Source organism: Triticum dicoccoides, chromosome 1B, assembly GCF_002162155.2.
Source record: "Triticum dicoccoides isolate Atlit2015 ecotype Zavitan chromosome 1B, WEW_v2.0, whole genome shotgun sequence".
NCBI classification, from domain to species: Eukaryota; Viridiplantae; Streptophyta; class Magnoliopsida; order Poales; family Poaceae; genus Triticum; species Triticum dicoccoides.
Genome location: NC_041381.1, coordinates 601,098,096 through 601,170,184, shown reverse-complemented (window position 1 = coordinate 601,170,184; position 72,089 = coordinate 601,098,096).

The window sequence follows — 72,089 nt, the reverse complement described above, 5'->3', positions numbered from 1 at the left end:
CTTCACTTTCATATACTAGTGGGAATTTTTCATTATAGAACTTGGCTTGTATATTCCGATGATGGGCTTTCTCAAATGCTCGAGGTCTTCATGAGCAAGCAAGTTGGATGCACACCCACTTAGTTTTCAGTTTGAGCTTTCATACACTTATAGCTCGAGTGCATGCGTTGCATGGCAATCCCTACTCCTCGCATTGACATCAATTGATGGGCATCTCCATAGCCCGTTGATTAGCCGCATCGATGTGATACTTTCTCCCTTTTTGTCTTCTCCACACAACCGATCCACCATCATACTCTATTCCACATGTAGTGATATATCCATGGCTTGCGCTCATGTATTGGGTGAGGGTTGAAAAAGCTGAAGCGCGTTAAAAAGTATGAACCAATTTCTTGGTTGACACCGGGATGGGCATGATGGGTACCTTGTGTTAAGAAAAGGGAGCATAAAAGACTATATGATTTTGTAGGGATAATGTTCTGTAGCATAGATATTTTGAAAGACATGATTGTTTGTTGGGATGCCCGAGTATTAAATTCTTTTATGTCAAATGATAGACTATTGCTTTGAATCACCCGTGTCTTAATATTCATGCCATGATTAGATTACATGATCAAGATTATGCTAGGTAGCGTTCCACATCAAAAATTATCTTTTTTATCATTTACCTACTCGAGGACGAGCAGGAATTAAGCTTGAGGATGCTGATACGTCACCATCGTATATATAATCTTTTATTGTTTCATGCCAATATTCTACAACTTTTACATACTTTTGGCAACTTTTTATACTATTTTTGGGACTAACATATTGATCCAGTGCCCAGTGCCAGTTCCTGTTTGTTGCATGTTTTTTGTTTCACAGAAAACCCATATCAAACGGAGTCCAAACGGGATAAAAACGGATGGAGAATATTTCAGAATATTTATGATTTTTGGGAAGAAGAATCAACGCGAGAGGATGCTCGAGGGGCCCATGAGGCAGGGGGCACGCCCCTGACCCTCGTGGACTCCCCTTAAGGCGGTTGATGCCCTTCTTTCGCCGCAAGAAAGCTAATATCCGGAAACAAATCGTGTTCAAAGTTTCAATCCAATCGGAGTTACAGATCTCCGGGAATATAAGAAACGGTGAAACGGCAGAATCTGCGAGCGTGGAAACAGAGAGAGACAGAGAGACAGATCCAATCTCCAAGGGGCTCTCGCCCCTCTGTGGCACCCCGGCTTAGACAAAACCGAAACGCCCCGTATTCCAGCCTAGAGATCGAGGAGAAGTCTTCTGGAATACGGCACTGCTTAGCATAGAACAAGCCAGCTTTCTATTATTATTACACGAATATGAATACAAGGTCTCCGATATTACAATGAATAACATCGCTACGGTGACACTACGCCATCCTCAGTTGCTCTATGCAAGCAGGAGAAACAACTCGAAGCAGCGGATTAACTCTAGCAGCGGAACAACGGCGATGGTGGTGAACTCCACTCCGCAGGGACCCTGGCTGGAACGCTTATCCTAGCTCACACGAACGGAAGCCACGACAAGCAAGCAATCAAATCCGGCATGACCTGCAAGCTGGCATGACACACCAGGTCAGTACATTGAATGTACTTGCAAGCTCACAAAAACCATAAGCATTCAAGATAGACAACATCATGGCAATTACAGGTTAAACAGGAATTATCATGTATCATCAGAACAATATAGCATGAACAAGATGAACATGATACAGCTAATACAACATGAACATATTAATCCGACAATACTAGCATGCAATATGATGACACTATCATGCACCTCGTAACCATCACATGCATCACTTACCAACCTCGGACATCACACGATCATCTCAGGATCAAATCAAGCTTGGTATAAACAATACCATAGCAATCAGTAAATGACCACAAGGAGCTTGATCTTTACCCACGACTCTCGCACAACATCACGAACATCCAACAACTCACTATCCTCGATACCATCATGATCCTTACGACGATCACCACCCGACCAACACTTGGCCCCAAACCATGATCCTTACGGCGATCACCACCCGACCAACAGTTGGCCCGTGATCCTTACAACCCACTTATCTCATTGTTATTAAGCACATTATTCTTATTACTGTTGACTCATGGTGTGACCTACTTTCGACCTGGGCCCTTATCCGCAGGCGCGGCTATCGATAGATTAATATACACTCTATAGAGGTTAGTACACTGTACCCACACTACGGAACCCATGGCCTCGCACTCCCATTCGGGTGGACCAACGGCATTCCGACAAAACCGTCCTACTACCATGACACTCTCCCGGCCACTCCGACTCACTCCCCACTGGGCTAAGTCATGGGTGGCCCCGTGTCTACCTCCAGACACAATGGCCACCGTCGTGGCCCGTCCCACTCTGGGACATGGATCCAAAAACTAACTCAACAACGGGCACACAAGGTTATGCCTGCTTACCGGGCTGGGGTACAGCACGCCCATAACCATCCCTTGTGGGAGGCACCGGCGAGAGGCACGACAATATACCCAGTTAGGACCGTCCCATACCGGTAAGCGTGGTTGCACTGGTCAGCATCGATTTAGCGGCACCATGACTCAGCCAACAGTTGTTCAAGTTCAATTTAATCCGGTTAAACTTGAATGCAAAGATGTTGAGCCATGATAAAATGCATGAACATGATATCAACATAATCATGAGGGCATCACATAACTATCCACGATATCAACAATAACTCATATCCACTGAACATGGCATACTGACTAGCATAACCATCACCAACATCAACATGTATCACTAGCAATCATAAACATATGAAAGGTAATACTAGCAGGTACAACATGATAACAGAGTACAAGACAACATAGCACAAAAGTGAACATGCAAATCTGAACATCACCGGAACAACGACAACCATCTTTTCAACAAGCAAACATTTAATAAAGATTCAAGTTGAAAACCATGTCTACTGCATGACTATCATGCAAGTGGGTATTGTAGCTTGCCTGGGGATGAAGAAGGCACTGGGGAGAAGTGCGGTGAAGCCGCGGAAAGATTTGCCGGAAACAGTTCTCTCTCGGAGGGGCTGTTTACGCACAAGGGCAAAAAGGTCATTTTCATAGTGTCAAACCATAATGAAAGTGATACCAACGGAAAGGGCTCGACGAAACAAAGAAGTGAGCGTTGGTTTCACCTTATTTGGAGTTACAGATAAAAAGTTATGGACGTTTTTCTGCCAGGGACCCATCTGTAATGAAAATCTTTTCAACGAGGGGCCTGAACAGAAAAAGTGAAAGCGTAATCGGGGAAATACGTTTTCACCTTATCCATATGAACAGTGGCGGGGCTGACGCATGTGGGTCCCACGGGTGGGGGCCGTCACTTATCCACGTGGGCTGGGCTGGGTCAACGCCCACCCGCTGACAGGTGGGGCCGAGAGGGGAGGCGGTACCCGCCTGGCCAGCTGGCTGGGCGCACGGGGCGCTCGCCCCCTTCCTCGCGCTCGCCTCTGTTTCTCCCGTGAAGCAGACATGGAGCAGGAAGGGAGATGGCGAGGGGGCCAGCCGGTCCAGGCCAGCTCCGGCCGTGATGGTGGCACCTGCGGGCGCGCGAGGACACGCAACACCCGTTCAGGCGAAGAGCGGCCACCGGGGAGGCTTGGAATAGAGGGGAGGGGCGGCGCCATGGGAAGGCAGAGGCGGCACGGGCGGACGTGGAGCTCGGCGATGAGGGCAACTCCGGCGAGGCTGAGGGATGGAGAAGGACCAATGGGGCGTGGGCAAGCTGCTGGTGAGGTCAGGGAGGCGCGAGGAGCTCCAGATGGCCGAGATGGAGAGGCGGCCGAGACACAATGGTGGCGGCCAAACGCAGAGGTCGCGGCAATGGTGCACTCCGGCGAGGGGAAAGGGGTTGGGGCGGCTCGCGAAGATGTGCGGAACCTCGTGGACAACTTGAGAGGAGGAGAGGAGGCTCGTGCTCGCCGGAACCAAGGAGGAACCGCGGCGGCCGAGGCGAACTCCGACGCAAGGAGGAGGGGGCCGAGGGCTCTGGTGGACTAGGAGGGACGAGGAGGTGCTTGGGAGCTGCGGAGGAGTTCGGGGGTCCTTATATAGGCGCGGAGGAGGGCTCTAGAGCTCACGGACGAGCTCCCGACCAAGATTTAATGGCGGGCAGAGACTGGACGTGGCACGGGCATGGACCTAGCGATGCATTAATGGCGAACCACGACGAGCCATTGACGCAGGGCGATGCAGGGCATCACGGGGGAGCTACTAGACAGGGATGGAGGTCGAGACGACGAGGGAGACAACGGGCACTGGGCCAGGAAGAAGCCAGAGCACGAAATTTGCCTCAGCCTGATCACCACCGGCACTGGATCAAATGGCTAGTTTTGGCGTGGCCGACCATGTCTAGTGGAATGACCGTAGTGACCTAAGTATAAATGAGGAAATAAATCATTCCAGGGGCAAAGAAGAGAATGGCACTTAGCTCCAAAGTGAACCAACAGCCAAGTGTTTGTGTTGTGCAGTGGCGACACCAACTGGGTAACTCAGTAAATAACTTTTCTGGGAGGTTTATCTATCGAAGGACTTTCATCCAGGAGGTTTTGAAGGTAAAAGGATCAAGATTTACTGCAATTGCTTCACAACTGCATATTTGGTCCAGAAATGAAGATCATGATGGTGCACTCACATGGAGTGTTCACTTGAGCTCAAATTGGGCAACGCTTAGTCATTTGGTCATTTGATGATGCTGTAGAAAGCTCACGCCAAATGGACAAGCCAAAATGGCACTTGCTTCACAAACATCATTTTTGTCCAGAAACTTGGAATAATTATGGTGATCAAATGGCTCATTGAAATGATGCCAAAATGTGTGGAGATGTTTTATGGGTATAAGAATGATCTGGTAATTTATCAGGATTTTTGAAGCAATATAAAATATACTTGCTTCACAACCTGAAAATATTGCCAGAAACAAAGATTTGCTCCCATGCTCACATAGATAATTGGATGGGGCTGAAAATGGGTTGAGGGGGTTAATATGAGCACATTAAAGAGTTTGCAAAAGTTCAACTCATTTGGGTACTCCTAGCTAGTACTTCCTTCACAAAGCTTCACAACCTAGGGCAATTGGAGTTATTCCTTTAATAGAAAAGGAATATTCCCAATAAGAGGAATATTGGGATTTGGGCTAGGATGGAAATGACAGGGTCTAGGGAAAGATTTGGGAATGAAAAGCCACTCTAGAAACAAAGAAGAGGGCATCTTCTTCAGTTTCCAGAACACAAAGCCACGGAAAAAGAAAACTCAGGCAAAAACCTCGAAAAACAAAAGAAAAAGAGAGGGCCAAAAATCAGGCTGTCACACCCTCCCACGCCATGAAGACCATGGACCAGAGGGGAGACCCTTCTCCCATCTAGGGAGAAGGTCAAGTAAGAAGAAGAAGAAGAAGAAGAAGAAGAAGAAGAAGAAGAAGAAGAAGGGGGGCTCTCTCCCCCTCTCTCCCGGTGGCGCTGGAACGCTGCCGGTGCCATCATCATCACCACGATCTACACCAACACCTCTGTCATCTTCCCCAACATCGTCATCACCTTCCCCCATCTATATTCAGTGGTCCACTCTCCCGCAACCCGTTGTACCCTCTACTTGAACATGGTGCTTTATGCTTCATATTATTATCCAATGATGTGTTGCCATCCTATGATGTCTGAGTAGATTTTCGTTGTCCTTTTGGTAATTGGTGAATTGCTATAATTGGTTTAATTTGCTTGTGGTTATGTTGCCGTCCTTGGGTTCCCATCATATGAGCGCACGCGTGGATCACATGATAGGGTTAGTTGTATGTTGATAGTACTATGTATTGGAGGGCAAGAGTGACAGAAGCTTCAACCTAGCATAGAAATTGGTGCATACGGGATTGAAGGGGGACCAATATATCTTAATGCTATTGTTGGGTTTTACCTTAATGAACGTTAGTAGTTGCGGATGCTTGCTAATAGTTCCAATCATAAGTGCATAGAATTCCAAGTCAGGGATGACATGCTAGTAGTGGCCTCTCCCACATAAAACTTGCTATTAGTCTAGTAAAGTAGTCAATTGCTTAGGAAAAATTTCACAACTCCTACCACCTCTTTTCCACACTCGCTATATTTACTTTATTACTTCTTTATATAAACAGCCCCTAGTTTATATTTACGTGCTCTTTATTATCTTGCAAACCTATCCAACAACACCTACAAAGTACTTCTAGTTTCATACTTGTCTTAGGTAAAGCGAACACTAAGCGTGTGTAGAGTTGTATCGGTGGTCGATAGAACTTGAGGGAATATTTGTTCTACCTTTAGCTCCTCGTTGGGTTCGACAATCTTACTTATCGAAAGAGGCTACAATTGATCCCCTACACTTGTGGGTTATCAGGCGCACTGGTCAGTGAGGAGTTTGATACATCTCCAACGTATCTATAATTTTTTACTATTCCATGCTATTATATTATCTGTTTTGGATGTTTTATTTGTATTAATATACTATTTTATATCAATTTTTGGAACTAACCTATTAACCTAGTGCCTGATACGTCTCGAACGTATCTATAATTTTTGATTGTGCCATGCTATTATATTACCCGTTTTGGATGTTTATGGGCTTTATTTTACACATTTATATCATTTTTGGGACTAACCTACTAACTGGAGGCCCAGCCCGTATTTTTTTTTGCCTATTTTATTATTTCGAAGAAAAGGAATTTCAAACTGAGTCCAAACGGAATGAAACCTTTAGGAGCGTGATTTTTGGAACAAACGTCATATACAGGACTTGGACTAGAAGACAAGAAGCAGCCGATGCGGCCACGAGGGTGGAGGGCGCGCCCACCCCTACAGGGAGCGCCCCTATCTCGTGGGCCCCTCGGGCGGCCACCGACCTACTTCTTCCTCCTATATATACCCACGTACCCTGAAAACATCCAGGAGCCAACGAGAAACAATTTCCACCGCCGTGACCTTTTGTATCCGCGAGATCCCATCTTGGACCCTTCGCCGGCGCTCCGCCAGAGGGGGAATCGACCATGGAGGGCTTCTACATCAACACCATAGCCCGTCCGATGAGTTGTGAATAGTTTACCACAGACCTTCGGGTCCATAGTTATTAGCTAGATGGATTCTTATCTCTTTTTGGATCTCAATACCATGTTCTCCCCCTCTCTTGTGGAGATCTATTCGATGTAACTCTTTTTGCGGTGTGTTTGTCGAGATCTGATGAATTGTGGGTTTATGATCAAGTTTATCTATGAGAAATATTTGAATCTCCTCTGAAGTCTTTTATGTATGATTAAGTTATCTTTGCAAGTCTCTTCGAATTATTAGTTTGGTTTGGCCTACTAGATTGATCTTTCTTGCAATGGGAGAAGTGTTTAGCTTTGGGTTCAATCTTGTGGTGTCCTTACCCAGTGACAATAGGAGTTGCAAGGCACGTCTTGTATTGTTTCCATCGAGGATAAAAAGGTGGGGTTTATATCATTTTGCATGAGTTTATCCCCCTACATCATGTCATCTTTCTTAATGCGTTACTCTGATCTTATGAACTTAATACTCTAGATGCATGCTGGACAGCGGTTGATGTCTGGAGTAATAGTAGTAGATGCAGGCAGGAGTTGGTCTACTTGTCACGGACGTGATGCCTATATACATGATCATGCCTAGATAATCTCATAATTATTCGCTTTTCTATCAATTGCTCGACAGTAATTTGTTCACCCACCGTAATACTTATGCTATCTTGAGAGAAGCCACTAGTGAAACCTACGGCCACCGGGTCTATCTTTTATCATATTAGTTTTTATATACTTTTATTTGCATCTTTACTTTTCCTATCTATATTATAAAATACCAAAAATATATTTATCTTATCATACTATCTCTATCAGATCTCACTTTCACAAGTGGCCGTGAAGGGATTGACAACCCCTTTATTGCGTTGGTTGCGAGTTCTTTGTTTGTTTGTGTAGGTGCGTGGGACTTTTGAGGAGCCTCCTACTGGATTGATACCTTGGTTCTCAAAAACTGAGGGAAATACTTACGCTACTATTGCTGCATCACCCTTTCCTCTTCAAGGAAAACCAACGCAAGCTCAAGACGTAGCAAGAAGGATTTCTGGTACCGTTGTCGGGGAGGTCTTCGCTCAAGTCAAGACATACCAAGTACCCATCACAAACTCATCTCCTTCGCATTTACATTATTTTCCGTTTGCCTCTCGTTTTCCTCTCCCCCACTTCACCCTTGCCGTTTTATTTGCCCTCTCTTTCCCAACCTCTCTCTCCTTCGCTTGCCTTTTTTCTGTTTGCTTGTGTGTTGGATTACTTGTCGCCATGTCGTGGGAACGAACACCTATGGGGCAGGGCCCCTTTTCGGTCCGGCAGGGAGCGGGGATCGCACGAAGAGCGGATCGAGGCGAGGCACGCGAGCAATTTTACCCAGCTTCGGAGCTCTCCGGAGAGATAAAACTCCTACTGCTGCTTTGTGGTTTGTGTTATGTTCTTGCTCGAGAGCGTGGGAGTTTTCTAGTTTCGAATGAGTCGAACCCCTTCTACGTTGCACATGGGCCTCCTTTTATAGTCTAAAGGGGTCACCGACAGGTGGCAACGCATGCAGGGGTAAAAGTGTAAAAGGAGTGGTTGGTACAACTGCTTCTACAGTGGATCCTACCTAACTCTGACGGCAGGGGACAAAAGCATTAAATGCCCATCCGCGTCGCGCAAACAGTGCAGAAAAGCAACCGTTAGGGGCGCCACCGTTCGCCATGATGGCCATCTCGTCATCTCCACTCGCCACCTCGCACCGCTTGGCTGCACAGCTTCTCGCCACGTGCGCCTGGAACGGTCCTGTGGCGACACGTCGTCGGATGCGCTGGAGCATGGGCACAGAGTGGTGTCTTCGCCGCGGCAAGTGCCTTGCCGCGGTCGCTGTCTTGTCGCGCCCGGAAGCTTGTCGCTCGCCGGGTCTTGCTGGGACGCGCGGCGCGTCGCGGCAAGTTCCTTAAAATGCCTTGGTTGGCCTTCCCGGCAAGCTCCTCTTGCCGGGGCCTTGTCCTTCCCGGCAAGTTCCTCTTGCCGGGGCCTTGTCTTCTCAGTTAGAACACTTTGTTCTTGAATGGCTCCAAAAGGAACCACGGAGGACCTTGGCGGGCACCCGGCAAGCCTTGCCGCGGGACGCTGCGACTGCCCGTGCACAAGTTCGGGATACTAAGGTACCCTTACTTTAGTACACCGACAGGAGCCCCCGGGCCTGGGCCACACCCGGTGCCGAGCGCTCTTGGGCCAGGCCCAAAAGAGGGCACGGGCACGCGCGGCCTGGGTCCACACCGTATCTGACTCCGTATCCACCGCGCCCTCCCGTAACGGCACACGTCGAATGCAGCGTCGTGGGAGAGATCGTGGGTGATTCTTTATTCAGAAAAAGCGTAACGTTCGCCTCCTCCTCTTTATAAGCAGGGGAAACAGAGGCAGTTCCCCACCTTCGCCACTTGCGGTTCCAATCTCAGATATCTCCGCCGCTCCCCTCCGCCTCCAAGGGCGAAAGAGAACAGCGCTCCGCCCCGCATCGCCGCCGTCGCCGCCAATGCCCTCGATCTCTCCCACCGCCTCCGCCATGGCTCCGAAGACCGGGAAGGGTGCGAAGTCGGCCGAGGCGCTGCGGCTCGAGGCGCTGCGAAAGGAGCGGGCAACTTTCCCCCCTAAGCTCTCCGCGGAGGAGCTGAGGGAATGGTTCTATCTCTTCTGGTCGACGGAGACGCGAGCGCATCTGTGCACCAAGGTACTCTCCGCCGCCGCTTCTGCTTCGAAACGGGCTCCAAAGGGATACCCCTTCTTCGCGTTGTTCTTCTACTGCGGGCTCTACCCACCCTTCTCTGATTTCTTTTGTGACATCATGAACACCTACGGGTTCCATCTCCTTGACTTCACCCCCAATATTGTCCTGACCATGGCGGTTTTCGCACATCTCTGCGAGAACTTTGTCGGAATCCATCCAAACGTAGCCCTCTTCCGCCACTACTTCATGCCCCGGGTCGATAAAGGAGAGCCCTTAGCTAGCGGGATCGCCTGGATCTCGAGAACCGGCAAGAAGGAGACGTATCTGAAAGGGGAGCTCCGCAGCAAATGGGATGAGTGGAGAGCGGAATGGTGCTGGATGGTTGAGGAGAACCCGCAGCCATTCACAGCCCTGCACCAAACCCTAGCAGTGCGCGGCAACGATTGGAGCGCCCTGGCGGCGGACGATGCTAGGCTGAAGATTGCCACCACCCGGATCTTGCGGCTCATGCTTTCCGGGCTTACTTTAGGCGCTGTTGGCGCGGACTTCCTTCGCCGCCGCATCGCCCCTCTGCAGGACAAGGGGCGGCCCACCTGGCTGTTCGGGGGTCTGGCGGACATCATGAGGTTGCGTCCGGGCCTCAACTTCAATTTCACTGTCTTGGAGTTGGATGCGATGCTCAAGGAGCTGTTCAAGCACGACCCCAATAATCCCGAGTGGTTCAGGCTGCCGCAGGGTGTCGTCCTGTTGTGCAATAATTCTTCGCTTGATCGCATCCTCGCAATGATGCCGGAGTGCGACTCGCATGGAATTATTCCAACTTGGCAGGAGCCCGCCGACGAGGTCGTACAGCAGTTCTTCGATAGCTTGGTGGAGGTAGCGGTCCGCGCCGACGAGCAGAGGAGCCTCACCCATGACACCACCGAAGACGAGATGCGGCGCATCGCCACCAGGGCAGAAGAGGCAGCGGCGGCTGCCGCCGCAGGCGAGTTTGGGTTTACTGTGGAGGAGGCAGAGGCAGCCGCAGCGGCAAGCCTTGCCGATCGAGACGAGCTTGTCGGGGAAATCGTCGGCGAGGGAGGATCCGAAGCCGAATCGAGCGAGCCCGCCGAGCGCGCAAGCGGCCAGCCGTCTTCAAGCAACTTGCCGCAAGCGGAACTCCTAGTGCAGCCCCCAGATCCTACAAGAAGGTGCTTCCGCAGGACCGGAGACGTAGCAGGGCGGCAGACGGGTCAACAGGCGCCGCGCCGCGGGACACGCTCCACCGCGGCAAGCAGCGTTGCCGCGGGAGCATCTCACACCGCGCCGGCAACTGGAGCGGGGTCCTCTCGGGCCGCCGCTTCTAATCCTGCCGCAGCTTCTGCCAAGCGGCCAAGGGAGCCTACTCCTCCGCCTCGTCGTGCTGAAAGAGTACCAGACTTCGACCTCTCCGCGCTCAGCTCCGACGAGGAGGAAGAAGAGGAGTAAGTTTCTCTGTTGTGTTTGTATTGCTTCAATTCTTGCAGTTTCTTGTCTTGTATCTGATCTGCTTTCTTCTGAACCTTGTTCCTTTTCAGAACTCTGGCCCAGAGAGCGGCGAAGAGAGCCAAGGTCCCCGTGGTTGTCGTCGAGGACGATCCCGTCGTGACGACAGAGGGCAAGTCCGAGACCACCTTGTCGGACCCGGCAATCACTCCTCGAAGCAGCCCGCAGCGCAACCCCCAGCGTAAGTACATAGTCTTACTTCCCGCTGTTGGGTGCGCATAGGTGTTCTTTCTTTGCTGATATCTTGTCTGTTGGTTTGCTTGTGTAGGAGCAGAACAAGCTCACCAGGAGCAACCGGAAGCCGCTCCTGAGGTGCTATCTGTTTCAACTACGCCGCCAAGGGAGGATTCCCCGGCAAGGGAGCGCTCTCCGGCTGGGGAGAGGTCCCCGGCAAGGGGTAGTTCTCCAGCAAGGGACGGGACCAGCGATCCCCCGGTGGTGGAGCCCATGACCACAGAGCCCAGCACAGGTAATACTTCTTGTCGGAAAACTTCCCTTGGGTTCTTCTTCTTCTGATCTTCTTTCTGGATATTTGCTTGACTTTTTCTCCCTCTTCCTGTCTTCAGATCCTCCTTCTACGGAGCCGATGGAGACCGAGGCCATCGGTGAGGAGGACATGCCCGGCAACACTGATGACGCCGCCGCCACCGAGGAAGAGGCCGGCACTGATGATCCTGCCGGCGAAGAGGCCGCCAAGGCTGCTGGCGCAGGAGCTGGCGAGGGATCCGGCGATCATACTGACGACCCAGGGGCCGCAGGAGCGCAAGGCGCTACGCCGACCGCCGATCCCTTTGCTGCTGACGCAGCGCCAGGCTATGAAGAGCCCCAGCCCGGCGCCTACTTGAAGGCCGGCGACAGTATCTTCATCAAGCTCCCCTGGGCATCGAGCTCCAGGGTGCCGGTCGAAGGAGAAGTCTTTGATGGAGAAGTGCTTGCCTCCGCTGGGTTGACAATGGTCGACGCGCCAAGCAGCAGCAGCGGCGAGCCAGAGGAGAAACAGCTGCTGCGGAGGGTGCTATCACTCTACCGCGCCCGACAAGCCAAACTGGAGTCCCGGGAAGTGCTTGTCGCGCAGGCGGGAGTGGAAATTGAGAAGCATGCGGAGGAGCTCCAGAGTCGCAACCAAGAGGCCCTCCGGTCCATTGCAGAGGAGAGGGCACAGCTTGCCGAGGCGCGGAAGGCCTTCCTCCTCGAGAAAGCAGAAGCCGAAGAGCAACAACGGCTTGCCGCCGAGGAGCTATCCGTGCGGGAAGGCGAGTTGACGCAGCGGAAGGTCAACCTGGATAGCTATGAGGAGGAGCTTGCCGCGCGTGAGTATACACTTGGCAGGGCCCTCAAGGAAGCGAAGGAAGCTGCTGTAGCTGCCGAGGCCGCCAAGAAGGAGCTGGAGGTGAAGGTGACGCAACTAGAGGCCGATCTCAAGACGAAGAATGAAGAGCTTGCCGCGCTCCAGCGCGAGCGCGAGAAGGACGCCCTCGCCCACGGCAAGCTGCAGGGCCGTCTCCTCGAGAGGGGCAAAGAGCTGAGCGCCGCCAAGGACTCCAATGCCGATCTCGAGCTGAAGCTGGCTACGCTGACTAAGACGCTGGACGGCGCCAAGAAGCGGGAGGAGGACTTGAAGGAGGAGATCAAAGCCAACGAGGTGCTGCTAACGAGGGCCGCCGAAACCCAGAACACCTTCAAGGATACTGTGGAGCTCTGGACGGAGGGCCTCATGAACATTGCCGCGGTCATTGATGAGGAGCTGGCGCAACTGGAAATGGAGGGCTTCGGGTACTCCTCCGACGAGAACCTCCAGCCCAGCACCAAGCTCACTCTGTTCTTCAAGGGCGTGGCGACGGCCCTCCAGCAACTCCGGGAAAGGATCCCAAAGCAGCTGGCCGACGAGTCGCGCACGATCTGCGCCAGAGTCCTGGAGAAGGTGTTGGTGAAGGTGGCCTTCCGCAACCCAGGCCTCAACCTCACCAACGTCCTCAAGAAGCTGCCGGCGGGTGCTGATCTTGAAGAGCTCAGGGCCCTTGTCGCACCCATTGTGGACAAGGTGAATGAAGTCAGGAGGGTCGATGGCGATCGCGTAGACTAGGCCGCCTTTTTCTTCCTTTCCTTGCCGCTGCTAGACATGTTATGGGAACAATCTATTAGAATGCAGCAAGTTATCTTTGTAATATAACTTTATCTTGGGAAGTATTTGCTATGTTATTTCCTTTACTTGATTCCTTCCTTTGTATGTTTTTACCCTACGCTTTTAGGGAACTTGCCGGCGCGGGCACCCTTGCCGCGAGCGCTGAGTGCGGAACATCAGCAGCTTGCTGGCGGTGCTACCTCCGGCGAGAAACCTTGTCGCAGCTAGTCGCAGCACACTTAAGTTGTTGAGCGGACTCGAAACAAAGTAAGGGCGCAACTAGATACAAGTTGGTTCCTCCGCGCACAGCTTTTCCATACAAAGCACGGTCGTTCAAGGAAGATAACTTTAAAAAATTTAAAATTGATTGTGCTCAAACTTTGGCAACTTAGCTTTTCTGTCGTTTGCGTCCCGGCAAGGCGATGCTTTCTTGAACGACGCCTTGTCCACACCATTATCTTCTCCTTCCCCCCGGTGAACTTGTGGGCAAAGGAACCTTCCTTTTTCTTGAGAAAAAGAAAGAAGAGAAAATAAAGATATGGAGCCTTAAGGCTCGTTATTGCTTACCGGGGGCGAGTGCTGCATGAAGTGTCAGATAATACATGCAAGAAATGAAAAAGCATGAAATTTGACAAGATGTGCGGAGCATATGATCTTTATTTATGCACGGGATCTGCGCTCGGCTTTGTACAAAGGGTTACATGCAACAGCGGCAAGGCTTGTACAAAAGGTGGTTGCCGGAACAGGTTCCGGCAACCGCGCCTTATGGGTAAAACTTACGAAGATGCTCAATGTTCCAGGAGTTGCTCACCGGAGAGCCATCTTCAGTCTCAAGGCGGACAGCGCCAGGCCTAGTGACTCGCTTCACCCGATAAGGGCCTTCCCACTTTGGCGTCAACTTGTTGGAATTCTTGGCGGACTGAACACGCCGAAGAACAAGGTCGCCTTCCTCGAGACTTCTGGCATTAACTTTGCGGCTATGGTAGTGGCGCAAAGCTTGCTGGTAGCGAGCAGCTCGTACAGCAGCCTGAAGATGATCTTCCTCAAGGAGCAGCGCGTCATCTTGTCGCAACTGCTCTTGCTCAAGCTCATCATAAGCGAGCACTCGAGGCGATCCGTATACGAGTTCCGTGGGGAGAATTGCCTCTGCTCCATAGACTAGAGCGAAAGGTGTCTGGCCAGTGGCTCGATTTGGCGTCGTTCTGATCGACCAAAGAACCACCGGCAGCTCCTCAATCCAATTCTTTCCGCACTTGTGCAGCCTGTCGAAAGTCCTGGTCTTGGGCCCGCGCAGCACTTCAGCATTTGCCCTCTCCGCTTGACCGTTGCTTCTCGGGTGAGCAACAGAAGCGAAGCAGACCTTGGCGCCAAGATCTTGGACATACTGCATGAAGGTGCGGCTCGTGAATTGCGTGTCGTTGTCGGTGATGATCTTGTTAGGGACTCCGAAACGGCAAACAATCGACCTGAAGAACTTGACTGCTGACTGTGCCGTCACCTTCCTCACTGCTTCCACTTCCGGCCACTTTGTGAACTTGTCGATTGCAATGTACAAGTACTCAAAGCCCCCGACAGCTCGGGGAAAGGGGCCGAGGATGTCGAGCCCCCAGACCGAAAATGGCCAGGATAAAGGGATCGTCTGGAGAGCTTGAGCTGGCTGGTGTATCTGCTTGGAATGGAACTGGCACGCTTCACATTTGGTTACTTGTGCAGTTGCATCCTGGAGGGCTGTTGGCCAAAAGAAACCTTGCCGAAATGCTTTGCCGGCAAGTGCTCTTGCGCCAATGTGGTGACCACATATGCCTCCATGTATCTCCGCCAACAGTTTTTGTCCATCTTCCCGGGGAATGCACTTCAATTTCACTCCGTTGAATCTTCTTCTGTACAGTATATCGTCGACAAACTGGTACATACTTGATTGCCGGGCTACTCTCTCCGCTTCTTCTTGCTCTTCGGGAAGTTCTCCTGTCTGAAGGAAATGAACAATTTGCTGTGCCCATGCTGGAGCTTGCGGCTCGACAACAAGGACTAAAGGAACATATGCTGCTGCGGGAACATCCGTTTCCACGGCAAGAATCTGCGGCTCAGCCGGAGCTTGATGTTCCCCGGCAAGCTTGCCGGAGCAAAACTCGTCGGGAGCTTCTGCTTCAACGGAACAAAACCTAGGGCTTGTCGGAGAAGACTGCTCCTCAGCACTCTTGGTGTTGATCTTGGGGACCTTCTTGGCGGCGGCTTCGGGGAGCTCTGCCGGAAAGTAGTCGCCGGAAATCAACTTCCTCTTCTTGCTCTGTCCAGTTGATGGTGTTATAGATGGTTGAGTCAGCTTGAGCACAAAGATCCCTGGTTCCACAGGTAACTTTAATGCAGCGCATTTTGACAGGCCATCGGCAACGTCGTTCTGGGCTCTCGGAACATGCTCCATCTGCAGGCCGTGAAAATGCTCTTCCAACTTTCTCACTTAATCAATGTAAGCTTCCATCAACGGACTCTGATAATCTTTGTTTACTTGGCGGACGACAAGTTGCGAGTCACCCCTAACAATAAGCTTTTTGATCCCCAGGTCTGCCACGATCTTGAGTCCGGCAAGCAAACCTTCATACTCTGCAGTATTGTTTGTCGCTTGCTCCTTGGGAAATTGCATCTGGATCACGTACTTGAGGTGCTCTCCGGTGGGTGCGACAAGTAACACGCCCGCACCGGCGCCTTGTAGCGAGAAGGCACCGTCAAAGTACATGATCCATTCTTTGCTTGCTTCCTTGACGGGGATGCTCATTTCCGGAATTTCTTCATCAGGTGTTGGCGTCCATTCTGCTATGAATTCTGCCAATGCTCGGCTCTGGATAGTTGAAGTGCTCTCAAACTTGAGGCCAAAGCTTGACAGTTCCAGTGCCCACTCGACAATCCTGCCTGTTGCTTCTGGATTCTGCAATATCCTCTTCAACGGAAAGCGAGTGACAACTGTGATTTCATGTGCTTGAAAGTAATGGCGCAGCTTCCTCGAGGCCATGAGAAGGCCGAAAAGCAATTTCTGCACACAAGAGTACCTTGACCTAGCCCCCTGCAGGAGGGAACTGACAAAGTAAACTGGGCGCTGCACCATCTTCTTCTGCTTCTCTTCTTGTGGCTGCACAGATCCATCCTTGTCGGGACCAGAGCTTGTCGAGGAAGCCCCCTGCTTGTCGCTGGATGCGCTTGCCGTGGTCGATGGCTCATCATCCACCTCCCTTTCCGCTACTAACGTAGCACTAACCACTTGATTGGTTGCCGCTAGATATAGCAGCAACTTCTCTTGTGGCTTAGGTGCGACAAGTATTGGAGTGGAGGACAGGTATCTCTTCGAGTCTTGCAGCGCAGCCTCCGCTTCCGGAGTCCATTTCATTGGACCCGCCTTTTTCAATATTTTGAAAAATGGCAGGGCACGCTCAGCAGACTTAGAGATAAACCTGTTGAGAGCAGCCACGCAGCCGGCAAGCCTTCGTACATCCTTGATGCGCTTCGGTGCTTCGATCTGCTCAATGGCCTTGATCTTGTCGGGATTGGCCTCAATCCCCCGCTGAGATCCGAAGAACCTGAGAAGCTTGTCGGAAGGGACTCCAAACACACACTTCTCGAGGTTGAGCTTGAGGTTGATCTTGCGCAGATTTGCAAAGGTCTCGTCTAAATCTTGGATCAGAGTTGCTCTGTCTTTGCTCTTGACCACTATGTCATCCATGTAAGCTTCTACATTTTTGTGCAACTATGGCTCAAAAGCTTCGTGAACTACCCTTGCAAATGTTGAACCAGCATTCTTTAGTCCGAAAGGCATCCGTACAAAATAGTATGTGCCACATGGAGTGATGAATGCGGTTTTCTCCTCATCCTCTTCTGCCATGAAGATCTGATGATATCCTGAATATGCATCAAGAAATGAAAGCAAATCACATCCTGCCGTGGAGTCGACAATCTGGTCAATGCGCGGCAAGGGAAATGGATCTTTGGGACAAGATTTATTAACATCAGTGAAGTCAATACAAAGCCTCCATTTTCCGTTCGCCTTGCGCACGACTACAGGATTGGCCAGCCACGTAGGATGGAGCACTCCTCTGACAAGGCCTGCCGCTTCGAACTTCTTGATCTCTTCTGCGATGAACTCTTGGCGCTCCACTGCTTGCTTTCTGACTTTCTGCTTGACGGGCCGCGCGTGAGGACAGACGGCAAGGTGGTGCTCAATTACTTTCCTGGGAACGTCGGGGATGTCAGATGGTTGCCATGCAAACACATCGACATTCGCCCGCAGGAAAGCAACGAGCGCGCTTTCCTATTTAGGATCAAGCGTGGCACTGATGGTAAAGGTACCACCAATGCCGTCCTCCTTGGCGGACACCTTCTTGGTTTCTGGCGGAGCTGCCTTTGCCTTCTTACACTTGCCGGTGGAGCTCGATGGTGCGTCCTCGACGGTAGCGCAGCACTCCGAAGAGGTGCGCTTGCCGGAGTGGGCATCAGAGCTCTTGCCGGACATGGTTTTCTTCTTCCCCCTGGGAGCTTCAGCGGCAAGTGTCTTGTGATCTGCTGCGGCTGCTGCTTCCTGGTAGATCTTGTCGGTGCAGATAAGGGCATCTTTCTTGTCACCAGGGACAGAGATGACACTTATCGGACCTGGCATTTTGAGCACGTTGCAGGCATAGCGAGAGGTTGCCATGAACTTGGCGAGCGCTGGACGGCCGAGTATCCCATCGTAGGGCAATGGGAAATCAGCAACGTCAAAAGTGACTTTCTCTGTTCTGAAGTTCAGCTCGCTGCCAAATGTCACTGGCAACGTGATCTTCCACTTCGGCCTGCTCCTTCCCGGATTGATTCCTTGGAATGTGCCGGTCTCTTCGAGCTCGCTGTCGGGGATCTGGAGCTTCTTGAGTACCGCGGAGGAGGTCAGATTCAAGCCGGCCCCACCGTCAACCAGCATCTTTGTGACCTTGAGGTTGCGGATAGTTGGTGAAACCAACATCGGCAAGCACCCGACCGCAGTTATGCGATCAGGGTGGTCCTCAATGTCAAAGATGATAGGCGTGCTGGACCACTTCAGAGGCTTGCTTGACTCAACTGGTGGTTCTGCTGCATTAACTTCCCGCACCCACTGTTTGAGCTGGCGGTGCGAAGTATGCAGAGAAGCACCGCCGTCAACGCACAGAACCTCTGTTTCTTTCTAAAACTCCTGCTCGTCGGCTTCGTCATCATCCATATCCTCATCTTCGTCTTCATCCTCATCCTTGTCGCGGCCGCGGGGAGGCCTGTCTCCTTGCCGCTGCTTGGCCTTGCCGCGGCGTCCTCCCCTACCGGGACGCTTCTTGCCGGACCCGCCAGAACCTTCCTGAGCCTTCTCCTTGTCGCGTCGCTCGTACTCAGCTTTCTGCTTCTCGACAAGCTGCTCAACTTTCTCGCAACTTTGGAGATCATGGCCCTTGGCACGGTGGATCTTGCAGTATTGCTTGTCGGAGCCGCCCTGCTTGTCGGCGGCCACCACAGGTTCTGCTTCCCTGGCGCCACCTCCGTTGCCGGACTGCTCGACAGCTACCACATCTTTGCCTTTCCTTCTTCTGTTGTTCCGCCTCCGGATTTTCCTTCCCGGGGCGGCCTCCTCACTGTCAGACCCTCCTGCTGTTGCATTCTCTCCGGGGAGTTTCCTTCCTTCTTCAACACGTGCACACTTGTCGGCCAGGGCGTATAGCTCACTGACGTCTCTGATCTTGCCCATCGCCATCTCCTCCCTCATCCTGCGGTTTCGCACGTTCTGATGGAACGCGCTGATAACCGCGGCAGGGTGGACATCTGGGATGTTTCGCTGCACTTGGCAGAATCTCTGAATGTATTTTCGCAGGGGCTCTCCTTCCTTCTGGGCGAACAGATGAAGATCGCTCTCCTGGCCATGGGGCTTGTGGCCGCCTGTAAAGGCGCCGACAAACTGATGGCACAGATCTGCCCAGGAAGATATGGAGTTGTCCGGCAAGTGCATGAGCCAGGATCTGACATGGGGCTTGAGCACCAGTGGGAAATAGTTGGCAAGGATCTTCTCATCGCGCCCCCCGGCAGCTTGCACCGCGATGGTGTAGATGCTGAGGAACTCCGACGGATGCAACCTGCCATCATACTTCTCTGGTACATATGGCTTGAAGTTCTTGGTACTGGGCCACTGGACTTGCCGCAGCTCACGGGTGAACGCAGGGCAACCTACCGTGTACAGCAAGTCTCATGGTTCCCCTGGCGCATGCATGTCAACGGCGGGCCCAGCGCGCTGGTCTGATTGACGCCGCGCTTCTCTTCGATGCTCGATGCAGGTACGAGCATCTTCTTGTTGTCGTTCTTGGAGAACTTGGCGCTGATCGCGACGAACTCATGGATCCGATGACGCGGTGGAGTCGGTGTCGAGGTCAACCCGGCGAGTCGGTGATCTTGGCCTTTGAGGTGGAGAGTGCACGGTGGTGGCACCCCCACCAGTCTTGTCGCCATCGGCTCGCGCCCGGCAATCTTGCCGCGGCTGCGATGTAGCTGGCTGCGTGGAGTGTCGCTGTTGGCGAAGCCGATGAGGCTCTGAATGGTGGCCCTCCAATCGTCGATCTTGTCCGCCGTTGGAGAGTAATCCAGGAGGAGTTGGGCTCGGGCCAACGCTTCTTCTGGAGTCTTCGGTGGCGGCGGTGAACGGTGCGAGGAGCGGGATATGCTCGGACTTCCAACTGGGTTGGAAGGAGCAGTACCCCGTCCAGGCGACCGTACCTCGCTCGTGCCAGCATGCTGGCGTGCATGCTGATCTTGAGCACCCCGAGATCCACCAGCTTGGCCTTGTTCTATCGCGCGTATGGTACTGCGAGTACCATGACGCTGTCGATCCCGCGCCTCCTGAGATGGGCGCGGTGCATGTATGGATGCCGAAGTTTGCGGGGCCTTGTCTTTGGACCTGGCAGCAGCATGAACTCCCTCGTCGGCGCCCGTTCCTCTGCCGGCGTCTACCCCACCGCCCGTTTGCTCCGGTGGCGGTGGGATCGACGTGGACGAAGCAGCCACCTCCGAAGCCTTCTTCTTCGGTGGCATGTCGATGAAGATGATGATGAATTGGCTCGCGTGAACGCCGGATCGGGTTCACACAACCTCGACGCCCCCTACCTGGCGCGCCAAAGATGTCGTGGGAACGAACACCTATGGGGCAGGGCCCTTTTCGGTCCGGCAGGGAGCGGGGATCGCACGAAGAGCGGATCGAGGCGAGGCACGCGAGCAATATTACCCAGCTTCGGAGCTCTCCAGAGAGATAAAACTCCTACTGCTGCTTTGTGGTTTGTATTATGTTCTTGCTCGAGAGCGTGGGAGTGTTCTAGTTTCGAATGAGTTGAACCCCTTCTACGTTGCGCATGGGCCTCCTTTTATAGTCTAAAGGGGTCACCAACAGGTGGCAACGCATGCAGGGGTAAAAGTGTAAAAGGAGTGGTTGGTACAACTGCTTCTACAGTGGATCCTACCTAACTCTGACGGCAGGGGACAAAAGCAATAAATGCCCGTCCGCGTCGCCCAAACAGTGCAGAAAAGTGACCGTTAGGGGCGCCACCGTTCGCCACGATGGCCATCTCGTCATCTCCACTCGCCACCTCGCACTGCTTCGCTGCACAGCTTCTCGCCATGTGCGTCTGGAACGGTCCTGTGGCGACACGTCGTCGGATGCGCTGGAGCGTGGGCACAGAGTGGTGGCTTCGCCGCAGCAAGTGCCTTGCCGCGGTCGCTGTCTTGTCGCGCCAGGAAGCTTGTTGCTCGCCGGGTCTTGCCGGGACACGCGGCGCGTCGCGTCAAGTTCCTTAAAATGCCTTGGTTGGCCTTCCCGGCAAGCTCCTCTTGCCGGGGCCTTGTCCTTCCCGGCAAGTTTCTCTTGTCGGGGCCTTGTCTTCTCAATTAAAACACTTTGTTCTTGAATGGCTCAAAAAGGAACCACGGAGGACCTTGGCGGGCACCCGGCAAGCCTTGCCGCGGGACGCTGCGACTGCCCGTGCACAAGTTCGGGATACTAAGGTACCCTTACTTTAGTACACCGACACGCCATGGCGCAAGATAATACCAAATTGTGTGATTTCTCCAATACCAATAATAATGATTTCCTTAGTACTCCGATTTCTCCTCTTAATGATGTTGAGTCTTGTGAAATCAATACTGCTTTGCTGAATGTTGTTATGAAAGATCAATTCGCCGGCCTTCCTAGTGAAGATGCCACTACCTGTCTAAACAACTTTGTTGATTTGTGTGATATGCAAAAGAATAAAGATACGGATAATGATATTGTTAAATTTAAGTTATTTCCGTTTTCACTTAGAGATCGTGCTAAAGTTTGGTTTTCGTCTTTGCCTAAAAATAGTATTGACTCTTGGAACAAGTGCAAAGAAGCTTTTATCTCTAAATATTTTCCTCCCGCTAAGATTATCACTCTTAGGAACGATATTATGAATTTTAAACAACTTGATCATGAGCATGTTGCCTAATCTTGGGAAAGAATGAAATTGATGATTCGCAATTTCCCTACTCATGGTTTGAATTTATGGATGATCATACAAAATTTGTATGCCGGTTTGAACTTTGCTTCTAGAAATCTTTTAGATTCGGCCGCGGGAGTCACGTTTATGGAAATCATGTTAGGAGATGCTACAAAACTTCTTGATAATATTATGGCTAATTATTCTCAATGGCACACCGAAAGATCTACTAGTAAAAAAGTGCATGCTATAGAAGAAATTAATGTTTTGAGTGGAAAGATGGATGAACTTATGAAATTGTTTGCTACTAAGAATGCTCCTATTGATCCCAATGATATACCTTTGTCTACTTTGATTGAAAATCATAATGAATCTATGGATGTGAATTTTGTTGGTAGGAATAGTTTTAGAAACAATGCTTAAAGAGGAAACTTTAATCCTAGACCGTTCCCTAGTAATTCCTCTAATAATTATGCAAATTCCTACAATAATTCTTATGGTAATTTTGATAAGATGCCCTCTTATTTTGAGAATAGTGTGAAAGAATTTATGATTTCGCAAAAGAATTTTAATGCTTTGCTTGAAGAAAAATTGCTCAAAGTTGATGATTTGGCTAGGAACGTTGATAGACTTTCGCTTGATGTTGATTCTCTTAAACTTAGATCTACTCCTCCTAAGTATGATATCAATGAGTCTCTCAAAGCCATGAGAATTTCCATTGATGAGTGCAAGGAAAGAACCGCTAGATTGTGTGCTAAGAAAGATTGCTTTCTAAAGGCGTGTTCTTCTAGTTTCCGTGAAAATAATGATGAAGATCTTAAAGTTATTGATGTGTCCCCTATTAGATCTTTGTTTTGCAATATGAATCGTAATAATAATGGGACTGGAGATGACTCAACTTTAGTTAGAAGGTGTCCCAATAATTCGGAGTTTTTAGATCTTGATGCTAAATTTGGTAAAAGTGGGATAGGAGAGGTCATGACTTTAAATAGCATTGAACCCACTATCTCGGATTTCAAGGAATTTTATTATGATAATTGTTCTTTAGAAGGCTGTATTTCCTTGTTGCAATCCGTTGTTAATTCTCCTCATGCTTACAGTCAAAATAAAGCTTTTACCAAACATATCATTGATGCCTTGATGCAATCTTACGATGAAAAACTTAATTTGGAAGTTTCTATACCTAGAAAACTTAATGATGAGTGGGAACCTACTATAAATATTAAAATTAAAGATCATGAGTGTTATGCTTTGTGTGATTTGGGTGCTAGTGTTTCCACGATTCCGAAAACTTTATGTGAAATTCTAGGTTTCCATGATCTTGATGATTGCTCTTTAAATTTGCACCTTGCGGATTCCACCATTAAAAAGCCAATGGGAAGGATCAATGATGTCCTCATTGTTGCAAATAGAAATTTGGTGTCCGTAGATTTTATAGTTCTTGATATAGATTGCAATCTTTCTTGCCCTATTATTCTTGGTAGACCTTTCCTTAGAACGATTGGCGCGATTATTGATATGAAGGAAGGGAATATTAGATTGCAATTTCCATTAAGGAATGGCATGGAGCACCTTCCAAGAAATAAAATTAAATTACCTTATGAATCTATCATGCGAGCTACTTATGAATTGAGTGCCAAAGATGGCACTACTTAGATCTACCTTCGCTTTTATGCCTAGCTAGGGGCGTTAAATGATAGTGCTAGTTGGGACGCAACCCAATTTTATTTGTGTTTTTTGTTTTTGTTTCTGTTTAGTAATAAATTTTGCATCTACCTTCTGTTTAGATGTGTTTTTATGTTTTAATTAGTGTTTGTGCCAAGTAGAACCTATAGGATAACCTATGGTGATAGTTAATTTGATTCTGCTGAAAAACAGAAACTTTGCGCGCATGAAATTAGTTTTTTTAAATCACAGAAACGTGATTTTGCGTTGATTCTTTTTTCTGCAGATCAATATACAAATTTTTCAGGACTTCCTATTTTGGTAGGATTTTTAGAGTTCCAGAAGTTTGCGTTAGTTACAGATTGCTACAGACTGTTCTGTTTTTGAAAGATTCTGTTTTTCGTGTGTTGTTTGCTTATTTTGATGCATCTATGGCTAGTATTAAGTGGTATGAACCATAGAGAACTTGAAATAAAGTAGGTTTAACATCAATATAAATAAAGAATGAGTTCATTACAGTACGTTATGTGGTGGTTTTGCTTTCTTTCACTAACGGAGCTTATGAGATTTCCTGTTGAGTTTTGTGTTGCAAAGTTTTCAAGTTTTGGGTAAAGATTTGATGGACTATGGAACAAGGAGTGGCAAGATCCTAAGCTTGGGGATTCCCATGGCACCCCAACATTCAAGAATAGCCAAAAGCCTAAGCTTTGGGATGCCCCCGGAAGGCATCCCCTCTTTCGTCCTCGTTCATTGGTAACTTTACTTGGAGCTATATTTTTATTCGCTACATGATATGTGTTTTGCTTGGAGCATCTTGTATGATATTAGCATTGGCTTTTTAGTTTACCACAATCATACTTGATGTACACACCTTTTGGGAGAATCCCACTTGATTGAAATTTATTAGAATACTCTATGTGCTTCACTTATATCTTTTGAGCTAGATAGTTTTTGCTCTAGTGCTTCACTTATATCTTTTAGAGCACGACAATGGCTTACTTTTGTAGAAATTGCTAGTCTCTCATGATTCACTTATATTATTTTGAGAGTCTCTTAGAACAACATGGTATTTTCTATGATTATAAAATTTGTCCTAGGATGGTAGGCATCCAAGTTGGGTATAACAAAAACTATCATAGGAAGTGAATTGGATGCTATGACCAATTTGATACTTGATAATTGTTTTGAGATATGGAGGTAGTGATATTAAAGACATGCTAGTTGGGTTATTATGAATTTAAAGAATGCTTGTGTTGAAGTTAGCAAGTCCCGTAGCATGCATGTATGGTTAAAGTTGTGTAACAAATCTGAAACATGAAGTGTCCTTGGATTGTGCATCCTTACGAGTGGCGGTCGGGGACGAGCGATAGTCTTTTCCTACCAATCTATCCCTCTAGGAGCATGCGTGTAGTGCTTGGTTTTTGATGACTTCTAAATTTTTGCAATAAGTATATGAGTTCTTTTGACTAATGTTGAGTACATGGATTATACGCACTTTCACCTTTCCATCATTGCTAGCCTCTTCGGTACCGTGCATTGCCCTTTCTCACATTGAGAGTTGGTGCAAACTTCGCCGGTGCATCCAAACCCAGTGATATGATACGCTCTATCACACATAAACCATCTTATATCTTCCTCAAAACAGCCACCATACCTACCTATTATGGCATTTCCATAGCCATTCCGAGATATATTGCCATGCAACTTTCCGCCGTTCCGTTTATCATCATGACATGCATTACTTTTGTCATATTGCCATTGCATGATCATGTAGTTGACATCGTATTTGTGGCAAAGCCACCATGCATAATTTTTCATACATGTCACTCTTGATTCATTGCACCATCCCGGTACACCGCCAGAGGCATTCATATAGAGTCATATCTTGTTCTAGTTTCGAGTTGTAATTCATGTGTTGTAAATCAATAAAAGTGTGATGATCATCATTATTAGAGCATTGTCCCCAAAAAGAAAAAGAAAAAGAAAGGCCAAAAGAAAAAAAGAAAGGCCAAATAAAAAAAGGAAGAAAGGCCAAAAGAAAAAAAGAAAGGCCCAAAAAAAGGAAAAAAAGAAAAAAGATAAAGAAAAAAAAGAAAATAAATAAGAAGGGGGCAATGTTACTATCTCTTTTCCACACTTGTGCTTCAAAGTAGCACCATGTTCTTCATATATCGAGTCTCACATGTTGTCACTTTCATATACTAGTGGGAATTTTTCATTATAGAACTTGGCTTGTATATTCCTACGATGGGCTTCCTCCAAATGCCCTAGGTCTTCGTGAGCAAGCAAGTTGGATGCACACCAACTAGTTTTCTTTTGTTGAGCTTTCATTCATTTATAGCTCTAGTGCATCGGTTGCATGGCAATCCCTACTCATGTTGATATCAATTGATGGGCATCTCCATAGCTCATTGATTATCCTCGTCAATGTGCGACTTTCTCCTTTTTTGTCTTCTCCACACAATCCCCATCGTCATATTCTATTCCACCCATAGTGCTATATCCATGGCTCACGCTCATGTATTGCATGAAAGTTGAAAAAGTTTGAGATTATTTAAGTACGAAACAATTGCTTGGCTTGTTATCGGAGGTGTAGAATTTGGGAACATTTTTGTGTGACAAAAATGAAGCGTAGCCTAACTATATGATTTTGTAGGGATGAACTTTCTTTAGCCATGTTATTTTGAGAAGACATGATTGCTTTTATTAGTATGCTTGAAGTATTACTATTTCTTTTGTCAATATGAACTTTTATTTTGAATCATTTGGATCTGAACATTCATGCCACAATAAAGAAAATTACATTGAGAAATATGCTAGGTAGCATTCCACATCAACAATTCTACTTTTATCATTTACCTACTCGAGGATGAGTAGGAATTAAGCTTGGGGATGCTTGATACGTCTCCAACGTATCTATAACTTTTGATTGTTCCATGCTATTATATTGCCCGTTTTGGATGTTTATGGGCTTTATTTTACACATTTATATCATTTTTGGGACTAACCTACTAACCGGAGGCCCAACCCATATTGCTGTTTTTTTGCCTATTTCGGTATTTTGAAGAAAAGGAGTATCAAACGGAGTCCAAACGGAATGAAACCTTTGAGAGCGTGATTTTTGGAAGAAACGCAATCCAGAGGACTTGGAGTGCAAGCCAAGAAGCAGCCGAGGCGGCCATGAGGGTGGAGGGCGCGCCCACCCCTACAGGGCGCGTCCCCCTATCTTGTGGGCCCCTCGGGCGGTAACCGACCTACTTCTCCCTGCTATATATACCCACGTACCCTGAAAACATCCAGGGAGCCAACGAAAAAAATTTCCACCGCCGTAACCTTCTGTATCCGTGAGATCCCATCTTGGAGCCTTCGCCGGCGCTCCGCCAGAGGAGGAATCGACCATGGAGGGCTTCTACATCAACACCATAGCCCCTCTGATGAGTTGTGAGTAGTTTACCACAGACCTTCGGGTCCACAGTTACTAGCTAGATGGCTTCTTCTCTCTTTTTGGATCTCAATACCATGTTCTCCCCCTCTCTTGTGGAGATCTATTCGATATAACTCTTTTTGCGGTGTGTTTGTCGAGATCTGATGAATTGTGGGTTTATGATCAAGTTTATCTATGAGAAATATTTGAATCTCCTCTGAATTCTTTTATGTATGATTGAGTTATCTTTGCAAGTCTCTTCGAATTATTAGTTTGGTTTGGCATACTAGATTGATCTTTCGTGCATTGGGAGAAGTGCTTAGCTTTGGGTTCAATCTTGCGGTGTCCTTACCCAGTGACAATAGGGGTTGCAAGGTACGTATTGTATTGTTGCCAATGAGGATAAAAAGGTGGGGTTTATATCATATTGCATGAGTTTATCCCTCTACATCATGTCATCTTTCTTAATGTGTTACTCTGTTCTTATGAACTTAATACTCTAGATGCATGCTGGATAGCGGTCGATGTGTGGAGTAATAGTAGTAGATGCAGGCAGGAGTCGGTCTACTTGTCAAGGACGTGATGCCTATATACATGATCATGCCTAGATAATCTCATAATTATTCACTTTTCCATCAATTGCTCGACAGTAATTTGTTCATCCACCGTAATACTTATGCTATCTCTAGAGAAGCCACTAGTGAAACCTATGGCCCCCGGGTCTATCTTTTATCGTATAAGTTTTCAATCTACTTTTATTTGCATCTTTAATTTTCCTATCTATATTATAAAATACCAAAAATATATTTATCTTATCATACTATCTCTATTAGATCTCACTTTCGCAAGTGGCCGTGAAGGGATTGACAACCCCTTTATTGCGTTGGTTGCGAGTTCTTTGTTTGTTTGTGTAGGTGCATGGGACATTTGAGGAGCCTCCTACTGGATTGATACCTTGGTTCTCAATATATGAGAGACATACTTACGCTACTATTGCTGCATCACCCTTTCCTCTTCAAGGAAAACCAACGCAAGCTCAAGACGTAGTAGTGCCTAGTGTCAATTGTTGTTTTTCCTTGTTTGTGGCTTTTCATAAAGAAATATCAAATGGAGTCCAAACGGAATAAAACTTTCACGATGATGTATTAATAAGACACACGTAAGACTTGGAGAGGGGGCCAGGAGCATTCCGAGGAAGCCACAAGCCAGCGGCGCGCCCCAGGGGGGCGCCCTAAGGGCTTGTGGGTCCCTCGGAGGTCTCCTAACCCTAATTCTTGCTCTATAAATTCACAAATATTCCCAAACCACCAGAAGAGTCCACCAAAATAATTTTCCGCCGCCGCAAGCCTCTGTTCCCGTGAGATCCCATCTTGGGACCTTTTTCAGCGATCTACCGGAGGGGGATTCGATCACGGAGGGCTTCTACATCAACCCTATTGCCCTACCGATGATGTGTAAGTAGTTTACCACAGACCTACGGGTCCATAGCAAGTAGCTATATGGCTTTTTCTCTCTCTTTGATCTTCAATACAATGTTCTCCTCGATGCTCTTGGAGATCTATTCGATGTAATACTTTTTGTGGTGTGTTTGTTGGGTGTCAGTGTATAGAAGTGTGGGTACTTCTGTACACCTTACTTGTGCACGGACGATCACAGCCACGCCTGTAGAAGGACTTGGCGAAGCAGGGGAGGACGGCGGGAAGCAAGACAGGAACAAGGGATATCAAGACAGACGCTCAAAGTAACAAGCAGCAGGAGGGTAGCAGGGCCACGCTCGGCAACAAGCCTTGCCAAGGCGGCCTGCAAGGCCCGCGGCAAGCTCCTTGCCAGGGTAGCTTGCAAAGAGACCAGCAGGGCCACCACCCTTGGGGTTGAGAGCTATGACACCATCAACAACGTTAAGACCAAGATTTGGAGAGCACATGCCTCGTAGCATGCGGCCCCTCACGAAGATTGGCAACCCACGATTCCACGTGGGATCAGAAGATGAAGGCCCCTGGCAAGACCCTTGCCGGGGACGACTCCAAGGCCCCCGGCAAGCCTTGCCGGGGACGATCGCTGGGCCATGGCCAGACCCGCACCCGGCAAGGTTTCGCCACTTCACCACCACTCAAGTGCAGTGATAGGCATGCCAGCTAAGCAGGCGCCTGTGTGACGGCATGCAGATCTTCGTGGAAGCCTACCATTTCGCCAACACAGCATCTGGTTGGCCAGCGTGGTGCTGCATGCCTCGTCGGCCTGGATGGGTGGAGAGGCGAGGAGGAGCGGCAAAGGACGAGATGGCCTTTGTTGCCGTCCCCAATAAAGCGAGAGGACAAGCAGGCAATGCATTAAATGCGCTTGTCCTACATTGATCGAGCGATAAGCTCGTACCACTGTAGCTTGCCACCTCCTGTGTGCCACTGTGGCAACCCCTTTGTGTATAAGAGGAGGCCCAAGGCGCACGGAGAGAGGATTCGGACTTTTGGACAAAGCACGCACGGTATCTAGTTCAAAAGCTCAAGAACTCACATATAACCAGACAAAGCAGGACTAGGGTATTACGCATCTCTGCGGCCCGAACATGGATAAAAAATCCTCTATGCGCTAACGACTCGACCTGCTCTTCGTGCAACTAACCCCCCGCCGAACGTAGAAGGTATCCTTGTGACCCCATAGGTGATCGGTTTCCCCGACATTGAGATCCGATGAATTGTGGATTTATGATCAGATTATCTATGAATATTATATGAGTCTCCTCTAAATTCTTATATGCATGATTTGATATCTTTGTATTTCTCTTCGAACTATCGATTTGGTTTGGCCAACTAGATTCGTTTTCTTGCAACGGGAGAGGTGGTTAGTTTTGGGTTCAAACTTGTGGTCTCCTCACCAGGTGACATAGTAGGGGTAGCGAGGCACGTATTGTATTGTTACCATCAAGGATAAAAAGATGGGGTTTACATCATATTGCTTGAGTTTATCCCTCTACATCATGTCATCTTACTAAAAGTGTTACTCCATTCTTATGAACTTAATACTCCAGATGCATGCTGGATAGCAGTCGATGTGTGCAGTAATAGTAGTAGTTGCAGGCAGGAGTCATTCTAGTTATCACGGACGTGATGCCTATATTCACGATCATTTCCTTAGATATCGTCATAACTTTGTGCTTTTCTATCAATTGCTCAACAGTAATATGTTTACCCATCGTATACTTCCTTCAATAGAGAAGACTCTAGTGAAACCTATGGCCCCGGGTCTATTTTCTATCATATATTTTCAGATCTATAAAACCAAAAAACCCAAAAATATCTCGCTGCAATTTATTTGTTTTTACTTTGTTTTACATTTTAGTGATCTTTTATATCTATCTCTATTAGATCTCATCCTTGCAAGTGATTGTGAAGGGATTGACAACCCCTTTATCACGTTGGGTGCAAGTGTTTGATTGTTTGTGCATGTGCATAGATTGGAGACTTGCTTGTACCTCCTACTGGATTGATACCTTGGTTCTCAAACTAAGGGAAATACTTATCTCTACTTTGCTGCATCACCCTTTCCTCTTCAAGGAAAAAACAAACGCAAGCTCAAGAAGTAGCAGATTTGGATGAAATTCATCATGTAATCAAGTTAGTTTTGTTAGGGCTTGATCACTAGTGTCCGCTATGTCCTGAAATTGATGTTGATATGACTTTGCTATGCTTAATGCCTGTCATGAGGGCCTAAGTGCCATGATTTCAGATCTGAACCGTTTATGTTTTCACCATTATATCTATGTTCTAGATCCGATCTTGCAAGTTATATGCACCTACTATATATGTGTTATGATCCATAAACCTCGGAGTGATAATTGTCGGGATACTTTACGGTGATGATCGTAGCTTGAGGAGTTCATGTATTCACTATGTGTTAATGCTTTTTTCCGGTTCTCTATTAAAAGGAGGCCTTAATATCCCTTAGTTTCCTTATGGACCCCACTGCACGGGAGGGTAGGATAAAAGATGTCATACAAGTTCTTTTCATAAGCATGTATGACTATTTACGGAATACATGCCTACATTATATATATGAACGGGAGCTAGTTCTGTATCGCCCTAGGTTATGATTGTTATATGATGATATCATCCAACGAATTCACTGATCCAATGCCTATGAGTTTTCCACATATTGCTCTTATAGTTACTATTGCTATTGTTACACTTGGTACAAAATCATTGCTATCACTGTTACTATTACCGTTACTATTACCACTGCTATCAAAACTATCATACTATTGTGCTACTGGTCACTTTGTTGTAGATATTTAATATTCAGGTGTGGTTGAATTGACAACTCAATTGCTAATACTTGCAAATATTCTTTGGCTCCCCTTGTGCCAAATCTAAAAATTTGGGTTGAATACTCTACCCTCAAAAACCATTTTGATCCCCTATACTTGTGGGTTATCAAGACCTTTTTCTGGCACAGTCGTCAGGGAGCATAGCTTTGATTCACTTGGGATTATTGTCAATTTATCACTATGAAGGATCTGAAGGATACCAAGACTAAGATTTTTTTCCTCTAAGACGAGGGGAGATAAGGAATTTCCATCACACTCTGCACCTGATTCAACTTCTATTTTTAGTAGACTTGCAACACCACCACATGCTATTAATCTTGATATGTCAAAAGTTATTGATGATGCTACTTCTGATATGAATTCTACTCATGATGATGCTAGTACCTTGCTTGATGATAATATGCTACTAGGTGAATTCCTTGATAAACAAATTTCTAGAGCTAAAGATATTAAGCATGCTGAAACTAATGAAATTGTTGAAATTGATGAAGTACTTGAAACTGAAAATCTTGGAACACCTGTTAGACCTAGCGCTCCCCGATATGAATTACCTAAGGTACCTGAAGGCTATGTTATGGATGAGGAGACAACTAGAGACTTTCTTGCTTGCAATGATAGAGATGATCTAAAGAAATTATAATGCAAACTGAAAGAAAAATCTTTGAATGCTAGAATGAAATGTGGACCTCAGTTTGCTACCTCACCTATCTCTATTACTGATAAGAATTATGAATTCTCTGTCGACCCAGTGTTAATTACTCTGGTTGAATCTAATACTTACCATGATTATAAAACTGAAACTGTTGTGGCATATCTTACTAAATTAAATGATATGGCCACCCTATTTGCTCATGATGAGAAAATTCGCTACTATTATATTCTCAAGTTATTTCCATTCTCATTAAAGGGTGATGCTAAGATATGGTACAATACTCTTGCCCTTGGTTGTGTGTGTAGTCCCCAGGATATGATCTACTATTTCTCTAAAAAAATCTTGTTCATAAGAAGCAAGCTGCCTTACAGGAAATATTTAACTTTGTGCAAGTTGAAGAAGAGAGTCTCCCACAAGGTTGAGGGAGGCTTCTCCAATTGCTTAATGCTTTGCCTGATCATCCACTTAAGAAAAATGAAATACTTGATATATTCTATAATGGACTAACCGATGCTTCTAGAAGGGTGGTCAGGCAAAGCATTAAGTAACTCGAGAAGCCTCCCCCAAGTTTGATGGAGATTCTCTTCTTCAATTTGCACAAAGTTAAATATTTCGTTAAGGTAGCTAGTTTCTTATAAGCAGGAAAATATTTTTCAGATAAGTAATATATCATGTCCTGGGTACAATGCACACAACCAGGAGAAAGAGTATTAAACCATATTTTAGCATCACCCTTTAACGAGAAAGGAAACAAGTAGAATATAGTAGTAGAAGATCTTTTCCTCATGAGTAGGGTGGCTATATCATTTAATTTTGTGAGATGTGCCACAACCGTTTCAGTTTCATAACCATGAAAAGGATCAGATTCAACCAAAGTAAATAACTCAGGATCAAAAGAGAATTCATAATCCTTATCAGTAACAAGGATAGGAGAAGTAGCAATCTTATCATATTTCATTCCGGCATTCAAAGATTTTTCTTTTAGCTTACTCGGTAATTTCTTAACATCTTCTCTATCATTAAAAGCAAGAAACTCCCTAGTTATCTCCTCACCTACAACATAACCCTCGAGTATCTTAGGCAATTCAATTCTAGAAGAGATATATCTAATAACTGTATCATGAGTTTCAACAATTTTAGCATTATCAAATTCTTTAGCTCTAGCAAGTTGTTCATCAAGAACTTCACCTAGTGGCACATTTTCATTAAGCAGAGTACTATCATCATTCATAGTAGAATTAGCATCATCAATTACTTGCAACATATCAGAATTAATAGTAGGTGGTGGTGTCGCAAGCCTACCCAAAAAAGAAGGTAAATCAATTGCAGAGTGTGATGGCACTTCCTTACCTTCCCTTGTCTTAGAGGGAACGATCTTCGTTCTATCATCTTTCAGATTCTTCATAGTGATCAATGGCGCTATGCTCCCCGTCAATGGTGCTAGAAAATGGTTTGGATAACCCACAAGTATAGGGGACCGTAAAAGTTTTCTATGGTAGAGTACTCAACCCAAATTTATTGATTCGACACAAGGGGAGCCAAAGAATTTTGCAAGTATTGGCAGTTGAGTTTCAATTCAGCCACACCTGCAGAACTAAATATCCGCGGTAGAGTGATTAGTAGCACAGTAGTATGCTAGTTCTTATGAACTTAATACTCTAGATGTCATCTTAGTTAAGGTGTTACTCCGTTCTTATGAACTTAATACTCTAGATACATGTTGGATAGTGGTCGATGTGCGGAGTAATAGTAGTAGCTGCAGGCAGGAGTCAGTCTACTTTACACGGACGTGATGCCTATATTCATAATCATTGCCTTAGATATCGTCATAACTTTGCACTTTTCTATCAATTGCTCGATAGTAATTTGTTCACTCACCGTATTATTTTCTTTCAAGAGAGAAGCCTCTAGTGAGACCTATGGCCCCGGGTCTATTTCCATCATACATTTTCAGATCTATAAACCAAAAGATACCTTGCTGCAATTTATTTGTTTTATGCGTTAGTAATCTTTTATATCTATCTTTTCCATATCTCACCTTTGCAAGTGATCGTGAAGGGATTCACAACCCCTTTATCGCGTTGGGTGCAAGTGTTTGATTGTTTGTGGAGGTTCATAGATTGGAGACTTGCGTGTACCTCCTACTGGATTGATACCTTGGTTCTCAAACTGAGGGAAATACTTATCCCTATTTTGCTGCATCACCCTTTCCTCTTCAAGGCAAAAACCAACGCAAGCTCAAGAAGTAGCAGGAAGAATTTCTGGCGCTGTTGCCGCGGAGGTTCTACATCAAGCCTACCAAGTACCCACCATAAACTCTCATCTCTTGCATTACATTATTTGCCATTTGCCTCTTGTTTTCCTCTCCCCCACTTCTAAAACCTTTTCAGAAAAACACAAAAATATTTGCCTTTTTATTCGCCCTTCTTTCGTTCATCTTTTCATTTGCCTTTTTGTTGATTGTGTGTTAGATTGCTTATTTGCCCGTATGGCTCAAACCAAGAGATTTGATCCTCACTATAGGAAGTTGGAAGATATTGAAAATAATGCTAAAAGCTTCATGTCTTTACAATTTGAGCATAATAATTTCTTTAGGAATGAGCTTAAGGAACAAAAAATTATGATGGAGTATATCAATAAAGAGCTTGATGATGTTACCAAGGAATTCTATGATCTTAAATCTCAATTTGCCCATCTTGAAAATCTAGTAGGCCAAATTTTCGATAAACAAACTACTTTGGTGAATAAGATGGCCGCCAAACCGGAATCTTTGAATAATGATGAAGATCTTAAAGTGATTGGTGTGACTCCTATTGAATCTTTGTTTTCTAATACCAATCTTGATAAATATGGGACTGGAGATGAGTAGACTTTAGCTAGAAGGCGTCCCAATGATTCGAAGTATATAGATCTTAATGCAAAAAATGATAAAAGTGGGATTGGAGAGGTCAAAACTTTAAGTAGCGATGAACCCACTCTTTTGGATTTCAAGGACTTTTATTATGATAACTGTTATTTGATGGATTGTATTTTCTTGTTGCAATTCATGTTGAATTCTCCTCATGCTTATAATCAAAATAAAGCTTTTACTAAACATATCGTTGCTGCTTTGATGAAATCTTTTGAAGAAAAACTTGAGTTAGAAGTTTCTATCCCTAGAAAGCTTTATCATGAGTGGGAACCTACTATTAATATTAAAATTAAAGATTATGAGTGCCATGCTTTGTGTCATTTGGGTGCTAGCGTTTCCACGATTCTGAAACCTTTATGTGATGTCCTAAGTTTTTGTGAATTTGATGATTGTTCTTTCAATTTGCATCTTGCGGATTCCACTATTAAGAAACCTATGGGAAGGATTAATGATGTTATTATTGTTGCAAATAGGAATTATGTGCCCGTAGATTTCATTGTGCTTGATATAGATCGCAATCCTACATGTCCTATTATTCTTGGTAGACCTTTCCTTAGAACGATTGGTGCAATTATTGATATGAAAGAAGGAAACATTACATTTCAATTTCCGTTAAGGAAGGGTGAGGGAGTCCTGGACTAGGGGGTGTCCGGACAGCCGGACTATCATCATCCGCCGGACTCCAAGACTACGAAGATACAAGATTGAAGACTCTGTCCCGTGTCCGTATGGGACTTTCCTTGGCGTGGAAGGCAAGCTTGGCAATACGGATATGTAGATCTCCTACCATTGTAACCGACTCTGTGTAACCCTAGCCTCCTCCGGTGTCTATATAAATCGGAGGGCTTTAGTCCGTAGGACACAACATACATTACAACAATCATACCATAGGCTAGCTTTAGGGTTTAGCCTCCTTGATCTCGTGGTAGATCCACTCTTGTACTACCCATATCATCAATATTAATCAAGCAGGATGTAGGGTTTTACCTCCATCGAGAGGGCCCGAACCTGGGTAAAACATCGTGTCCCTCGTCTCCTGTTACCATCCGCCTAGACGCACAGTTCGGGACCCCCTACCCGAGATCCGCCGGTTTTGACACCGACATTGGTGCTTTCATTGAGAGTTCCTCTGTGTCGTCACCGATAGGCTCGATGGCGTCTTCAACCAACAACGCTGTCCAGGGTGAGACTTTTCTCCCCGGACAGATCTTCGTATTTGGCGGCTTCGCATTGCGGGCTAATTCGCTTGGCCATCTGGAGGAGATGGAAAGCTACGCCCCTGGCCGTCAGGTCAGATTTGGAAGTCTAAACTTCACGGCCGACGCCCGCGGAGACTTGATCTTCGACGGGCTCGAGCCACAGCCAAGCGCACCGCACTGTTACGATGGGCATGATCTAGCTCTGCCGCTGAACAGTGCCTTGGTGGCTGCACACGAATCTGCTTCGGCCTTTAGTCCGGAGCCGGTCGCCTAGATCGAGGATCAGTGGATGGACACCACCTCGGGGGCTTCAACTTCCACGGCGATGGAGCCGAACGCTAATCTTGTCCCCCGCGAAACTCGTGATTCCGAGGTGCCGGACTCCTTGCCGGACTCCGAACCTCCCACGCCCCTACCAATCGATTCGGATTGGGCGCCGGTTATGGAATTCACCGCCGTGGACATCTTCCAATACTCGCCCTTTGGCGACATCCTAAATTCGCTAAAGCATCTCTCGTTATCGGGAGAGTCCTAGCCGGACTATGGCCAGGATGGTTGGGATACGGACGACGAAGAAATTCAGCACCCACCCACCACCCACATTGTAGCCACTGTCGACGATCTAACCGACATGCTAGACTATGACTCCAAAGACATCGACGGTATGGACGACGATGCCGGAGATGAACAAGAACCGGCGCCTACAGGGCACGGGAGGACCACCTCGTCATATGACGTATATATGGTGGATACCCCAAAAGAGAGCGATAACGAGGATCAACGGGCCGCGGCAGAAGATAACCCCGCCGACAAACAACCAAAACAGCGGCGCAGACGCCGCCCTAAGTCCCGCCTCGACAACAACAACACTCCTAAGGACCCCGCAATACAGCAGGGCACACAAGTGGACGACGAACATGCAGGTCAGCAACCGTCCGAACAGGACAAGTCAGATAATCAGTCCAGGCCCGGCGAAAACGACAGTCCGGATGATCTCATGCCGGACACGCCGCCGGAAGGTAAAAACCTTCGGAAAAGACTCGTCAACACTGCAAGAAGCTTGAAGAAGGAAAAGCGGAACTCAAAATAGCGGAGGACACACTCAGAATGAGGTGGAGCAAAGTGCTCAAAACCGCGGATAAATACGGCAATGGCCACCAATCAAAGAGCTACCTGAAGCGCAAGATGCTACCAGAATTTCACGAGGAGGCCATAGAGCCCCCACAGTCAAAAAATAAAGAGGCTGCCTGGTTGGATAGACGGCCACATGATAGGCCAAATTCTGAAAGCGGCGCCGCACATAAACCGACTAATGAACCTGGAAAGATAGATGGCCCAGCCAGGTCCATCTACGGGCCAAAGAAGGCCCCAGGAAGCAAGGCAACACGTCAAGTGTCCGAAGAAAGTGGCACACCCAAATACAGGGGCGCCGCACACCCACTATGTTTCACCAATGAGGTGCTGGACCATGAATTCCCAGCAGGATTTAAACCCATAAACATAGAGGCCTACGATGGAACAGCAGACCCTGGAGTCTGGATAGAAGATTATATACTACATATACACATGGCCAGAGGAGATGATCTCCATGCCATAAAATACCTACCCCTCAAGCTCAAAGGGCCAGCCCGTCATTGGCTTAAAAGCCTCCTAGAAAACACTGTGGGAAGCTGGGAAGAGCTCGAGGATGCGTTTAGAGCAAATTTTCAAGGGACTTATGTACGCCCTCCGGATGCAGATGAACTAAGTCATATAACTCAACAGCTCGGAGAGTCAGCGCGCAAATTCTGGAACAGGTTCCTCACCAAAAAGAACCAAATAGTCGACTGTCCGGACGCCGAAGCCTTAGCAGCTTTTAAACACAACGTCCGAGACGAATGGCTTGCCAGACACCTCGGCCAAGAGAAACCGAGGACAATGTCCGCGCTAACAAGCCTCATGACCCGCTTCTGTGCGGGAGAGGATAGCTGGCTAGCAAGATGCAGCACCAGTGACCCAAGTACATCCGAGATAAGAGATGGAAACGGAAAATCACGGCGCAGAAAAGAGCAGCGCCGGAATAAAGAGAAAAGCCCAAAGAGCATGGTAGTCAATGCCGGATTCAAAAGATCGCGGCTAAACAACAAAACACCGCCTCTTAAGGATGATAGCGATGAGCTGTCCAACTTAAACAAGATTTTGGGTCGGATATGTCAAATCCACAGCACCCCCGGAAGGCCTACAAACCACACCCATCGAGATTGTTGGGTTTTCAAACAGTTCGGCCGACTAAACGCCGAACACAAGGGGCTCAACGCGTCAAGCGAAGACGATAAACCCCACCAGCAGAGCACCGGAAAGCAAAAGACTTTCCCACAAGAGGTCAAAGCAGTAAACTCACTTCATGTGATAATACGGAAAAATAGTGCGGCACCTTCTAAAAAGAGCCTCGCACGGTTCAACCCAGCAGACCATAGAGATTGGATATCAAAACCAATCATTTTCGACCACCTGGATTATTCCAGAAGCGTTCGAAATGCAGGACGGACTGCCCTGATATTGGATCCCATAATCGAGGACTACAATTTACTAAAGTCCTAATGGACGGAGGCAGCGACTTAAACCTGCTATACTCAAACACAATCCGCAAGTTGGGGATAGACCCTACTAAAATTTGACACAGCCGCACTTCCTTCAAAGGAGTGACGCCAGGCCCTTACGCCAAGTGCACAGGCTCCTTATTACTAGAAGTTGTGTTCGGATCACCGAACAACTTTTGACGCGAAAAACTAATCTTTCATATCGTCCCATTTAAAAGTGGATATCAAGCACTCTTGGGACGAAAGGCTTTTGTCCATTTCAACGCCATTCCGCATTACGTGTCTCTTACACTCAAGATGCCCGGTCCACGTGGCATCATTTCAGTGCGAGGGTCACTTAAAGACCCCGGACACGGATAAACGAGTCCGGCATCAGTAGGCTAGGGGCTCCCTAGCTGCACACCCCTTCACAAGGGGCTGCGCGCACAAACAACCGCGAGTTCATACAAACCCCGCTTTACTTATTTATATTTCTTCTTTCACACATACCTTTTTCGCACGAGTTGTTTTCAAACTAAAGTTCCTCTCTTTTTACAGATGAACAACGTGCACACCCGTCCAGGATAACAGCACAACGGAGACACAGGCGCAGACGTGCAGTAGGGACCCGTTGCGAGGATTCTTTTCAGATTAAGACCCTGCGTAAACCTTTTTTACTGTCTCTTGTTGTTATTCTTCCTTGGTTTCTTCCTATAACCAAAGCAGAGCCTGACGTTTTGGCATCGGCCGCGTCAGAGGACCATGCCCGTACCTGGACACTAGGGGCTTAGGGCATTGTTCTGCCCATTATTATAAAGACCGAACACCTTAGGGATTGTTCGGCGTCTCGAGTTAGGCATTATACGCATCAGCTCCGAATCATGTCTTTGGTCAAATGTTGGGTTTGCCCGGCTCCTGTGTTTTGCTGCCTTACGTTCCGTATCTTCGGCTAACGCGGCACCAGGAGAACTACTGCGATTGTGCCCCAGTTCGGCTGGGCGAGCACCTCAGTAGAGAAAGCCGAAAACTGACTGTCATGATATAGCGAGAGACTGGTCAACCACTCGATCGACTACTGGAATGTTTAGAATTCCCCGCTTTGACGAAGGACCGTTTCCCGGTCAGGCACACACGCGCCCCGAACTCGGAGAAGTGCGGTGCCCCAAGGGGCTATATCGTAGCCCCACCCTCGAACTCCACTGGCTAAGTGAAAGTGATAAAGCATTATAGTCTGGATTGCCTCGTTTTCTACGCTACCACCTCCTTAACAGGACCGAGACGTCGGATTAAGTGTGAAAATGCGCTATTTTTGCGAACACCCCCGCACCTTGTGCGTGGGGGCTGAAGCCGAAGACTGCAATCTTTCCGGTTATACAAATGTATACATAAACGGCCGCATAGGAGAAATTTTACTACTTGGGATGCACAAGTATAAAAAGCAGTTATAGCATAATCATCGTTTTACAAGCTAAAAACGTTCATTTGAACGTGACATTTTTTGAGCACTGCGACTCTATTACACGAGCGCCACGCATAACTTCCCCAAAATAGTACTCGGCGGGTAACCGGCTTTCATCAGAACCCTGGGCGGCAATAGCGGTGGCATCCATCTCTGTCCAATGTGTCTTCACACGGGCAAGAGCCATCCGCGCGCCTTCGATGCAGGCCAACCGTTTCATCTCCTTGATATGCGGCACCGCTCCAAGAAATTGCTGCAATAAGCCGAAATAGCTCGTCGCCTTGGGCCTCTCTGGCCAGACATGAGCCACGATGTCAGTCATGGCAAGTCTGGACAATCTATTCAGCTCGGCCCATTCGGCCAACCGATCGGTCAACGGAAGTGAACGATCCGGACTATGGAATTGAGACCAAAATAGCTCTTCCGTCTTGTGATCCTTCTGGCTCCGGAAGTGCTCAACGGCATCAGCCGCACTTGCCGCTAAGTCCATATACGGATCCTCCAGACCCCACAGCTGGCCAAGTTGAGCATACTTTTGATCCGTAAACCGGCGACGCAACAGAAAAGGCTTGCCAGCCACAATATCTCCGGCCAGGCGCAGCTCCTCCTTCGTAGCCCGCATTGCAGAATGGGCATCCTTGGCCTCGACGGTGGCCTTCCCCAGGTCTTCCCGCTCTGATAAGCTCTCCTTTTCAAGAGCCTCATTGCGGTCGGCAACATCTTTTAATTTCATGGCCAATTCGGCCATCTCTTTCCTGCTTAGGCAGTGTGCAGCCTTTTCGGCTTTCAACTCCTCGGCCGCCCTTGAGGCAGCCGCGTCACTCCTTCGGGCTTGCTCCTTAGCTTGAGCAAGTTCGGCCCGAAGGCTCTCCACAGCAGCAGCACCGTCTGTATCACAGCATATAATTTATCAAAGGAGGGCTTTGCCCCCCTTAATAAAGCGACTGTGGAGAACTCATTTACTTTGCGACTCGTCAAGTCGCCAGTTGACAAGTGCGATGTCCGCATCTACCACGTCAAGTTGCCGCATTAACTCGGCAACTCCACTAGTCCGGCTAGCCCGCGGACTATCCGCCACCTGCATAGGAACGGCGACATTCATTACTTGAGATTTTGATCCTCGGCACGCTGTCGTTTTCGACAACCTACCGAGTCTCAGGGGCTACTATCTATACAGGGCGCACTTTTATGTGCAAAACTGTTTAAAAAAAAGGTGTGTCATTCTCGCGTACCTCAAATCCCGCCAGCAAACTCGTAGCGGCATTACGCAATCCGCTCTTGGCGGACGAAATCCTTCCAATCACCATACGCATCAAAGCACGGTGATCTTCTGAGACGGACGCCCTCTCCAGCAGATTCTTCAGTTCTCCCGGCCGGATACTAGTGGGCGCCGAACTCTCCGGCCCCTCCGGACTCGGGGATACCCTCCATGACGATACTTCAGGCTCGTCTGCCCTGCCTGACGGCGCAGCAGACGGAGGCGTTTCGCTCTCCATCATCTCCGGAAGAAGGTCCCCCGAAGATGACCTCATCTGAGAAGGCTGCAAATCCGAACTGCAAGATAAAAATTTCGGTTACCCACAGAAGCACAAATGGAGGTATTTTCTTACTAATGAACTCCCCTTTTCCTACTCACGGCTCGCTGGAGGGCTGATCCTTTAATGACGATTGTGCGTCCGGATTCTCCCCAGACGCCGTTTAGGGGCTTTGGCCTCCGGATCTTCGGAGGCGGTCCTTTTCTCCCCCTGGAAGGAGGGGTTTTTAATTCCCCCCTCTTCAGACGCCCCTTTGGGTGAAATAATAGCTCCTCTATTTTCCCCATCGCTCCCTTCTATGGGCGTGACCTCCAACATTCTGACCAGCACGGGCTCCAGTGCGGTCTCTGGGAGGGGAGCCGGACACCTTATCAGCTTCGATCGCGCTACCCACTCCTGTGAAGAGTAATGGGTCAGGAGGCGAACTCTAGAAAAGCAGATAAACAGAACGTCCGGACTCTGAGCTATTTACCTGAGTGTCCGGGCGATTGCAGCTTAGGCCTGCGTCCTCGGTCAATTCCGGACACGCTACCTGCGGTCCGAAGAACAACTTGTACATCTCCACGGGTGTCGCACCCATGAAGTGTTGGAGAATTCGAGGTCCCTCCGGATTGAACTCCCATAGACGGAGAGGACGGCGTTTGCAGGGCAGAAGATGCCTGATTAGCACAACCTGCATCACCACGACCAGATTGATCTCCCTCGCCTGGAGGTCTCGAATCCGGCCCTGCAATGAGGGCACGTCTTTGGACGGTCCCCAATTGAGCCCTTGGTTGACCCACGACATCAGTCGGCGTGGAGGTCCCGGGCGGAATGAAGGCGGCGGCTTTTGCTTGCTGCCCTTCGGAGCGGTGATATAGAACCACTCCTGCTGCCACAGTCTGAGTTCCTCTTGGAAGGAACCCTCGGGCCACGGGGCATCGGCCCTTCTGCTTATGGCCGCCCCGCCGCACTCCGCTTGATGCCCCCCGATCATCTTCGGCTCCACATTAAAGGTCTTCAGCCACAGGCCGAAGTGGGGAGTGACGCGGAGGAAGGCTTCGCAGACGATAATGAATGCGGAGATATGGAGGATGGACTCCGGAGCTAAGTCGTGAAAATCCAGCCCGTAGTAGAACATGAGCCCTCTCACGAAGGGGTCCGTCGGGAAGCCTAAACCCCGACGGAGGTGGGATACGAAGACAACGTACTCACCGGGCTCGGGGGCGGGCATGGCCTGCCCTTGGGCAGGCAACCTGTGCGAAATCTCGTAGGACAGGTACTTGGCCTCACGCAGCTTTAACACGTCCTCCTCCGTGACGGAGGAGGGCACCCACCGACCCTGGAGGTCGGAGCCGGACATGGTTGAGAATGTGAAGCGCTCGAATCTGGGGCTCTGGGTGTTGGAACTGGGAGCGAGGAGGAGATTCGATGCGAGATTGAAGAAAAGGAACGAGCCTTGGTCCTCTTATAAAGGGGAAAAATACCAAGAGTCGTCTCTCTGACCGTTCGGGATTCACCTTCGATAGAGGAGGCGTGGCGACGGGCACGGTTGGGTTACCCACGCACGTATTGATGAGAATCCCGGAATAAGGGGAACACGATCTCTGCTTCGACAAGACGTGCCAAGGAAACCGCTTCGCTAAACGTGCTGAGGTGGTGTAATAAAAAACAATTCAAGTAAAAGCCTAGTAGTGGTGTGATGCCATGCCGCATAATACGTCAGTAGATTGGACTTGTGTGCATTTTATTCTCTCTACGGTGGAATGTGGAATTTATTTTGCAGAGCCGGACACTATCCTGGTGTTCATGATCTTCTCTGGATTATTCAAGGGAGGAACCCGCCTTGCAATTCCGAACATTATGCGCGCCGGACTTATCGTCATTGAAGCCTAGTTCAGGGGCTACTGAGGGAGTCCTGGACTAGGGGGTGTCTGGACAGCCGGACTATCATCATCCGCCGGACTCCAAGACTACGAAGATACAAGATTGAAGACTCTGTCCCGTGTCCGGATGGGAGTTTCCTTGGCGTGGAAGGAAAGCTTGGCAATACGGATATGTAGATCTCCTACCATTGTAACCGACTCTGTGTAATCCTAGCCTCCTCCGGTGTCTATATAAACCGGAGGGCTTTAGTCCGTAGGACACAACATACATTACAACAATCATACCTTAGGCTAGCTTTAGGGTTTAGCCTCCTTGATCTCGTGGTAGATCCACTCTTGTACTACCCATATCATCAATATTAATCAAGCAGGACGTAGGGTTTTACCTCCATCGAGAGGGCCCGAACCTGGGTAAAACATCGTGTCCCTCGTCTCCTGTTACCATCCGCCTAGACGCACAGTTCGGGACCCCCTACCCGAGATCCGCCGGTTTTGACACCGACAAAGGGCATGGAACACTTTTCAAGAAAGAAAATTAAGTTTTCATATGAATCTATTATGAGGGCTACTTATGGATTGCATACCAAAGATGACAATACCTAGATCTATGTTTTATGCCTAACTAGGGGAGCTAAACAATAGCGTTTGTTGGGAGGCAACCAAATTTTATTTTTATGTTTTTTTGCTTTGGTTCTGTTTTTCAATAAATACACAATATTACTTCTGTAGTAATTGTGTTTTGGTGTTTTAATTAGTGTTTGAGCCAGGTAAGACCTTTGGGATGGCTTACGGTGATATTTGATTTGATCTTGATGAAAAAAAGAAACTTTTGCACCGAGTAAATAATTTTCAAAAATCATAGAAGAGCGCTTTTGATCTGATTTTTGTACACACGATTGATACAACTTACCCAGATTGTCCTAATTTTTCAGAATATTTTTAGTTACATAAGTATACGAAGTTTACAGATTTCTAAACACTATTCTGTTTTTGACAGATTCTGTTTTCTATGTGTTGTTTGCTTATTTTAATAAATCTATGGGTAGTATCGGGGGGGTATAAACCATGGAGAAGTTGGAATACATTATATATTACACCAATCCTATATACTTAAGAAGTTTATCCCCACTACTTGATTTATCTAAACATGCAGCATAGACACATCAGCATCCAACCACACCCAGCCACGTCACCTCATGCAGTCCCACGTACACCCAGCCACTCTACGTTTCCAGCTGTAAACCATAGACCTGGAAAAATACCAACTAGCCTGCGTTGGCATCACATTGATGACCCAGCCACTCTTTATTCTCCATGCTAGCGTTATATTTTCCCACGCAGTGTCTCCCGTCCTCCCTCCTATCTTCTTCATGGAAGCTCTCTCCCTCTTCATCTTCTCTAACCCCCCAATAAATCAAGTCGGTGGAAAAGGATGCAACAACACCTTTGACTCCTCCTCTTCCTTGTGTCCAATCCCTTGGGTACCTGCCACTTGTGTAACCGGTGCCACCTGATTCGCCCTCTTCTTCTCCTGACCTGCAGGGTTCTGCAGCCCTCTCTTCCCTGTGCTATCATCACCTCCACACCATCGACCTAGCCGCGGCCGCCGGGAGCGTTGGCTTGGTCAGGAGAAGGAGAGTCATTGTGTCAGATTTTTGGCGACAACTGCACCATGATCCGTTGCGATGAGAAGAGACATTGGGCAGTCAAGATCGTACAACTCAATCTCTCTCACCTGCTCCTCTAGGTGGCTCACGTGTTGCTCTTATGATCCTGCTCAAGGTAATCACCCCGCCCTTCATGATCTCAAGTTTACTGGGACCCATTCAACGCCCCTTGCCTATTCTCACTCTAGACCCTCTATCTTCTTTGAGGCGCATGCATCTGTGTTGTATCAGATTATGGTGAGGAGACTCGAGCTCCTTGGCAATTTTGACATCAGAGGTAGCCAGGTAGGTATACATTATTTATCTAATCAGAGTTATGTTATCTCTAAGTAATAGGGGACGCAGGAAGAAAAATAGGATCGAATGTTATAGGTTTTACCAGTCCTAACTGCTATCCATGCAACTCACTGTCTGTAGATGACAGTGGAACTAACTTTTTATGTTACATCCAGCAGTGCAAATGATGTGATTATAATCAATCCGGCGCTACTCTATGCAATCTGTTATGCTTCAATAGCAATGTAACTAAATCGGAATATAGTCTGACATGTAATTTGACAGCCTTTTGAAGGATATGAAGACTCATCAGCTGCTTTCCATCCTTGCTTTTGTTCTTCAGTTTGGAGGAGTTGTGTGGGTATGGCCATGTGGGTCTCCCAGGTCATGGTGGAAAAGGTGTGCTAGAGCTCAGTTACAGAGAGGTTGGCATTGGGGTATATCAGTGTATTTGTACGGTGTACATTCTGGAGTTGTGGTCGAGCAGCTAGCATGCCCATCCCAGCCACCCAGGTATGGTAGGGAAGTAGCATATGCAATGGGCGCATGCAAAAGTTTCTGTACTGTAGAATCAGCAAAAACAAAGCATGGTGGTCACAGTGACATGGCGGTTTAAGGCAGATGGTAGCATGAATAAATTGGAGAATGAGTAGTTGTCAGCTGCACACAAAGAATAATACCAAATCTCTGTCTTTCTCTTTCCCTCCTTTTTGTAATATTTTTTGTCCATTTTTCCGCTCATTGACTATTTGATTATGTGAATATAATTCATTGGTGCTAAATCCAAGAGGTGCAAATCAAATTGATATTTTAAATACCATGCTAAACTTAAATCGCTCACAAATGCATTCAAACACATTACAATGCAGTTATATATTGACTCGAATGTACTTACTTCATGTCTTTTGTATCACTCCATCATTATTTTTGCAGTCCTTAAATCCTGCTTCTATATTGTGCAACAGATTCCCGTAGCAACGCACGGGGTATCATCTAGTATAAATAAAGAATGAGTTCACAACAGTACCAAAAAGGTGTTGATTTATTTTCTTATACTAACGGATCTTATGAGTTTCTGTTGAGTTTTGTGTTGTGAAGTTTTCAAGTTTTGGGTAGAGATATGATGGACTATGTGGCAAGAGCCTAAGCTTGGGGATGACCAAGGCACCCTAAGGTAATATTCAAGGACAACCAAGCATCTAAGCTTGGGGATGCCCCGGATGGCATCCCCTCTTTCGTCTTCAATCCATCGGTAAATTTACTTGAGGCTATATTTTTATTCACCACATGATATATGTTTTGCTTGGAGCGTCTTGTATGATATGAGTGTTTGCTTTTTAGTTTGCCACAATCACCCTTGTTGTACACACCTTTTGAGAGGGACACACACGAATTGTGATTATATTAGAATACTCTATGTGCTTCACTTATATCTCTTGAGCTAGGCAATTTGCTGTAGTGCTTCACTTATATGTTTTTAGAGCACGGCGGTGGCTTTATCTTATAGAAATTATTGAACTCTCATGCTTCACTTATATTATTTTGAGAGTCTCCAAATAGCATCGTAATTTGCTTAGTTTAAGAATTTAGTCCTAATATGATTGGCATCCAAGAGGGATATAATAAAAACTTTCATAAAAAGAGCGTGAATACTATGAGAAGTTTGATTCCTTATGATTGTTTTGAGATATAAAGATAGTGATACTAGAGTCATGCTAGTAAGTAATTGTGGATTGGTAGAAATACTTATGTTAAGGTTTGTGATTCCCGTAGCAAGCACGTATGGTGAACCATTATGTGATGAGGTCGGAGCATGATTTATTTATGGATCGTCTTCCTTATGAGTGGCGGTCGGGGGTGAGTGATGGTCTTTTTCCTACCAATCTATCCCCCTAGGAGCATGCATGTAGTACTTTGTTTCGATAGCTAATAAACTTTGCAATAAGTATGTGAGTTCTTTATGACTAATGTTGACTCCATGAATTATACGCACTCTCACCCTTCCACCATTGCAAGCCTCTCTAGTACCGCGCAACTCTCACCGACACATTACACCCACCATATGAAGGAAATATGCCCTAGAGGCAATAATAAAGTTATTATTTATTTCCTTATATCATGATAAATGTTTATTATTCATGCTAGAATTGTATTAACCGGAAACATAATACATGTGTGAATATATAGACAAACAGAGTGTCACTAGTATGCCTCTACTTGACTAGCTTGTTAATCAAAGATGGTTATGTTTCCTAACCATGAACAAAGAGTTGTTATTTGATTAACGAGGTCACATCATTAGTTGAATGATCTGATTGACATGACCCATTCCGTTAGCTTAGCACCCGATCGTTTAGTATGTTGCTATTGCTTTCTTCATGACTTATACATGTTCCCATGACTATGAGATTATGCAACTCCCGTTTATCGGAGGAACACTTTGTGTGCTACCAAACGTCACAACGTAACTGGGTGATTATAACGGTGCTCTACAGGTATCTCTGGGCCCTCTCGGAGATTAGGATTTGTCACTCCAAATGTCGGAGAGGTATCTCTGGGCCCTCTCGGTAATGCACATCACTTAAGCCTTGCAAGCATTACAACTAATGAGTTAGTTGCAAGATGATGTATTACGGAAAGAGTAAAGAGACTTGCCGGTAACGAGATTGAACTAGGTATTGGATACCGACGATCGAATCTCGGGCAAGTAACATACCGATGACAAAGGGAACAACGTATGTTGTTATGCGGTCTGACTGATAAAGATCTTCGTAGAATATGTAGGAACCAATATGGACATCCAGGTCACGCTATTGGTTATTGACCGGAGACGTGTCTCGGTCATGTCTACATTGTTCTCGAACCGTAGGGTCCGCACGCTTAAAGTTTCGATGACAGTTATATTATGAGTTTATGCATTTTGATGTACCGAAGGTTGTTCGGAGTCCCGGATGTGATCACAGACATGACGAGGAGTCTCGAAATGGTCGAGACATAAATATTGATATATTGGGCGGATATATATCGACACCGGAAAGGTTCCGGATGAGATTGGGACTATACCGGAGTTCCGGGAGGTTATCGGAACCCCCTGGTGAGTATATGGGCCTTATTGGGCCTTAGTGGAAGGGAGGGAGAAGGAGCAAAGGAGGGGGCGCCCCCTCTCCCCCAAGCCCAATCCGAATTGGGAGGGGAGCCGGCCCCCCCTTTCCTTATTCCCTCCCCTCTCTTCCTTCCCTCTCCTACTCCTAATAGGAAAGGGGGGCCAAACCTACTTGGAGTAGGTTTGCCCCCCCCTAGGGCGCGCCTCCCCTCTTGGCCGGCCCCCTCCTCCTCTCCTCCTTTATATACGGGGGCAGGGGCACCCCATGGAGACACAAGTTGATCATCGTGATCATTCCTTAGCCGTGTGCGGTGCCCCCCTCCACGATATTACACCTCGGTCATATTGTAGCGGTGCTTAGGCGAAGCCCTGCGACAGTTGAACGTCAAGATCGTCACCACGCCGTCGTGCTGACGGAACTCCTCCCCGTACCTCTGCTGGATCGGAGTTCGGGGTGCGTCATCGAGTTGTACGTGTGTCAAGAACTCGGAGGTGCCGGAGTAACGGTGCTTGGATCGGTTGGACCGGGAAGACGTACGACTAGTTCCTCTATGTTGCGTCAATGTTTCCGCTTCGGTCTACGAGGGTACATAGACAACACTCTCTCCTCTCGTTGCTATACATCACCATGATCTTGTGTGTGCGTAGGAAATATTTTGAAATTATTACGTTCCCCAACAGTGGCATCCGAGCCTAGGTTTTATGGTTTGATGTTATATGAATGAGTAGAACACAAGTGAGTTGTGGGCGATATAAGTCATACTGCTTACCAGCATGTCATACTTTGGTTCGGTGGTATTGTTGGATGGAGCGGCCCGGACCGACATTACGCGTACGCTTACGCGAGACTGGTTTTACTGCCGTGCTTTGCACACATGTGACTAGCGGGTGTCAGTTTCTCCAACTTTAGCTGAACCGAGTGTGGCTACGCCCGGTCCTTGCGAAGGTTAAAACAGCATCAACTTGACAAACTGTCGTTGTGGTTTTGATGCATAGGTGAGACTGGTTCTTGCTTAAGCCCGTAGCAACCACGTAAAACTTGCAACAACAAAGTAGAGGACGTCTAACTTGTTTTTGCAGGGCATGTTGTGATGTGATATGGCCAAGACGTGATGCTATATTGTATTGTATGAGATGATCATGTTTTGTAACCGAAGTTATCGGCAACTGGCAGGAGCCATATGGTTGTCGCTTTATTGTATGAAATGCAAACGCCCTGTAATTGCTTTACTTTATCACTAAGCGGTAGCGATAGTCGTAGAAGCAATAGATGGCGTAAACGACAACGATGCTATGATGGAGATCAAGGTGTCGCGCCGGTGACGATGGTGATCATGATGGTGCTTCGGAGATGGAGATCACAAGCACAAGATGATGATGGCCATATCATATCACCTATATTGATTGCATGCGATGTTTATCCTTTATGCATCTTATCTTGCTTTGATTGACGGTAGCATTTTAAGATGATCTCTCACTAAAAATTATCAAGAAGTGTTCTCCCTGAGTATGCACCGTTGCCAAAGTTCGTCGTGCCCAGACACCATGTGGTGATCGGGTGTGATAAGCTCTACGTCCATCTACAATGGGTGCAAGCCAGTTTTGCACACGTGGAATACTCAGGTTAAACTTGACGAGCCTAGCATATGCAGATATGGCCTCGAAACACGGAGACTGACAGGTCGAGCGTGAATCATATAGTAGATATGATCAACATAAGATGTTCACCATTGAAAACTACTCCATCTCACGTGATGATCGGTTATGGTTTAGTTGATTTAGATCACGTGATCACTTAGATGACTAGAGAGATGTCTGTCTAAGTGGGAGTTCTTAAGTAATATGATTAATTGAACTTAAATTTATCATGAACTTAGTACCTGATAGTATCTTGCTTGTCTATGTTGATTGTAGATAGATGGCCCGTGTTGTTGTTCCGTTGAATTTTAATGCGTTCCTCGAGAAAGCAAAGTTGAAAGATGATGGTAGCAACTATGCGGACTGGGTCCGTAACTTGAGGATTATCCTCATTGCTGCATAGAAAAATTACGTCCTAGAAGCACCGCTGGGTGCCAGGCCTGCTGCTGATGCAACTGACGACGTTAAGAACGTCTGGCAGAGCAAAGCTGATGACTACTCGATAGTTCAATGTGCCATGCTTTACGGCTTAGAACCGGGACTTCAACGACGTTTTGAACGTCATGGAGCATATGAGATGTTCCAGGAGTTGAAGTTAATATTCCGGAAGAATGCCCAGATTGAGAGATATGAAGTATCCAATAAGTTCTATAGCTGCAAGATGGAGGAGAATAGTTCTGTCAGTGAGCATATACTCAAGATGTCTGGGTATTGTAATCACTTGATTCAACTGGGAGTTACTCTTCCAGATGATAGCGTCATTGACAGAATTTTCCAATCACTTCCACCAAGCTACAAGAGCTTCGTGATGAACTATAATATGCAAGGGATGGATAAGACGATTCCCGAGCTCTTCGCAATGCTAAAGGCTGCGGAGGTAGAAATCAAGAAGGAGCATCAAGTGTTGATGGTCAACAAGACCACTAGTTTCAAGAAAAAGGGCAAAGGGAAGAAGAAGGGGAACTTCAAGAAGAACAACAAACAAGTTGCTGCTCAAGAGAAGAAACCCAAGTCTGGACCTAAGCCTGAAACTGAGTGCTTCTACTACAAGCAGACTGGTCACTGGAAGCGGAACTGCCCCAAGTATTTGGCGGACAAAAAGGATGGCAAGGTGAACAAAGGTATATGTGATATACATGTTATTGATGTATACCTTACTAGAGCTCGCAATAGCACGTAGGTATTAGATACTGGTTCTGTTGCTAATATTTGCAACTCGAAACAGGGACTACGGATTAAGCGAACACTAGCACAGGACGAGGTGACGATGCGCGTGGGAAATGGATCCAAAGTCGATGTGATCGCGGTCGACACGCTACCTCTATATCTACCTTCGGGATTAGTATTAGACCTAAATAATTGTTATTTGGTGCCAGCATTGAGCATGAACATTATATCTGGATCTTGTTTGATGCGAGACGGTTATTCATTTAAATCAGAGAATAATGGTTGTTCTATTTATATGAGTAATATCTTTTATGGTCATGCACCCTTGAAGAGTGGTCTATTTTTGATGAATCTCGATAGTAGTGATACACATATTCATAGTGTTGAAGCCAAAAGATGCAGAGTTGATAATGATAGTGCAACTTATTTGTGGCACTGCCGTTTAGGTCATATCGGTATAAAGCGCATGAAGAAACTTCATACTGATGGACTTTTGGAACCACTTGATTATGAATCACTTGGTACTTGCGAACTGTGCCTCATGGGCAAGATGATCAAAACACCGTTCTCCGGTACTATGGAGAGAGCTACAGATTTGTTGGAAATCATACATACAGATGTATGTGGTCCGATGAATGTTGAGGCTCGTGGCGGATATCGTTATTTTCTCACCTTCACAGATGATTTAAGAAGATATGGGTATATCTACTTGATGAAGCATAAGTCTAAAACATTTGAAAAGTTCAAAGAATTTCAGAGTGAAGTTGAAAATCATCATAACAAGAAAATAAAGTTTCTACGATCTGATCGTGGAGGAGAATATTTGAGTTACGAGTTTGGTCTGCACTTGAAAAAATGTGGAATAGTTTCGCAACTCACGCCACCCGGAACACCACAGCGTAATGGTGTGTCCGTATGTCGTAATCGTACTTTACTTGATATGGTGCGATCTATGATGTCTCTTACTGATTTACCGCTATCGTTTTGGGGTTATGCTTTAGAGACGGCCACATTCACATTAAATAGGGCACCATCAAAATCCGTTGAGACGACACCTTATGAACTATGGTTTGGCAAGAAACCAAAGTTGTCGTTTCTTAAAGTTTGGGGCTGCGATGCTTATGTGAAAAAGCTTCAACCTGATAAGCTCGAACCCAAAGCGGAGAAATGTGTCTTCATAGGATACCCAAAGGAGACAGTTGGGTACACCTTCTATCACAGATCCGAAGGCAAGACATTCGTTGCTAAGAATGGATCCTTTCTAGAGAAGGAGTTTCTCTCGAAAGAAGTGAGTGGGAGGAAAGTAGAACTTGATGAGGTAACTGTACCTACTCCCTTGTTGGAAAATAATACATCACAGGAACCGGTTTCTGTGACGTCAAAACCAACTAGTGAGGAAGTTGATGATGATGATCATAGAACTTCAGATCAAGTTAATACAGAACCTCGTAGGTCAAACAGAATAAGATCTGCACCAGAGTGGTACGGTAATCCTATTCTGGAAGTCATGCTACTAGATCATGATGAACCAACGAACTATGAAGAAGCGATGGTGAGCCCAGATTCCGCAAAATGGCTTGAAGCCATGAAATCTGAGATGGGATCCATGTATGAGAACAAAGTATGGACTTTGGTTGACTTGCCCGATGATCGGCAAGCAATTGAGAATAAATGGATCTTCAAGAAGAAGACTGACGCTGACGGTAATGTTACTGTCTACAAAGCTCGACTTGTTGCAAAAGGTTTTCGACAAGTTCAAGGGATTGACTACGATGAGACCTTCTCACCCGTAGTGATGCTTAAGTCTGTCCGAATCATGCTAGCAATTGCCGCATTTTATGATTATGAAATTTGGCAAATGGATGTAAAAACTGCATTCCTGAATGGGTTTCTGGAGGAAGAGTTGTATATGATGCAACTAGAAGATTTTATCGATCCAAAGGGAGCTAACAAAGTGTGCAAGCTCCAGCGATCCATTTATGGACTGGTGCAAGCCTCTCGGAGTTGGAATAAACGTTTTGATAGTGTGATCAAAGCATTTGGGTTTATACAGACTTTTGGAGAAGCATGTATTTACAAGAAAGTGAGTGGGAGCTCTGTAGCATTTCTAATATTATATGTGGATGACATATTATTGATTGGAAATGATATAGAATTTCTGGATAGCATAAAGGGATACTTGAATAAAATTTTCTCAATGAAAGACCTCGGTGAAGCTGCTTACATATTGGGCATTAAGATCTATAGAGATAGGTCAAAACGCTTAATTGGACTTTCACAAAGCACATACCTTGACAAAGTTTTGAAGAAGTTCAAAATGGATCAAGCAAAGAAAGGGTTCTTGCCTGTATTGCAAGGTGTGAAGTTGAGTAAGACTCAAAGTCCGACCACTGCAGAAGATAGAGAGAAAATGAAAGATGTTCCCTATGCTTCAGCCATAGGCTCTATCATGTATGCAATGCTGTGTACCAGACCTGATGTGTGCCTTGCTATAAGTTTAGCAGGGAGGTACCAAAGTAATCCAGGAGTGGATCACTAGACAGCGGTCAAAAACATCCTGAAGTACCTGAAAAGGACTAAGGATGTGTTTCTCATATTTGGAGGTGACAAAGAGCTCATCGTAAATGGTTACGTTGATGCAAGCTTTGACACTGATCCATACGATTCTAAATCGCAAACCGGATACGTGTTTACATTAAACGGTGGAGCTGTCAGTTGGTGCAGTTCAAAACAAAGCGTCGTGGCGGGATCTACGTGTGAAGCGGAATACATAGCTGCTTCAGAAGCAGCTAATGAAGGAGTCTGGATGAAGGAGTTCATATCCGATCTAGGTGTCATACCTAGTGCATCGGGTCCAATGAAGATCTTTTGTGACAATACTGGAGCGATTGCCTTAGCGAAGGAATCCAGATTTCACAAGAGAACCAAGCACATCAAGAGATGCTTCAATTCCATCTGGGATCTAGTCCAGGTGGGAGACATAGAGATTTGCAAGATACATACGGATCTGAATGTTGCAGACCCGTTGACTAAGCCTCTTCGACGAGCAAAACATGATCAGCACCAAGACTCCATGGGTGTTAGAACAATTACTATGTAATCTAGATTATTGACTCTAGTGCAAGTGGGAGACTGAAGGAAATATGCCCTAGAGGCAATAATAAAGTTATTATTTATTTCCTTATATCATGATAAATGTTTATTATTCATGCTAGAATTGTATTAACCGGAAACATAATACATGTGTGAATATATAGACAAACAGAGTGTCACTAGTATGCCACTACTTGACTAGCTTGTTAATCAAAGATGGTTATGTTTCCTAACCATGAACAAAGAGTTGTTATTTGATTAATGAGGTCACATCCTTAGTTGAATGATCTGATTGACATGACCCATTCCATTAGCTTAGCACCCAATCGTTTAGTATGTTGCTATTGCTTTCTTCATGACTTATACATGTTCCCATGACTATGAGATTATGCAACTCCCGTTTACCGGAGGAACACTTTGTGTGCTACCAAACGTCACAACGTAACTGGGTGATTATAAAGGTGCTCTACAGGTGTCTCCAAAGGTACTTGTTGGGTTGGTGTATTTCGAGATTAGGATTTGTCACTCCGAATGTCGGAGAGGTATCTCTGGGCCCTCTCGGTAATGCACATCACTTAAGCCTTGCAAGCATTACAACTAATGAGTTAGTTGCAAGATGATGTATTACGGAACGAGTAAAGAGACTTGCCGGTAATGAGATTGAACTAGGTATTGGATACCGACGATCGAATCTCAGGCAAGTAACATACCGATGACAAAGGGAACAACGTATGTTGTTATGCGGTCTGACCGATAAAGATCTTCGTAGAATATGTAGGAACCAATATGGACATCCAGGTCCCGCTATTGGTTATTGACCGGAGACGTGTCTCGGTCATGTCTACATTATTCTCGAACCGTAGGGTCCGCACGCTTAAAGTTTCGATGACAGTTATATTATGAGTTTATGCATTTTGATGTACCGAAGGTTGTTCGGAGTCCCGGATGTGATCACGGACATGACGAGGAGTCTCGAAATAGTCGAGACATAAAGATTGATATATTGGACGGATATATTTGGACACCGGAAAGGTTCCGGATGAGATTTGGACTATACCGGAGTTCCGGGAGGTTACCGGAACCCCCCGATGAGTATATGGGCCTTATTGGGCCTTAGTGGAAGGGAGGGAGAAGGAGCAAAGGAGGGGGCGCCCCCCCCCCAAGCCCAATCCGAATTGGGAGGGGGGTCGGGCCCCCCTTTCCTTCTTCCCTCCCCTCTCTTGCTTCCCTCTTCTACTCGTAATAGGAAAGGGGGGCCAAACCTACTTGGAGTAGGTTTACCCCCCCTAGGGCGCGCCTCCCCTCTTGGCTGGCCCCCTCCTCCTCTCCTCCTTTATATACGGGGGCAGGGGCACCCCATGGAGACACAAGTTGATCATCGGGATCGTTCCTTAGCTGTGTGCGGTGCCCCCCTCCACGATATTACACCTCGGTTATATTATAGCGGTGCTTAGGCGAAGCCCTGCAACAGTTGAACGTCAAGATCGTCACCACGCCGTCGTGCTGACGGAACTCCTCCCCGTACCTCTGCTGGATCGGAGTTCGGGGTGCGTCATCGAGCTGTACGTGTGTCAAGAACTCGGAGGTGCCGGAGTAACGGTGCTTGGATCGGTTGGACCGGGAAGACATACGACTACTTCCTCTATGTTGCGTCAACTCTTCCGCTTCGGTCTACGAGGGTACGTAGACAACACTCTCCCCTCTGGTTGCTATACATCACCATGATCTTGTCTGTGCGTAGGAAATTTTTTGAAATTACTACGTTCCCCAACACCATGTACCTTCCTCAAAACAGCCACCATACCTTCCTATTATGTCATTTCCATAGCCATTCCGAGATATATTGCCATGCATCTTCCACCGTTCCGTCATATCTTTGTTCTAAGTATCGAGTTGTAATTCTTGAGTTGTAAGTAATTAAAAGTGTGATGATCATCATTATTAGAGCATTGTCCCATGTGAGGAAAGGATGATGGAAGCTATAATTCCCTCACAAGTTGAGATGAGTCTTCGGACTTTACAAAAAAAGAGGCCAGATGAATCCCAAACAAAAAAAAGAGCCCAATGAGCCCAAACAAAAAAATGGGAGAAAAGAGAGAAGGGACAATGCTACTATCCTTTTACCACACTTGTGCTTCAAAGTAGCACCATGATCTTCATGATAGAGAGTCTCCTATGTTTTCACTTTCATATATATACTAGTGGGAATTTTTCATTATATAACTTGGCTTGTATATTCCAATGACGGGCTTCCTCAAATTGCCCTAGGTCTTCGTGAGCAAGAGAGTTGGATGCACACCTACTTAGTTTCTTTTGAGCTTTCATACACTTATAGCTCTAGTGCATCCGTTGCATGGCAATCCCTACTCACTCACATTGATATCTATTGATGGGCATCTCCATAGCCCATTGATACGCCTAGTTGATGTGAGACTATCTCCTTCTTTTTGTCTTCTCCACAACCATCATATTCTATTCCACCTGTAGTGCTATACCCATGGCTCACGCTCATGTATTGCGTGAAAGTTGAAAAAGTTTGAGAACATCAAAAGTATGAAACAATTGCTTGGCTTGTCATCGGGGTTGTGCATGATTTAATACTTTGTGTGATGAAGATGGAGCATATCCAGATTTGTAGGGATAACTTTCTTTGGCCATGTTATTTTCAGAAGACACGATTTATTTATTAGTATGCTTGAAGTATTATTATTTTTATGTCAATATTAAACTTTTGTTTCGAATGTTATGGATGTGAATATCCATGCCACAATAAAGAAAAATACATGGATAAATATGTTAGGTAGCATTCCACATCAAAAATTCTGTTTTTATCATTTACCTACTCGAGGACGAGCATGAACTAAGCTTGGGGATGCTTAATACGTATCCAACGTATCTATAATTTTTGATTGTTCCATGCTATTATATTATCTATTTTTGGATGTTTTATATGCTATTTTATATTATTTTTGGGACTAACTTATTAACCTAGAGCCAAGTGCCAGTTTCTGTTTTTCCCCTTGTTTTGAGTTTTACAGAAAAGGGATATCAAACGAGTCCAAACGGAATAAAACTTTCGCGATGATTTTTCTTGGATCAGAAGACATCTACGGAACTTCGAGAAGAAGTTAGAAGAGTCCCGAGGGCTCCACAAGCCCTCAGGGCGCGCCCTAGGGGGGTGCCCCCTAGCTTGTGGGCCCCTCGGGAGTCCACCGACCTTCCTCTTAGTTCTGTAAATTCACAAATATTCCCAAACGACTAGAAGCGTCCACAAAAATACTTTTCCGCCACCATAACCTTCGGTTCCCGTGAGATCCCATCTTGGGGCCTTTTTCGGCATCCTACGGGAGGGGGATTCGATAACGGAGGGCATCTACATCAACTCTATTGCCCTTCTGATCAAGCGTGAGTAGTTTACCATAGACCTACGGGTCCATAGCTAGTAGGTAGATGGCTTCTTCTCTCTCTCTTTGATCTTCAATACAATGTTCTCCTCGATTTTCTTGGAGATCTATCCGATGTAATCTTCTTTTGCGGTATGTTTGTCGAGATTCGATGAATTGTGGATTTATGATCAGATTATCTATTAATATTATTTGAATGTTCTCTGAATTCTTATATGCATGATTTGATATCTTTGTATTTCTCTTTGAATTATTGGTTTAGTTTGGCCAACTAGATTGGTTCTTCTTGCAATGGGAGAGGTGCTTAGTTTTGGGTTCAATCTTGCGGTGTCCTCGCCCAGTGACAAAGTAGGGGTAGCGAGAAACGTATTTGTATTGTTGCTGTCAAGGGTAAAAAGATGGGGTTTTCATCATATTGCTTGAGTTTATCCCTCTACATCATGTCATCTTACTTAAGGCGTTACTCCGTTCTTATGAACATAATACTATAGATTGATGCTGGGTGGCGGTCGATGTGTGGAGTAATAGTAGTAGATGCAGGAAGGAGTCGGTCTACTTGACACGAACGTGATGCCTATATTCATAATTATTGCCTTGGATATCGTCATAACTTTGCACTTTTCTATCAATTGCTTGACAGTAATTTATTCACCCGTCGTCTTATTTTCTTTCAAGAGAGAAGCTAGCCTCTAGTGAAACCTATGGTCGCGGGTCTATTTCCATCATATATTTTCAGATCTATAAACCAAAAAACTCAAAAATACCTTGCTGCAATTTATTTATTTTTACTTTGTTTTATGTTTTAGTAATATTTTATATCTATCTTTTTCAGATCTCACCTTTGCAAGTGATCGTGAAGGGATTGATGACCCCTTTATCACATTGGGTACATGTGTTTGCTTGTTTGTGCAGGTGCATAGATTGGAGACTTGTGTGTACCTCCTATTGGATTGATACCTTGGTTCTCAAACTGAGGGAAATACTTATCTCTACTTTTCTGCATCACCCTTTCCTCTTCAAGGGAAAAACCAATGCAAGCTCAAGAAGTAGAAGGGAGTTGCCAAGGGCCCACAACCCTGGGCTTGTGGCGCCCTGGTGGCCCCCCTCTTGTATTTCTCTTTGCTAGTATTTTTTATATATTTCGAAATAACTCTGTAAATTTTCAGCTCAATCCAAGAAATTTTATTTCTGCATAAAAATAACACCATGCCAATTCTGCTGAAAACAACGTCAGTCCGGGTTAGTTCCATTCAAATCATGTAAATTAGAGTCCAAAACAAGAGCAAAAGTGTTTGGGAAAGTAGATACGACGGAGATGTATCAATGTGTAGAGCTCATTTCGTGAAACTGAACAACAAATTGAATAAACGTTAACCAAACTTTCAGTTAGCTATTATTTATTGTTAGTTTTGGAGCGCAAGTTCACACCATATACTATGTGGGGACAGATCAATCCAAGTGGTGAAATTGTGCTTAATTACATTGTCAGTCTCTCTTTATGATGGATGTCTCCGTAGAATGAAACAAGTGAATCTATATGAGCATGTCAAATAATTGAATCATATGCAAAAGTACAATCAACAACATTTTATGTTATTTGATAATTACATTCATAGTGCTAATTTAAATACAAGTACAAAACATACACATGTTGTAACTTTTTACTGAACCCAACATGCAAATTAAAATTGTAATGTCCTAGAAGTTTCTATGAATATGTTACTTAATATACACTAGAAATCACTATTAGCATAACTAAAGTGTGTAGGATTTAGAAATCTCTGCCATGATGTTGAATAATATAAAAAATATACATGCATAGATACACATATGTATGTGTATACACTTTATAGTTTATGCAATATTAAACAAATATTCAAAAGATTTTTTTAACAAGAAATAGAATTTTTGTTACATCATACATAGTGAATTTCGCAGAATCAAAATTTTGAATAATATACATAAAAAATACGTAACAAGAATACTACAATTATTATTTAGAAAACATTATCATGGGTTAACTATAATTGCTAAGTAATGTAAACTTATACTAATGAAAATTGTGATATGGTACAATTAGTTTAAAATAAATATAAAATTTTCGTGCAAAAAGTATTTGGTTTCCATTGCCCCAGGTCCAAACATGGGTTGCTAACTCTATTTCACCACATATTGAGGATAGAATGCATAGGCAATAATCAAAAACACCAAGAGCCATATGACAGTAAATGATCCTATCTCAACGCCCTCGTTGCCGTGATCCTATCTCAATGTCTTCGTTGCCGATTCTGACGGGTACCTAAGTCAACCACGCAGGCAGATGCAAGGGAGACATATCCAAACACGACAAGTAGTATCACAACTCAGGCTATGGTTGCAGGCGCCACGGCGGATGAAGACGCCCTCATCTCGCTGAGACACACTGATAACAACAAATGTAGGTCATGATGCAAGTCTAGAAATTGAAAGAGAAAAACACAAAAATGCTAGCTAAAACATAGCAGCATTGATGAAAAAATGCAATGCAATGCATGCCTTCGTACCGCTTAATCTCCTTACACTAGTCTAACTACACATCACTTTCTTGAGCTAGCCAATTAAGCACCAAGATAAAGGTCAGTCAATTAGAAAGTTAAAGGTTAGTGACCAACTAAGTACCGAGATAACATAGTCTCAGTTGTGCAGTCAATCTGCTCCACTCTACTCTACGTTTCCAGATATATATGCTACTTAGGTGCAGTGCTCAGTATACCACTAAATCATCTTTCCACTTTGTGCTCAGTATACCACTAATATATCACGAAATCATCTCCTCTCCTCTACTCTACACCTATATTTGAGTTCAATATGCTGCTTAGGTAATGTCAAACAATGGTACATGCACACAATTAATTGTGCAAACTCTTCATGTACTGCCAAGTCACATACCCAGAGCTGCCATTGAATCTCCTTCTTGTATCAATTCCTTCAAAAGCAACACATTTCTTGGGCCTTAGCTTGTGCAGCATGCGCTTAGGCACATCATCAGGAACGACATTGCGGTAAAGGGGCTCAGGAATGGTGTCCGGGGTATCTTACAACCATAACAAGCTAGATCAACCAAATATTACTTTGAACCGGTGCAGCAAAGCTCAAAAAGATAAATACCCAAATGCAAGGACCCTAATCATAACTAAACAGACAAGAGAAATCTTACCAATTACTCCCTCTGTCTAATAATGTAAGACGTTTTTTGACACCTAGTGTAGTGTTAAAAAACATCTTACATTATGGGACGGAGGGGTACTTCATTTCCATGTTGATGTCGCACATGATGGTGTCCTTGTCAGTGCTCTCTGCCCCATACTTCCACAACGGCAAGGTCACCGACGACGAGAATGGCGCCTGCGTGGTCGAGCAGAGAGGAGAGCTAGGTCGGGCGCGAGAGAAGTGAGTGAGGGAAAGAGGAGTGATCCGGTCCGGGTCATTTTGACCTGGCCGGAAGAACTACCTCTAACGGCTGTGAGGGAGGGCGCCGTTTGTCGGCTGCCGACGTGGCCTGGAGGGTGGGTGCAACATGTCATAAACATGCTTAAAACTTAATGGTTCAACTACTAGGGGTTTTTGAAAAAAAACCAACCTCAAAAGTGGTAGTTATTGCAAAAAATTTAAAGAGGTAGTTTTTGGAACCCTGGCCCTAGTTGTGGTAGTTTTATTCTACAATTTACTCAGTTATTTGGCCAGGGGTGCTTTCGTTCCATTCCGTTCCATGCTCGTGCGTTTGTACGGACAGACACACGAGGTCATGCGGATGCCGTTTCTTACTCAATCTTTGTTTCAATTCAAGTTCAAGTCAAATTACTAGTAGTAACTAAACTACTCTAGAGCAAACAGAGTGTGCCATCCAGCTGCCCTCCACCAAGGCGCACCACTCCATTTGTATGCAGTAAAATCACGCACGACTCATAGCGAGCGTCTGGCGACATGGAATGGACATCTAGAGTAGCATGACATCCGTGCGCCGCCAGTTGTTCTACGTGCATGAACGAGGACTAGGAAGAGCTGCAAAAGCACGGCAATTTTATAAATAAGGTCAGCCAGGTGTTTGAACACTAGCTCCTCCATAAGCGCTTGCTTTATTACGAACAGTCCTCATCGTCCAAGCCAATGTCGCAAAACCAAAACCATGTAACTAAGCAAACCCAGCAGGGTTCCACAACCAACCCGAGGCCCAATGGCACTCCACGCTAATCTTGTGACAATACACAAGACGATATATGATCGCTAATTCGTTGTCTTCATCTTCACCACGCCAAACACATTTTCCATCACCCATGCCATGCCGATTGAGCACTTGGTCCTCACTTGGAATTCGGTTTTTGGCCACTTACCAACGTTTTTGTTATCTTTGCCGGGATGTGAGCTTTCCAAATCCCCATCACTTCGCACCGAGGAGCCCAGACATGTTGCGACAAGCACAGGACATCGTACAACTTTAATTAGATCTGAAAATTTATTTGTTTTAGTGTGTCATTTGCATTACTACGCAGATCAATATGTTTCCATCGACTGGGTAATTTTGCTTCCATGCTGATTAAAATTTGCTTTAACCTAACCAAAAAAGTGTCCAATAAACTGCATGTCATGAGCATCACAATATTGCTTCAATCAACTATTGTTTGTTTCCATAAAACAAATTCACTCTAGTGATCACATGCAAGGTTTTTAATTTCGGAGACAAAATAATTTTGGACCCCATCCAAATATGCGAATTTTTGGAAATTTCGCATATTTCGGAAATTATTTCAGATTTTTAGATATCAAATTGAGCCTAATCTCATTGAATTCTTAAATAATTTAAATTTATTTTAAAATCTGTTTGAATCTGCATCAAAATTTCGGGGTTAAAAATATTTTGGACCCACTAAAATATGCAAAGTTTCAGAAATTTCACTGAAATTTTGTTGAATTTTTTATCCCTGACATGCGTTTGGCTCCAACAAAAAAGGAATTTTATTTGCAACAATATGAAACTTTTCTTCCCAAGTTGGAGACGTATCAACTATCATCAGGAAGATTAACTCCCAGCTGAGTCAAGTGGTTATGGTACCCAGAAATTTTGAGTATATGTTCACTGACAGAACTGTTCTCCTCCATCTTGCAGCAATAGAACTTCTTGGAGACTTCATATTTCTCAACTCGGGCATTTGCTTGAAATATTACACTACTAGGAAAAGGACTACTAATGGCGCACCGGTTTTGCCTACTAATGGCGCACTACCGGTGCACCATTAGTAACACGCCATTAGTATACCAGATACTAATGGCACACCTGGCAGTGCGCCATTAGTATGTAACTCTATGCGCCATTAGTATGCCTCCCGTGGGGCCATATGTAACCATGTGCTTTGTCACACTAATGGTGCACTCTGCCTTGATGTGCCATTAGTATCCTTTGGCAAACTAATGGCGCACTCTACCTTGATGCGCCATTAGTATGAATATTTGGGTTTTTTTGCTTTTCTGATTTTTGCACAGGTTACAAAATATATTATTGGACAGAATATAGACAGCAGCACACAGCAACATCAGATTCATCGAATACAATAGAAGATTAGTCTCCGAATACAATTCATCATATTAGTCTCCGAATTCAAAAGACCGAACAAAGATAAAACATTACAAGTCTCAAGACCGCGAGTATCGAGTTTGTCTTCACATTACAAGTCGATATCGATCATCTAAACTACCATCACATAAAAGAGAGTTGTGGTCATCACGACGAGCATCATCGCGATCAAACTGGTCCTCATCCGGTTCCTCCAACGCAGACGGTGCGGAGCGCATTCGGACGCCGGTCCTTCCTTTGCTTCTTCGATTGGCTGCCATCTGTGTGTGCGCCGCCATCATCAGTGGTGTCATCCTCGGCGGCACCATCAGTGGTGTCATCCCCGACGCCACTAGGGGTTGTGTAATCAGGATCGGTGTCTTCCGCGGCGTCCTCATAGCAGTGAGGTTGTTCCTCCATCTCCTGGGACAGCTCCCAGAATTGCTTGCCGCGCGAACCACCGGCCTCATCGTTGTGGGCCATGTTTCGCTCTAAATATGAAAAAAGTTTGGTCAAAAAGTTGGTTATTGTCAAGGAACAAGATCATGGTCTCATCATTTAGGGTTTGTCAACACCGAGGCACCCTAAAAGCCTAAGCTTTCATCATTTAGGGTTTGTCGACACTGAGGCATCCTAAAAGCCTAAGCGTACATCATTTAGGTTCTCATCGACACCGAGGCATCCGGGGCAGCCAAGTTAAGTTTTCATCATTTAGGGTTTATCGATGCCGAGGCACCCTAGGTTGGGCCTAATCCCTTGGCTCTATTGCCACCTATGTTGGGTTTATCATCTAGGGTTTATCGATGCTAAGGAGAATTCTAAGTTGGGCCTAATCACTTGGCTCTATTGCCACCTATGGTTTAATGCAGCAAGAATGGCGGGGCAGTTGATCCTACTTAACTAAGTACTAAGATACCCCGACCCATGCATTAGTCGCAAGTACCCCATATGTCCTATTTTTAGCAAAGTCATGCTAAAATTCACGGAAAATTTCAGCATGACCTTTGCTGAAAATAGGACATATGGAGTACCCGAATTTGCCGGAACGGAAGTTAATCAACATTCCGACAAACTCAAGGGCCTCTCGGGGTACCTGCAAATTCATCACGACACGATGGTCGGAGACATGACCTCTGCAAAATGGTCGGAGACACGATGGTCTTTCTCAATGTGATCAATTGATGGATCAACACATAAAACATGTCCAATAAGTATGATTTATAGAGTCAACATCAGTATGAATATATATAAAGTTTTTCTTCATCAGCCAGGCCCATGCTAGTAACTACATCCAGCAACTATTTCTGCTACTTGTAACTAACTACACTCTGTATTTATAGATTCATTTCAGATGAGATCAGATTGAGCTCCAACTGTAGCTGCAGCTGAGGGATCCATGAGCCATCATGCCAGCCAGCCAGGAAATAAACTTTACTTTCCAAAGGAAATAAAAATACAATGCATACATACATACTTAATCAGCTATAGGTGTTGTTGTTAACTAAATTTTACTGATGTTGTTGTTAACTGAATTTTACTGATGTTAAATAAAATGCATAAATACAATGCATACATACATACATACTGGACGTTTACTTTCCAAAGGAAATACAAATACAATGCATACATACATACATACTGAATTTTACTGATGTTGTTGTTAACTTAATTTTAATCAGCTGCTGAAGAACTCCTTCAGTTTCGTCAGATATAGGTGTAGTTTTCAGTCTCTGTCAGTTTCGTCAGATATAACTGAATTTTACCACGTCTCCCCTCCTGGACGTTTCAGAAACAGGAGGGCCCACGTCTCCCCTCCAGAGTTTTCGAGGGCCCACGTCTCCCCTCCAAAGGGCAGGACGTTTGAGTTTTCGAGGCAACTCCCCACGTATCCCCTCCACTCGCAACTCCCCACGACGCAGAGGGGGTTTTCTTCCCACGTCCAGGTAACTCCCCTCCTATTCCATTGCCGCTCCATCTTCCTCCCTCTGCCTCCCTCCTCATTCCATTGCCGCTCCATCTTCCTCCCTCTGCTTCCCGCCTCATTCCATTGCCGCTCCATCTTCCTCCCTCTACCTCCCTCTGCCTCCAGCATCAAGCAACTCCCCTCTGCCTCCACCATCGCTGGCCAGGAGGGCAATGGCGGAGGAATCGTGGAGCAACTCCCCTCCGTCTGCCAAGAGAATGGCGGAGGCATCGTGGAGCAACTCCCCTCCGTTTGCCAAGCATCACCGTGGTGAGGCATCTGGCAAGGAGCCGCTGGTGGTCGACGACGATGTTCCGGTCCCCGGGTAGAAGCGGGACTACACCGTGCCGCTCAAGGTTGATATCCACCTGAAGGAGCCGCTGGATGTCGTATGCACCAGCAATCCAGATGAAGCCGACAAGATGATCCGCAAGATGAGGAGGAGGCTCGGCGGCATGCTTCGTCGGAATATCGGCGTTGATGTCGAGTATACCAGGGAAGACAAACCTCCGCAAATTGCTGCAGTTCTGCACTTATGCGTGGAGGATCTCATCCTGGTATACCACATCACCGCGGCAACCAAATGGTAAAAACATCCAGTTCTGAAGTTTCTGTCTAATTAGTAGTTTCTGAAGTAGATGCAATAGTTATGAAGTTCTGAAGTAGATGCAATACTAGTTCTGAAGTTATGAAGTTTCTGTTTAATTAGTAGTTTTTTGGTGATCATACAGAATGTTGTCTAGAAGTTTTTGTGATCATTTAGTAGCTGTTATCAATGTTGTCTTGTAATGCAAAAGATTGCAAAAAAAATACATCATTGAGATGTTATGCTTGCTGTTTTGATCATACAGAATGTTGTCTTGTAGTTGTTGTGATCATTTAGTAGTTGTTGTGATCATACTGTTTTAACTGAATTTTGGTCAGAACTGAAGATGCTATTTTAACTGAATTTTGCTTCAACTGAACCCATTTTAATTTTGTAGTTTCTGAAGTTTTTGAAGTAGATGAATTTGATGCACCAGATTAATTTGATGCAGGTCCAAGGAACTCCGCCCGCTCCTGCAGGAGAAGAAGCTGTACACCTTTGTTTGCTTCTGCATTGAAGGCGACAAGGAGAAGCTAAAGTTGTCTGGTTTAGAGATCAACCCCGACAATTACGTTGATTTGCAGTGCAAATGGAGAGTTCCAAACAATGGAAAGAAGTGGCAGTCTTTGGCTGAGTTTGCAGGCAGCCTCATCCACCCATCCTACAAGGAAATGAAGCAGAAGATCGACAGGAAATCGGACCACCTACTATGGGGGGACAGCCCACTGCCAAACAACCTCATCGAGTACGCCCCGAAAGATGCGTACGTCACCTACGAGGCATGGAAGAAAATCGAAATCACCAAAGAAGGTTTGGAGCTCTGGCAAGAGGTGGAGGATCATTGGGATGACCCCTACTACTGGGGATATTGAGTTGTTTGTGGTATTGGGATGACCCCTACTACTGTGTCTCAGTTTGTAGTTATGTGGTTGAACAAGTTTGCTTTTGTTATGTTGATCGAACAAGTTTGCTTTTGTTATGTTGAACAAGTTTGCTTTTGTAATGATGAACAAGTTTGCTTTGGTTGTCAGTTGACATCACTCATCGTTGAGCATGGTTTAGTTTTACCTTTATCTATTTATTATTTAGGCCGAGCTATTCAGGCATGGAAGATATAATCATCCTTATGGTGACGATCGCAATGTTTTTAGCTTCCAAGTTTCTAATGACACATGATCTTTCCAACCACATAACTTAGGCTGTGTTTGATAGTAAAGTATTGAAAAAACCAAAGTATTGAAAACTAAAACATTTTAGCATGTAGGTGTAAGATACCACAGTTTTGACATACCACATTATTTTGAAGTATTGGGAATACTTTGGAGCTGTTTGGTAGTGTTGTATATATTGACGCACCTAATAACTAGCTTGCCGTCTTCTACTTGCTTACCCTGTTACCCAAACCCAATGGCCATGCAAAAGGCCACCCATATGCACAAAGTCCATAGCCAAACTGTCAATGACCATGCCCAAAGCTGCAGCTTACAAAGATGAGAAAAACCGTGCAGTGCCGTCAGCTGGCCGGCACCGTAGCAGACACACGAAGTGAAGTAGGAGGCTCGGTAATGCAATCTTCATGAGGCCGTAGGAGGTTTCTTCCTCATAAAGCAAGGCCTGCCAGCTTCATGCCACGGGCCTCTTCACAAGGGAACAGATGATTAAGCGTACTAGCCATTTTTCCATGGTCGTCTCTTTATCTATCCACGACAACCTGAGGGAGAGACGATCTCCAGCAACGAGCGAGCGGCGGTGGCCTGGGAACGAATGAGGACGAAGAAACGTGTTCGTTTTTTTGCCTGCTCTGTTTTTAAAAAAGAGGTCCTGGGTTCTTTTTATTAGACAGAGAAAATACTGCATTTTGAGGAATACTGTAGTATTAATATTACAGTTTTTTGTGGAGACCAAACAGCTCAAAGTAATTAAAACCATAGTATTTAGAAAAACTGTAGTATTCACAAAATACTTAGAAAATGCAGAGCTATCAAACGGGAAACATTTCCCCTGTAAATTGTAGTTACACATTCCAACCAATACCTGCAGGTTGTAATTTCATACTGAATGACCATCAATGACTAAGTGAAGCAAATATTTGCTATGCATTTCTTGGCACGCGAGAAGGAAGAGGGGAGAGGAGGCGGAGCTCACCGGGGAGGCGCAAGGAGGCCCTGCGACAGCTTAGTAGCAATAGAGGTGGCCGAAGTTGAGGAAGACAGCGGCGACCCCAGGAAGAAGAGGTGGAGGGGGGGTGGAGGGGTCGAGCGCCGTCGCGCCCTGGTTCCGCGGCTCGCCGGCCCAGTGTTGAAGCAGATTCTGCCCGCCGCCTTGCCTGTCACCTCGCACGGTGGAGCTCGAGGGCTGGGAAGGCGAGGGAGGGGGTGGATTGGGAGCGGACGGCGATGGGGGGTAGGGCAGGGGCTGACTGGGGGCGGCGACGGAGACGGAGGCGCGGGGGCGGCGGCGGCGTGGGTCGGGGCAGCGCGCGGGTGCATCTGGTGGCGAGGGAGAGAGTGTCGAAGGGGATCCGGCGAGAGGGAGAGAGTATAGCTAGGGGGAGGATTCTAATGGCGCACCTTCCAGTCGTGTGCCATAAGTATGACTATTCTAATGGCGCCCTACCCCGCGGTGCGCCATTAGAATTTTGTTTTAATCTAGCCCACTAACCATATCTACAACCTAACCCTATCTACAATAGAACCCACCCACTAGCCCGACTGGTCAGCACGCAGCACACACACCAGGAGATCTTGGGTTCGATTCCTAGGCTCCCCAATATATTTTTTTATGCATTTTAAATGCTGTTTTTTATATTTATTTGTGTTTAAATATGTTCAAACTTTTTTAAATCATAACAGTAATATTTTTTTATAAAAACAGTAATAATTTTTTTTAAAATATGTTCAAATTTCTTACTTGAAAATATCATCGGCGACGGCGGTGGAGCGGGGGAGGGTGCGGGGATCGAGATCGAGATGGAGGGGGAATCGAGATCGAGATTGAGGGGGATCGAGATCAAGTGTCCTCGTGAATTCAAAAAGTGCCCATGAAATTTAAAAATATTCATGATATCAAAAAGTGCCCATGAAATACAATCGAGAAATGAAGACTACGATTTAAATACAATCGATCTTAGCTAGCTATCTGTTCACAATCTTCTTGCCCTTCTTTTTCGCAAATGGAGTTCTTCTGTGGAACGGACGTCCTTTAGGTAGGGTGGTCCTGCTTCTTCTTGTGGTGTGTGCTGCTACTTCATCGTCGTCGTCATGTTCGATCTTCGGGTCGCCGTACTTGTCGAAGTCTTGCTCATTGGCTACTCCATCCATTCCGATGATCTTCCTTTTTCCTCTCCTCACGACAAGACGACTAGGCTTTGGCGGGTCGATAATGAAGAAGCATTGGTCCACTTGGGAAGCCAGTACCCATGGCTCATTTTACGCGGTGACGTTTGCGCCATTAGTAGATTTGGCTTCGGGTATAAACACGACTGGGCTTTGGCATAGTGCGCCATTAGTAGGTTTGCAAAAAAGTAAAAAAAATTTATATACTAATGGCGCACTGTCTTAGTCGTGCGCCATTACTAGTTCTAACTAGTAATGGCGCACTTTGCCATCCCTGCGCCATTAGTTTGTATGGAAAAATGGGAAAAAAAATCAATAGTTGTGGCGCACCGTGAGCACAGTGCGCCATTGGTGTCTTCCACTCTAATGGCGCACGAGCCACCGGTGCGCCATTAGTATATAGTAGTGGCGCACTACTTACCTGGTGCGCCATTAGAATCAGTCCTATCTATAGCCCTTTTCCTAGTAGTGTTAACTTCAACTCCTGGAACATCTCGTATGCTCCATGACATTCAAAACATCTTTGAAGTCCCGATTCTAAGACGTAAAGCATGGCACACTGAACTATCGAGTAGTCATTAGCTTTAGTCTGCCAGACGTTCATAACGTCCGGAGTTACTCCTGCATCAGGCCTTGCACCTAGCGGTGCTTCCAGGATGTAATTCTTCTGTGCAGCAATGAGAATAATCCTCAAGTTAAGGACCCAGTCCGTGTAGTTGTTACCATCATCTTTTAACTTAGCTTTCTCTAAGAACGCATTAAAATTCAAGGGAATGGTAGCACGGGCCAGTGATCTACTACAACATAGACATGCAAAAACTATCAGGACTAAGTTCATGATAAATTAAAGTTCAATTAATCACATTACTTAAGAACTCCCACTTAGATAGACATCCCTCTAGTCATCTAAATGATCACGTGATCCATATCAACTAAACTATGTCTGATCATCACGTGAGATGGAGTAGTTTTCAATGGTCAACATCTCTATGTTGATCATATCTACTATATGATTCACGTTCGACCTTTCGGTCTCAGTGTTTCGAGGCCGTATCTGCATATGCTAGGCTCGTCAAGTTTAACCGGAGTATTCTGCACGTGCAAAGTTGCATACTCAGGGAGAACACTTATACCTTGAAATTTAGTGAGGGGTCATCTTATAATGCTACCGCCGTACTAAGAAAAATAAGATGCATAAAAGATAAACATCACATGCAATCAAAATATGTGACATGATATGGCCATCATCATCTTGTGCCTTTGATCTCCATCCCCAAAGCACCGTCATGATCTCCATCGTCACAGGCTTGACACCTTGATCTCCATCGTAGCGTCATTGTCGTCATGCCAACTATTGCTTCTACGACTATCACTACCACATAGTGATAAAGTAAAGCAGTTACATGGCGATTGCATTTCATACAATAAAATGACAACCATAAGGCTCCTGCCAGTTGCCGATAACTTCTACAAAACATGATCATCTCATACAATAAATTATATCGCATCATGTCTTGACCATATCACATTACAACATGCCCTGCAAAAACAAGTTAGGCGTCCTATACTTTGTTGTTGCAAGTTTTACGTGGCTGCTACGGGCTTCTAGCAAGAACAGTTCTTTCCTAAGCATCAAAACCACAATGATTTTTCGTCAAGTGTGTTGTTTTAACCTTCAACAAGGACCGGCCGTAGTCAAATTCGATTCAACTAAAGTTGGAGAAACAGACACCCGCCAGCCACCTGTGTGCAAAGCACGTCGGTAGAACCGGTCTCATGAATGTGGTCATGTAATGTTGGTCCGAGCCACTTCATCCAACAATACCGCTGAATCAAAATAAGGCGTTGGTGGTAAGCAGTATGACTATTATCGCCCATAACTCTTTGTGTTCTACTCGTGCATATCATCTACACATAGACCTAGCTCTGATACCACTGATGGGGAATGTAGCATGCAATTTTAAAAAAATTCCTATGCGCACGCAAGCTATCTAGGAGATGCATAGCAACGAGAGGGGAGAGTGTGTCCATGTACCCTCATAGACCGAAAGCAGAAGTGTTAGGTTAACGCGGTTGACGTAGTCGAACGTCTTCACGATCCAACCGATCTAGTACCAAACGTACGACACCTTCGAGTTCAGCACATGTTCAGCTCAATGACGTCCCTCGAACTATTGATCCAGCAGAGGGTCTAGGGAGAGTTCTATCAGCATGATGGTGTGGTGACGGTGATGGTGATGTGATCCGCGCAGGGCTTCGCCTAAGCACTATGACCCTATGACTGGAGGAGTAAACTATGGAGGGGGACCGCACATGGCTAAGAGAGCAATTGATGTCATGGGGGGACCTGCCCCCGTATATAAAGGAAGGGAGGAGGAGGCGGCCGGCCAGGAGGGGCGCGCCATGGGAGGAGTCCTACTAGGACTTCACTCCTAGTAGGATTCGGCCCCCTCTTTTTTCTTTCTTATCGGAAGGGAAAAGGAATGAGAGGGAGAGGGAGAGGGAAAGGGGGGTGCCGCCCCTCCCCTAGTCCAATTTGGACTGCCATGGGGGGGGGGGCGCGGCCACCCCTTGCAGCCCTCCTCTCTCTCGACTAAGGCCCATGTAGGCCCAATACTTCCCCGGGGGGTTCCGGTAACCCCTCGGTACTCTGATAAAATACCTGAACCACACGAAACCATTCCGATGTTTGAATACTACCTTCCAATATATGAATCTTTACCTCTCGACCATTTCGAGAACCCTCGTGATGT